The sequence below is a fragment of the Nicotiana tabacum genome, chromosome 19, assembly GCF_000715075.1.
Source record: "Nicotiana tabacum cultivar K326 chromosome 19, ASM71507v2, whole genome shotgun sequence".
In the NCBI taxonomy this organism is placed as follows: Eukaryota; Viridiplantae; Streptophyta; class Magnoliopsida; order Solanales; family Solanaceae; genus Nicotiana; species Nicotiana tabacum.
Window position 1 is genome coordinate 72,417,748 of NC_134098.1, and position 62,443 is coordinate 72,480,190.

Here is a 62,443-nt window from a genome sequence, read left to right on the forward strand (position 1 = left end):
ACTATGTAGGAAGTCCAAATATTTAGGACTTTAAAATGGTTATATACAAAAAAATATCTAAATTAATATGTATACACATACTAAGTGAATTCAATATTTTTTTATAGTAATTGATTCGTCTTTTTAAATTTTCATGTTTAGTAATGTTTTCTTTGCTCACACACATTTCGACAAAGTTATGTAAATCATAATCGTATGATAGAAGGGTGAAGAAGAGGAAAAGAGAAAGGAAAAGGTAGACAAGGTGAAGAAAGAGCCAGAGCCATGTTTCTTAATTTAGTTCCCTCGTTGCTTCTTCTTGGTATCCAACGACATTTAGTTGATACCGTTTAAATCACATAGTCATGTGTCTCCCGTTGTGTGTAAATGAATATGCGACGCCTTTAAAACTTTTATAAATTTACCTAGTTCAAATCTTTCTGTCGAACATACAAGTCTCCGCCTGATCGAGAGCCGGTGTGTAATTAGGAAGATCACCTCTTAGTTGTCGTCGAGATTTCCATAACCAACACCCACGAGCGTAATCACGTTTGCATATGGTAACAAGTGAAATGTCTACACTTTGATCCTTCAGACACTTTGAATGCTTACTCACTGTCGTAAGTGCCATTCATTTTTTTCGTTAAAAAGATATTCTAATGTCTATAATACGCTGGCTCATATCCAATTCACAAATCTCTGAGAGAAAAATCTGAATCCACCGTAACCAAGTTGTGACAGAAAATATGGGGTACTTAAATTTTGTGTCACGACCCAAAATCTAACTATGGTCGTGATGGCGCCTATCATGTTACAAGGCAAGCCTATTTCCCAAAATATTACTACTAAATCGATTATAAGAATTTAATAAAACATTTCCAATATTTGAATTTTTCATAAACTAAATCAACTCTAAATATAATTATAGAAAATACGGAAACGAACCCCAAACATCGGGGTGTCACTAAGTCATGAGCGTCTAAATCTATGAACTAAGAAATAAAACTGTCTAACTGTCAATACAGTCCAAAAGAAGAAATGATAAAAGGAGTAACAAGGTCCTGCGGACGCTAGCAGCTACCTTGCAGTCTCCAACGATAGCCGTACTGAACTCAACGATCGCCGCGCTCTAACTCACCTGCATCTGTACATAAAGTGCAGGGTGCAGTATTAGTACAACCGACTCAGTAGAAACAGAAATAACTAAGGAACTGAGTAGTAGTGACGAGCTAAGTAGAACAATTCAATTATTTCTTTATCACAATTAAAAATAAATAGAAATAAACAGGAAAATTCCATCAACTCAATAAATGCTACAAAGAAATTAACGGGTAAAATGCAGCAACAACAAAAGCAATGAATCCTCACAACAATGTCACTTCATCACTCAGTACTCGGCTCTCGAAACTCGCACTCAGTACTCAACACTCAACACTCAATAAGTACCTGCGCTCACTGGGGTGTGTACAGACTCCGGAGGGGCTCCCAAAGTCCAAGCGCTAAGCACGGACAACTCACGTGCTGCACGGACCGCATGATCAATTCAGTGCTACGCGGACAACTCACGCGCTATGGTATCAATACCTGGATCCGCACGGACAACTTACGTGCTGCACAGACAACTCACGTGTCTCAATCAAATACCTCACAACAGGCCCTCAACTTCACTCAGTCATGTACCTCTCTAGCCTCACCATCATCAACAAATAAGGAAAACACAGCCCACGTCAAGTGTCATAGCATATCGGCAAAATAATAGGGACTGAGGTAAACATGCATAATAATATCTATGATTGAGTGCAAATAATGTTAGCATGAATAAAGCCTAAGCATGATCTCTAACATGAAAGCAAACAAGTTCAACAACAAATAAATACATAACCACAGATAATAGCCATTAGGCCTCACAGTCTCACGGAACGGACCAAGTCTCAATCCCTCGCGGTGCACATCCACACACCCGTCACCTAGCATGGGTATCACTTCCAAACAATCACGTGATGTCAAATCTCCTAGGTTTATACCCTCAAAGCCAGAGTTAAAACTGTTACTTACCTTAACAGCGTAAAATCCTACTCTGGGATGCCCTCGTCTCTCGACTCAGTCTCCAAAAGCTCCGAATCTAACCAAAATCCGAATACTACTATCAACATAGTCTAAAGAATCGAATTCCACAATAAAAACTACATAAATATGCCAAAAATCTGAAATCGGTCAAAACTCGACCCCCGGGCCCATGTCTCGACACCAGTCAACAAATGGCAGAATAATAAACCTCGTTCTCTCCCGAATCTAACCATATAAAATTCGTCAAAATACGACTCTGTTTGATCCCTCAAATCCTCACCTCAAACGATCCAAAACTCAAGCCCTAGCTCCCTCAATTTCACCCTAAACTCCTACCAATTTCACGACTAAATAGTGGAAAATCATTAAAAATACGCATAAATAAACCCAAATAACTTACCTTGGTGATATCTCTTGATTCTCCTTTGAAAAACACCGCCCAAAGCTCAAAAACCGTTAATGGTGAAGAAAGGGCAAAAATTCGCGAAGTGTGGCTTAAATAGGTTTCTGCCCAGGGATCTCGCACCTGCGGTCCCTTCATCGCATCTGCACTTCCGCATCTGCGGTCCCAGGTGCGCACCTGCGCATTCCACTTAACCGACCAAGCTTCGCACCTGCGGCAGCCTCCTCGCACCTGCGGGCTCACATGTGCGATCCTCTCTTCGCATCTGCGACCAAGCCCCAGGCCTCCATCTCCGCATCTGCGAGCCTCTCACGCACCTGCGGCTCCCATCTGCAGATGCGGCCACACCAGTAACATCACACTAGCAGCTTCAGCTGCATTTTCCAACTTTCAAACTCCCTGATACCCATTCGAAATCATCCCGATCCCCTCGGGACCTCAATCAACAATTCCAACAAGTCATATATCACTACCCGAACTTAGGCAAACCTTCGGAACACCCAAAATAACAGCATAACACCAAATCAACCTCGGATTCAAGCCTAAGAACTTATAAACTTCCAAAAATCGCCAAAACCTATCAAACCACGTCCGAATGACCTCAAATTTTTCACACACGTTACAAATGACTGTACGAACCTACTCCAACATCTAAAAAATTCATTCTGACCCTGATACCTAATTTTCCACTGTCGACCAAAATTGCCAAATTTCTAACTTTCGCCAATTCAAGCCTAAATCTACAACGGACCTCCAAATTACATTCCAGACACACTCCTAAGTATAAAATCACCCAATGAAGCTAACCGAATCATAAAAATTCAAATCCGAATTCGTTTACTCATAAGTCAACTTTCAGTTGACTTTTGTAACTTAGCTTTCTAGCTAAGAGACTAAGTATTTATTTCATTCCAAAATTATTCCTTACCCAAACCTACAAACTCTATACAACTCAACACAGCTGAAAAACACATAAAGAAGCAGAAATAGGGGGAAACAAGGCTATAACTCTCATAACGACTAACTGGGTCGTTACATCATCCCCCTCTTAAACAAATATTCGTCCTCGAATGAGTCTAACAAAAGAACATACCTGAAGTCACAGCATCTGAAGCGATAGCGTTTGGTCTGGCTGGGAGGTCATAGAAACGGGCCTGACCACCCCATGATCTGCCTCCCCCTATCGGGCGACACATAGTTGATTGGGCTTCGCCCCTAGCTGGCTGAACTCTACCCCTAGCTGTCTGGGCGGGTGGTAGATGAACTGATGTTGGTACCGTCGGCCGAGTACTCTACGGTGGAGCCCCACCCAACAGCCTAGGGCGATATCTCGCAATGTGACCAAAATCCCTGCACCCGAAACAACCCCTCCTCTGACGAAACTGTTGCTCCTGATGTCCAAAAGAATTATCCGATGATACCTGAGCGGGCGGGGCATAATAAGAACCCTGCGCTGGAAATGCACTGAATGATGACTGACTCTGCTAAAACTGGCCCTGCTGAATCTGACCTCCCTGAGGAGCACCACTGAAACCACCCTGACCACGAGGCCTCTTAGCCTCCCTCTCAGCCCTCTCCTAACTTCGAACTATCTCAATATGTCGAGCAATATCAACAACCTCATCAAAGGTAGCCCCAGATACTCTCTCCCTAGTCATAAGCAATTAAAGCTGAAAACCGAGGCCATCTATAAACCTCTTGATCCTCTCTCGGTATGTGAGAACCAACTAGACCGCATGACGAGCTAACTCGGAGAACCATATCTCATACTGTGTAACAGACATCTCACCCTCGCAAAGCTGCTCAAACTGCCTGCGCAACTCCTCTCTGCGGGATTCAGGTACAAACTTCTCCAGAAAGAGGACGAAGAACTGCTGCCAAGTAAGGGGTGTTGCGCCAATAGGCATACGCCTGTCGTAAGTCTCCCACCATCTGAGTGCAGCCCCAGAAAACTGAAAGGTAGTAAATGAGACCCCACAAGTCTCCAGAATACCAGCAGTACGGAGTATCCTCTGACACTTGTCCAAGAAACCCTGTGCATCCTCACCCTCAGCACTACTAAATGACGGAGGCTGGAGTCTCCCAAACCTCTCCAATCTGCGTTGCTCATCCTCTGGCATCACAGGAGCTACATAGTCCTGAGCAGCTGTAACCGGCTGGGCTGGAGGTACCCCCGGTGTCTGTAGTCCCTAAACAACCTGCTCGGGTGTGCGAGCGACGGGAGTCTGAGTGCCTCCCGCAGCATGAGAAGTGGTTGCGGCCGTCGAGATAGAGATCGCCTGAGCAAGGCCGGTACATGCTGTCAGAATCTGAGCTAGGCCCTCCTGAAGGCCTAGAATCATAATAGGCACAGGTGGTGCCTGAGCTGGTTCATCAGCAACTGGAACCTAGTCCTGATCTGGGGAAACTAGTGGATCTGCATGTACTACCCCAGCTATTGTACGGGTTGCACCTCTTCCCCTATCTCGGCCTCTACCGCAACCTCGGCCTCTCGCGACCTTGGCTGGTGGTACTGGTGGCTGGCCCTCCTGACCGGTAGCACGAGTTCTCATCATCTGTGAGAGAATAAAACAACAGATGTTTAGTTACTAGAATCAACATATTCGTACAACAAGAATTCAAGAAGGTGGATTTTCCTAAAGGTTCTGCAGCCTCTCGAAGATAAGTACAGACGTCTCTGTACCGATCCGCAAGACTTTACTAAACCCGCTTATGACTCGTGAGACCTATGTAACCTAGGCTCTGATACCAACTTGTCACAACCCAAAATCTAACCATGATCGTGATGGCGCCTATCGTGTTACAAGGCAAGCCTATTTTCCAAAATATTACTACAAAATCGATTATAAGAATTTAATAAAATATTTCCAACATTTAAATTTTTCATAAACTAAATCAACTCTAAATATAATTATAGAAAATACGGAAATGAGCCCCAAACATCGAGGTGTCACTAAGTCATGAGCGTCTAAATCTATGAACTAAGAAATAAAACTGTCTAACTATCAATATAGTCCAAAAGAAGAAATGATAAAAGGAGTAACAAGGTCCTACGAATGCTAGCAGCTACCTTGCAGTCTCCAACGATAGTTAGCCTGAACTCAACGATCGTCGCGCTCCTACTCACCTGGATCTGCACATAAAGTGCAGAGTGTAGTATGATTACAACCGACTCAGTAGTAACAGAAATAACTAAGGAACTAAGTAGTAGTGACGAGCTAAGTAGAACAATTCAATTATTTCTTTATCACAATTTAAAATAAACAGAAATAAACAGGTAAATTCCATCAACTCAATAAATGCTACAAATAAATTAATGGGTAAAATGCAGCAACAGCAAAATCAATGAATCCTCACAGCAATGTCACTCTATCACTCAACACTCGGATCTCGCACTCAACCCTCAACACTCAACACTCAATAGGTATTTGCGCTCACTAGGGGTGTGTACAAACTCCGGAGGGGCTCCAAAGCCCAAGCGCTAAGCACAGACAACTCACTAGCTTCACGGACAACTCACATGCCATAATATCAATCCTTGAATCCGCACGGTCAACTCACGTACTACGCGGACAACTCACGCGCTATGGTATCAATACCTGAATCCGCACGGACAACTCAATCAAATACCTTACAACAGGCCCTCGGCCTCACTCAGTCATGTACCTCTCTAGCCTCACCATCATCAACATATAAGGGAAACACAGCCCACGTCAAGTATCACAGCATATCAGCAAAATAATAGGGACTGAGGTAAACATGCACAATAATATCTATGACTGAGTGCAAATAATGTGAGTATGAATAAAGCCTAAGCATGATCTCTAACATAAAGGCAAACAAGTTCAACAACAAATAAACACATAACCACAGATAATTGCCATTAGGCCTCACAGTCTCACGGGACGGACCAAGTCTTAATCCCTCGCGGTGCACACCCACACGCCCGTCATCTAGCGTGGGTATCACTTCCAAACAATCACGTGATATCAAATCTCTGGGTTTATACCCTCAAAGCAAGAGTTAAAACTGTTACTTACCTTAACAGCGTAAAATCCTACTTCGGGATGCCCTCGTCGCTGGACTCGGTCTCCAAAAGCTCTGAATCTAACCAAAATCAGAATATTACTATCAACATAGTCTAAAGAATCGAATTCCACAATAAAAACTACATAAATATACCAAAAATCCGAAATCGGTCAAAATCCGGTCCACCCGAGCCCACGTCTCGAAACCAGTCAACAAATGGCAGAATAATAAACCTCGTTCTCTCTCGAGTGTAACCATATAAAGTTCGTCAAAATTCGACTCTGTTTGGTCCCTTAAATCCTCATCTCAAACTCTCCAAAACTCAAGCCCTAACTCCCTCAATTTCACCCTAAACTCCTACCAATTTCATGACTAAACAGTGGGAAATCATTAAAAACACGTGTAAATAAATCCAAGTAGCTTACCTCAGTGATATCTCTTGATTCTCCCTTGAAAAACACTGCCCAAAGTTAAAAAATCGCTCAACAATGGTGAAGAAAGGGGAAAATTTTGCGAAGTGTGGCTTAAATAGGTTTCTGCCCAGGGATCTTGCACTTGTGGTCCCTTCATCGCACCTACGCTTCTGCATCTGCTGTCCCAGGTGCGCACCTGCGCATTCCACTTAACCGACCAGGCTTCGCACGTGCGGGCTCGCAGGTGCGATCCTCTCTTCGCATCTGTGACTAAGCCCCATGCCTCCATCTCCGCATTTGCGAGCCTCTCACGCACCTGCGATCATCGCACCTGCGGATCCCATCCGCAGGTGCGGCCACACCAGTAACATTACACCAGCAGTTTCAACTGCATTTTCCAACTTCCAAACTCCCTGATACCCATCTGAAATCATCCCGAGCCCCTCGGGACCTCAACCAATAATTCCAACAAGTCATATATCACTACCCGAACTTAGTCGAACCTTCGGAATACCCAAAACAATACCATAACACCAAATCAACCTCGGGTTCAAGCTTAAGAACTTCTAAACTTTCAAAAATCGCCAATGACGCCAAAACCTATCAAACCACGTCCGAATGACCTCAAATTTTATACACACGTTACAAATGACTCTACGAACCTACTCCAACTTTCAAAAATTTCATTCTGACCCCGATACCTAATTTTTCACTGCCGACCAAAATCGCCCAAATTTCTAACTTTCGCCAATTCAAGCCTAATTCTACCACGGACCTCCAAATTATATTCCGGACACACTCCTAAGTCTAAAATCACCCAACGAAGCTAACCGAATCATAAAAATCCAAATCCGAATTCGTTTACTCATAAGTCAACTTCCGATTGACTTTTCTAACTTAACTTTCTAACTAAGAGACTAAGTGTTCATTTCATTCCAAAACTATTTCGAACCCAAACCTACCAACTCGATAAAACTCAACACAACTGAACAACACATAAAGAAGTAGAAATGAAGGAAAATGGGGCTATAACTCTCAGAACGACTGACCGGATCGTTACGATAGAGAATTTCATGTTATTCCTTTGGGTATTTTTTCGGCGACTAAGTTTCTTAGTTTTGCAAGTTTACTGGTTGGGAAGTTTCATATTGAGTTATAACATAAAAATTGAAGTATGCAAAAAGTAGTGCCCCATTTTTGTTTTAGTGTTTATAGTTTTATAATTGTATTATTCTTATAAGATATAAAACATTTAGATTCATAGCGGACATATGTTAGTAATATCAACAACAACAACAACCCAGTATAATTTCACTAGTGGGGTTTGGGGAGGGTAGTGTGTACGCAGACCTTACTCCTACCCTGGGTTGGAGAGACTATTTCCGATAGACCCTCGGCTCCCTCCCTCCAAGAACTCCTCACCTTGTTCTTGGGGTGACTCGAACTCACAACCTCTTGGTTGGAAGTGAAGGGTGCTCACCACTAGTGCAACCCACTCTTGTCATATGTTAGTAATATCTATTTACAAATGTTAGCCATGTTATGCAATGCACTATCTTAATTTTTGTTATCAAAAACTTTATTGAAAAATATAAAGATTTGAATAGTTTATTTCAAAGTACAAAATATTAAGCAATGTACGTACCACTGTATCAATACAGCTCACAGTACAACTCTTGTAGTTGTGTTCAACACCCTCATGTCATTTATAAAAAAATAAATTAATTTAATTAAAGCTTTGACTTTGCTCAATTGTTATTAAAACTGGTCACAACTGTTATTAACTTGTATTGCTGTAATAAACAATTAAACCATTAAATTTTCTAAAATATATAAACAAAAACAGAAAGTTAGTAACACTCGTATAACGAAATAAATTCTGAAAAACAGTATAGAAATAAATCGAGTCCACTGAATGCATAGTGCGTCCTTAAGGAAATTATTCCCCTCAAATACCGAAGGTGTTGGAATATTATCCTCCTAGGATAGAATGATTTAACTCACCAGCGTATTGGTACCAAAAACTTTGGTGAACGGCGAACCACTAATGGTCGTAAAACACACTGAAAAATATTGTATAGAAGAAGAAGAAAAAAATAATCAAAAAATTTAATAAGTAAAAATTCTGGGATTCAAGGCATATTTATAGACCATTTGGCATTGATTTTGAAAAGGTTTGCAACCTTTCAGAACAGCCATATCTATTGGAACAGGTGGAAAATTGCGGGAAACAACAAACGAATTTAAAATAATTCGGGAAAGAAAACGGACCGGATCGGACCGGGTCGCGGGTCATGGGTTATTCCGGATTGAATTTTTGTTAATTTAATTTAATTAATTAATTAAATAATTGAAAAGAATTTTGTCCAAAAAGATTAATCAATCAATCGATCTTTGACCAAATCCGAAGCCGAGCAAGTGAGCGATGACGACGGCGCGAGGCTTGCCTTCTTCTTAACTCTTTAAGAGCTAGAAGAAGAGAAATTGTATAAATACTCATCAAAAGTCTTTTCTTTCTCCAATATGGGACAATGTCCCTTTGCTAAGGAGGGAAACTCAAATATTTTATTTTCCCTTTATTTCTCATTCACCCTCTTTAAACTACACCAAGCTTAAAATTAAGCTACACAAAGCTTAAAGCCCAACAATCCCCCACATAAATGGGGAATGACTATAAAATAAAGGAATGCACGAACGCGTGCGTGTTTTACATGCAAGAATTAATTGCATCTGGATAATTAGGTTTCCCTTTGAACTTCATGTAGTGAACTTATATCAGATATACTCGGTTAATCGGTAGATTTGATATCTTTGAACCGTCGAGCTTTGTTGTATATCTAGACAACATAAGTCAAACAATCAATCCTTAACCATTTATGGTTCTCACAGTTGTGTCCGTTTCAGCCATGAACGCCGCATGGTTTCATGAGTGCTTAGAGAATGGGCCTTTACTTTCATTCTCCTTGAAGCGGATTACATTTCATGCTCACATAGGTGGTTTCTAAACGTGTAATCCTATAGATGCACTATCTGGTCATATCCTGCCAGACTTAGCAAATCATTAAAAAGTTTTAAGCTTTATTGACTCATCAAAAAGCCTTAATGCTTTACCTCGATTTCTAAACATTTTCTTCATCATGAGAATGGGTTGAGTTATTTTACAATGTTGAACCGTCATTTATAACTTTGTTTGATATCTTTGAACCTAGCTCTTGGGATCTCCAGTCTGCTAGGTAGAGTTACCGCCATGATAACTTGTCTTAGGCCTTAATCTCATTCCCTTTGATAATCTTTCAACTGCCTCTCTAAATAGGCCTTTTGTAAGTGGATCCGACACGTTATCTCTTGACTTTACATAGTCAATCGTGATAACACCACTAGAGAGTAGTTATCTAACGATATTGTACCTCCATCGTATATGGCGAGATTTTCCGTTTTACATTACGCTCCTTGCCCTGCCTATTGTCGCTTGACTATCACAATGTATACAAATATGTGCCAAAGGTTTGGGCCAAAATGGAATATCTTCCAAGAAATTCCAGAGCCATTCAGCTTCTTCACCGGCCTTATCTAAAGCTATAAATTCAGATTCCATTGTAGAACGGGCGATACACGTTTGTTTGGATGATTTCCAAGACACTGCTCCACCCCCAATTGTGAAAACATATCCACTCGTAGATTTAACTTCAGATGATCTAGTGATCCAATTTGTATCACTATATCCCTCAATCACTGAGGGATATTTGTTATAATGCAAAGCATAATTTCGGGTATGTTTCAGATACCCCAAAACTCGTTTCATTGCCATCCAATATATGTGATTGGGATTACTTGTAAACCGACTCATTTTACTAATAGCACATGCTATATCTGGTCGCGTACAATTCATGATATACATCAAACTTCCCAATACTCTTGCATAGTCCAGTTGTGAGTCACTTCCACCTTCATTCTTTTAAAGTGCATAACTCACGTCAAGTGGAGTCTTGGCAATCTTGAAATCCAAATACTTGAACTTGTCAAGAATGTTTTCAATATAGTGAGACTGTGATAATGCTAGACCTTCTGGAGTCTTATGAATTCTGATTCCTAAGATCACGTCAGCAGCTCCTAAGTCTTTCATGTCGAATTTGCTAGCCAACATGTATTTAATAGCATTTATATATGCCATACTTTTACTCATTATCAATATGTCATCAACATATAAACAAACAATGACTTCATGACCTGGAGTGTTTTTAATGTAAACACATTTGTCACACTCGTTGATTTTAAATCCACTTACCAACATTGTTTGGTAAAATTTGGCATGCCATTGTTTGGTGCTTGTTTAAGTCCATAAAGCGACTTAATAAGTTTGCACATTTTCTTTTCTTTACCAGGAACCACAAAACCCCCAGGTTGTTCCATGTAAATCTCTTCCTCCAATTCTCTATTTAAGAAAGTTGTTTTAACATCCATTTGATGGATTTCAAGACCATACACGACCCCTAGTGCCACTAACGCCCTAATAGATGTTATCCTCGTTACTGGCGAGTAAGTGTCAAAGTAATCAAGGCCTTCCTTTTGTCTATAACCTTTGACAACAAGTCTTTCCTTATATTTGTCAATAGTACCATCAGCTTTCATTTTCTGTTTAAAGATCCATTTCGAACCTAAAGGCTTATTTTCCGGAGGAAGATCAACCAATTCCCATGTATGGTTATACAAAATTGATTGAATCTCATTATTGACTGCCTTTTTCCAAAATGCTGAATCAGAAGATGACATAGCTGTTTTAAAAGTTTGAGGCTCATTTTCAAGTAAGAATGTCACAAAATCTGGTCCAAAGAAAGTAGATGTTCTTTGACGTTTGCTACGCCTTGGATCTTCTATACTTGGAGTATTTTACTTTGGTTCTTCCCGAGGTCGTTTAGGTCTTTCAATTAACGACTCGCATTCAATTTTATACAGATAGATGCTTTCAAAGAATTCAGCATTATCTGATTCCATTACCGTATTAATGTGAATTTTGGGATTATCGGATTTATGAACCAAAAACCGACATGCTTTACTGTTTGTAGCATATCCAATGAAAACACAATCAACAGTTTTTGATCCGATTTTAACCCTTTTAGGTAAAGGAACTTGTACCTTTGCTAGACACCCCCACACTTTGAAATATTTCAAGTTGAGTTTTCTTCCTTTCCATTTTTCATATGGAATAGATTGCGTTTTGCTGTGGGGTACTCTGTTGAGTATTCGGTTAGCTGTAAGGATAGCTTCCCCCCCACAAACTCTGCGGTAATCTGGAACTTATTAATAAAGAAGTCATCATTTCCTTTAATGTCTGATTTTTTCTTTCCGCAATTCCATTGGATTGAGGTATGTAAGGTGCATTAGTTTGATGGATAATTCTATATTCCGAACATATTTCTGCAAACAGAGATTCATATTCCCCACCCCTATCACTTCTAATCATTTTGATATTTTTATTCAATTGATTCTGCACTTCATTCTTGTATTGCTTAAATGCTTCAATTGCTTCATCCTTACTATTAAGAAAATAAACATAACAATATCAAGTGCAATCATCAATAAAAGTAATAAAATACTTTTTCCCACCTCGAGATGGTGTCGAATTCATATCACAAATGTCAGAATGAATTAAGTCTAAAGGATTTGAATTCCTTTCAATAGACTTATAAGGATGTTTTACAAACTTAGATTCAACACATATTTGACATTTTAATTTATTACACTCGAATTTAGGCAATACTTCTAAATTAATTAACTTCGGCAAGGTTTTATAATTGACATGTCCTAAACGAATATGCCATAAATTATTTGACTCCAATAAATAAGAAGAAGCTGAAATTTTATTCATACTGTCAACAACCATTACATTTAGTTTGAAAAGGCCCTCTGTGAGGTAGCCCTTTCCAACATACATTTCATTCTTGCTTACAACAACTTTATCAGAAACAAATACACATTTGAATCCATTCTTAACAAGTAAAGAAGTAGAAACTAAATTCTTCCTAATAGTAGGAACGTGAAGAACGTTGTTGAGCGTTAACACCCTGCCGGAAGTCATATTCAGGAATATCTTCACATAACCTTCAATCTTGGTTGTTGCAGTATTTCCCATGGAAAGCTCTTCTTCGGGACCAGCAGTTGAGTAAGTCGCAAATGCTTTTTTGACAGCACAAACATGTCGAGTGGCTCCAGAGTCAATACACCACTCCTTCGGATTTCCAACTAGGTTGCATTCCGAAAACATTGCTCACAGATCATCAATGTCATCATTCTTCTCCACTATGTTGGCATGTCCCTTCTTCGTATCCTTTTTAGGGAGACGACAATCATGGGTTTTGTGACCGGTTTTTCTATAATTGTAGCAGCTGCCCTTGAATTTATTTTTGTTCTGCTCCTTAGTCTGTCCATAAGACCTCTTTCTCTTCTTATTTTTTGGAGCAATCTCCTCAACGATATTAGCTCCCATGATCGTTGAATTTCCACGAGACTTCTTCTCGGCTGTTTTGTTGTCTTCCTCAATCTTGAGATGAATCACAAGATCTTCCAACTTCATTTTGTTGCGCTTGTGCTTAAGATAGTTCTTGAAGTCTCTCCACGAAGGAGGTAATTTTTCAATCATTGCAGCCACTTGAAACGCTTCATTCATGACCATACCTTCAGCAATAAGATCGTGAAAAATAAGTAGAAGCTCCTGAACTTGGGTTCCAACAGTTTTGATGTCTATCATTTTATAGTGTAGAAACTTGGCGACCACGAACTTCTTCAAGCATGCACCTTCAGTCTTGTACTTCTTCTCAAGTGCGTCCCATAATTCTTTCGAAGTATTCATCGTATTGTACACATTGTACAAGTCATCCTCTAAACCGCTTAAGATATAGCATTTGCAAAGAAAATATGCCTGTTTTCACGCCTCAACAATCATGAATTTCTCGTTGTCTGGCATGTCTGCAGCAGGCACTAGAGGTTCTTCACTAGTGAATTTCTGCATACCAAGTGTGGTAAGCCAGAAGAACACCCTTTGCTACCATCCTTTGAAGTTGGCTCCAGAAAATTTCCCCGGTTTCTCTGCCGGTGGAACAACAGTCCAGCTTGACGAGGCTATCATCGTTGCCGCAACAGTCGCAGAAGAATTTCCGTTATCAATTGTCATTTCTCACAGTCAACAACAGAAGAGTTCAATTAATGGCAAAACCAGAACAGTAAACAATATTGTTATTAACAATAAACAATACGTATAATAAATAAAACTGAAGTTTTTATATATTGTTTCACAGAAAACGATGAAGTTTTTATGTTCTTCAAATCGTTTTCTGAATTTCAATACTCTGATGAAGTTTTTATATCTTCAAATCAGAATAGTAAAATTCAAAAGGAGTAGAAAACCACACAGGTTTTAATCTCCACAAACAGAATACAGAATATAATAAAATAATTTCCTTAAGATTGTTATTAACATGTATTGTTGTAATAAACAATTAAACCATTAAACTTTCTGAAATATATAAACAAAAACAGAAAGTTAGTAACACTAGTTTAACGAAATAAATTCTGAAAAAGAGTATAGGAATAAATCGAGCCCACTGAATGTACAGTGTGTCCTTAAGGAAATTATTCCCCTCAAGTACCCGAGGTGTTGGAATATTATTCTCCCAGGATAGAACGATTTAACTCACCAGCATATTGGTACCAAAAACTCTAGTGAACGGCGAACCACTCAATGGTCGTAAAATACACTGGAAAATATTATGCAGAAGAAGAAGAAGAAGAAGAAGAAGAAGAAGAAGAAGAAGAAGAAGAAGAAGATAATCAGAAAATTTAGTAAGTAAAAATTCTGAGATTCAAGGCATATTTATAGACCATTTAGCACTGATTCTGAAAAGGTTTGCAACCTTTCAGAACAGCCATATCTGTTGGAACGGGTGAGAAAATTGCGGGAAACAACAAATGAATTTAAAATAATCTGGGAAAGAAAACGGACAGGATTGAATTTTCGTTAATTAATTTAATTAATTTAATTAATTTATTAATTAAACGAAGTCGAAGCCGAGCGACGACGACGACGGCGCGAAGGTTGCCTTCTTCTTAACTCTTAAGAGTTAGAAGAAGAGCAATTGTATAAATACTCATCAAAAGTCTTTTCTTCCTCCAATATGAGACAATGTCCCTTTGCCACGGAGGGAAACTCAAATATTTCATTTTTTCTCCATTTCTTATTCACCCTCTTTAAGTTACACCAAGCTTAAAATTAAGCTACGCCAAGCTTAAAGCCCAACAACAACTAAAAACAAGCCCTAGCATGATTGCCTATCGCCAAAGCAATTGTTTCAAAGCTCGTTTTGCAGTTGAAATCCCACTTGTGATGGAACGTCTTGGCAAGTCTAGTTTGGGAATAAGGCAATATAATATTTGCCTATCTTATCTCCTTACTCCTAATAATGAGAAAAATGCTTTAAAATATAAAAATTTGAGCATTTTCATTAAGCCTTTCCCTCTAAATTAACGACTAAAGAAGGAATTAAAAAAAAGTTAGGTAAAAGTATACAATCGCACTTTTGCTCTTTTTGTTTTTTTCTTGTTTCTCTTTTTTATTTTTATTTTTCGCAAATAAGCTCTAGGAAAAGAGAGGGAAAAAGAAGAAAACAGAAAGAAAATATCTGTAAATTCCTCTAGCTTTCTCCCTCTTCCTTTGGTCAAATCAAGCAAGAGAAGAGAATATTCTCTCATTCTTCTTTTCCCTGGTTCTCATTTCCTTATAAGCTTAGCTATCTAATTCTCCCTCCATTTCATTTAATGTAAATTTGTATGAGCGAAGACAGAGTCTAAAAAATATAAAATTTATGATATGAAACATGTTATATAAATATATCGTTTTTTAAACAAATTAAAAAACAATTCACATAAAATGAAACATAAAAAAAACCATTCTGAAGCTAGCAAAATGCTAGCAATGTGTCAAATGTATAACTTCGAATTCCAAAAAAGTGTGTTAACAGAGGCAAAGAAATAACAGAACGACAAACATTTCTTGTTACTTTTAATTTCTCTCTTTTCATACGTGAATCATGCGTAAGAAACCGAACAAATAACAAAAACAAACAAACGAAAGCCATGAAATATGACAATATTATAAACACGGCAAAAATGTGAGGATGAGAAAAAGTTTAAACCCTACGAGCAACAGTATTGAACATATCCATTTAAAGCCAAAACAAACTACTTTAATATATAACAATATCTATGTGGAAATAACAAATTAAATATGAAAAGTTTGCATGGTGAGTCACGAAACACTACACCCAACTTTTTGGCTAGCAAAGCTTTGTCTTCTTTAACCACTACAATAGCCTTGAGGATTTTTTTATCATTGTTTATCTATTTTGATAAATGCATCACCATAATTTATGTCTTTTTCTCTCACTTCTATCCACTTGAGTTTGAGACAACGGTTTATTGTTGTATGACACTTCAGTCTACTCCCTCAGTCTCAAATTAAATGTCGTGATAACTAAATGAAATAAATATTCAAGAAAATGGAGTTTGAGACAACTGTTTCTTCTTCTTATTTTATCCTTATTAGCTATTCCAGAAAATGCAAATAACACATAAATGAAATAAATATTCAATAAAGATAGATTATATCTTAAGACATAAATAAGAGTAAATAGTCAAAAATACCTTCTAATTAATATTTTTTAAGATACGTGAAAAAAAAATTATTTTATTTATCAATTGTCTAAATTTATTGATAATTTTTTTGTTTTATTTATCTTTTATTTTTTAATTAAATCAAAATATAAGTACCATAAAATTATCTTTATCCCCCTCTTTTCATACATTCTTTTCTAATGTAATATTTGATTAGTTTTTTTATTTTGCAGTTTACTAAAAATTTAAATAATGTAATATTTTTTACTAAATTATAATTTTGAATTCATCAAAAGTATAAAGAGATAAGCATTTTATTATTTTTATAAAAAACCTACCAATATTTTAATAATTATTAATTTGTGTTATATATATAATATGCTTATCTTATATATAATATCATAATAGTATCTTTATATTTTCGTTTAATATCCTAATAGTATTTTTATATTTTTTCGTTATGAAATTATGAATTTTATTTATTAACTAGATTTCCTAGATGAGAAATTTAATTATTATATACATTTAAATTGAATATTCTTTTTTAGTATCCTTCCTTCATAACTACTTCTTTATTATGATTTTAGTTATGTGTATATGTACGAACTTTCTCACCATAATTCTAATTATAAGTGTTATATTATATTTTCCCACAATTTATATTTTATTTCCTTTTAGTTCCTTGCTTATCTAATTGCATTATCAATTACTTAATATTTTTAAATTGTCATATGAATTATTAATAAATTACTAGTTTAATATATACAATGAATATAATTTTGTATTACTCTTGAAATTTAACTTGACTTGATCTTGTATGACTTTTTAATTATTATTTTAATATTTAAATTTATCAATAATATTTTCTAGTATTATTTATTTACTTAATTTTATCAATTAAATTTAATGTGAAGATAAAATCACATTATATCTATTATCCTCTTTATACATTAATTTTTGTTCAACAATATTTTGATTTTTTTCATTATGTTTATCTATAATACTAATATTATTATATTATTTTTCTAAATGGATGGTGTTGAATTAGTTCAAAGGTTAAATAGAGAGTTCTTTTATATATGTCATAATTCTCTAATTCTCTCTCTCTTTCTCTCTCTCTCTCTCTCTCTCTCTCTCTCTCTCTCTCACTCACACACACACACACACACACATCTCACTATATATATATATATATATATATATATATATATATATATATATATATATATATTAGGAAGAAATTACTATCCATTCAATTTGAATTTTTAGGTTTTTTTTTTAAAAATTTTAAAATAATTTTAAAACTTCAACTTGAAAGTACTCCATAATTTGAATGGGTAGTTTTTTTTAATTTTTTTTATTATAGATAATTATAAGATATTTATATTTATCAATTCAAATAGATAACTAATTAATTCAAAATTTAAAATTTAAAATATTTTTTAGTTAGAAAGATAGTTTATTTTGTCTTAACATTGTCACTTGGCTTTTTGTGGTTATGCCACTTGGTTTAATGAGGTTGCTTTTTCTTCTACTTTTAATTAAAGATAGATTTTTATTTTTTTTAATTTCGTTTTTATTGTAAAATAATTTTAAAACTCCAACTTGAAACTACTCTCCAATTTGAATGGGTAGTTTTCTTGTATTTTTATTATTTATATTTTCATTTTTTTTCGTTATAGCTAATTTTATTTTTTCTTATTTTTGTTTTTTAATTTTAAAATAAATTTAAAAATTCAACTTGAAACAACTTTCCAATTTGAATGGGTAATTTTTTTTATTTAATTTTTTTATTTTTTTATTATAGCTAATTTATAAGGTATCTATATTTATTAATATCTCTAAAATTGACTTTACCTTTGTTCATTGTATAATTTATTTGTAGATAGATATACTTGAATCTCGTGAGTTTTTTTTCCTTTAGACACGTTTTATATTCAAAACCGTGTCTACTAGTCTGATTAGTATGAATTTGCGTTAAGTAGGCTATTAAAGAAGTAAAATACTTCTTACCAAGAAACTTTCATGTTCATACTTGAAGCGAAAACCTCCAATTAAAGATAAAGTATATCATTTCTATCACACTCATTCATGATAGTAATTGAAACTTTCACCCAAAAGAAAAGATCCCCTTTTCCTTCCAAAATCTAGGGCAAGAAAAGGAAAAGGACCTAAACACTAGAAACCTAAAAAGATTGGAAACCAATGTAAAGGATTTCATTTCAAAATCTATAGAAAGCAAAAGAGATTCATCCATCTCGTCATTTGTTATATCCATATTGTCACATATTTTACACATTATGGCCTAAGAAAAAACAAATTTTTTGGATCCAATCAAAATTTCTCGTACTTCTCACCAATTTTTCATTACAAAGTTGATTAGCATCCAAGCTTCAAAACTAAAGTGAAGAATCGAAGAGAGAGAAAAATGGTAGTAACTAAAGAAAGTTGCAAAGTAAAAGTGGCGAAAGTAATGCATCACTATGCATGTGCATTCTATTGCATGCCTCACGTGTCATGTCTTGAAATCTGGTACGTATAGCGGACAGCTTACGTGTGCAATGAAAGTTGTTCTATTTTGATTAACGGAAAAAGGCCTAAAATACCCCTATACTATATGAAATAGGACTCCCTAGCCCTCCGTTAAAAGTTGGTGTCTATTCTGCCATTGCCGTCAACAAATGGGCTCGTATACGCCCTCCATCATTGACGGGAGACTCATAAAGCTACGTGGAATATATGTGAGTAAGTTAGACCTAGTTCGAATTGTAGGGCATATATGAGTCAGTTATAATAGTCATTTCTCAAACACTTCACAACTCCATATCAGTTTACTTAGACACCTATTTGACAACACCAAACTAATAATCACAACAAATAAACTAAGTCATAGACACAAACATTCAAATGAACGGCAATGACTTCATTAAATCATAGTAGCTCAAAGGGATTGAATCATAACAAAAAATAAGAAAAGACAATGTCAGAATGTTCTAGTAGCTCAAAGGGGTCGAATAAGAGGTATCATCACGGACTTGCTGCCAATTATTTCATGGCATGGACTCCTTTAAATGTTGGGAGAAAGTTTTTCAAGTGCCCGAAGCATAAGGTAAGTAAATTTTTTGATGGGTTCTTTTAATTATTTCGATTTGCTTGTAAATTTGTTTTATTTATTTATGATTTTTAGGATGAAAAATATTCCTATTGGGAATGACAAGATGAAGAGCTTCCTCCTAGAGTTTCAAATCTCATATGCAATTTAAAGAAGGAAAAGGAAGCTCTAATCCGTGAAAGAAATGCTCTCCAAAGGAAAATTTGATCTTGAGAATGTTATGATGCTCGTCGATCATGGAGGAATAGAAGCCTTGAAATTGGAAAGAAATATTCTAATGAAGAAAGTGACCGATTTAGAGTACTCAGTTGTGGTTGATGCTAAATTTCGGAAGAAGATGTGAATTTTCATGTGTGTGATATTGGGATGTTTTGTTATGTTCTTTGGATTAGTGGTAAATGATATGTAATGTTAGTGTTATTGTGGCTTAATTGTTGTCTTTTATTATGTAATGAAGCATTATGTTTTTGTACAAAGATTTAATGAAGTCATTGTCGTTCATTTGTTGTGTCTATGACTGAGTTTATTTGCTATGATAATTAGTTGGTGTTGTAAAATAGGTGTCTAAGTAAACTAATATGGAGTTCTGAAATGTTTGAGAAATGACTATTATAACTGACTCATATATGCCCCTGTACAATTCGAACTAGGTTTAACTTGCCCTCACACATATTCCATGTGGCTTTATGAGTCTCCTGTTAGTGATGGAAGGCATATACGAGCCCATTTATTGACGACAAGGGCAGAATAGAGACCAACTTTTAACAAAGGGCTAACCTGTCCTATTTCGTAAAGGGACATTTTAGGCCCTTTTTCCGTTTGATTAATGCAATTTTTATTTTATAATTTTATTCCCACCTAAAGTTATTCCCTATTTTCTAGATTAACGAACTTGCTTGTAAATTTATCAAGTGTCCGAAGCATGAGGTAAGTAAATTTTTTGATGGTTTCTTTTAATTATTCCAATTTGCTTGTAAATTTGTTTTATTTATTTTTTGGTTTTTAGGATAAAAAATATTCCTATTGGGAATGACAAGATGAAGAGCTTCCTCCTAGAGTTTCAAATCTCATATGCAGTTTAAAGAAGGAAAAGGAAGCTCTAATCCGTGAAAGAAATGCTCTCCAAAGGAAAATTTGATCTTAAGAATATTATCATGCTCGTCGATCATGTAGGAATAGAAGCCTTGGAATTAAAAAAAAATGTTCTATTGAAGAAAGTGATCGATTTAGAGTACTCATTTGTGCTTGATGCTAAATTTCGGAAGAAGATATGGATTTTCATGTGTGTGATATTGGGATGTTTTGTTATGTTCTTTGGATAAGTGGGAAATGATATGTAATGTTAGTGTTATTGTGGCTTAATTGTTGTCTTTTATTATGTAATGAAGCATTATGTTTTTGTACAAAGATTTAATGAAATCATTGTCGTTCATTTGTTGTGTCTATGACTGAGTTTATTTGCTATGATAATTAGTTTCGTGTTGTCAAATAGTTATCTAAGTAAACTGATATGGAGTTGTGAAGTGTTTGAGAAATGATTATTATAACTGACTCATATATGCCCATGTACCATTCGAACTGGGTCTAATTTGCCCTCACATATATTCCACGTGGCTTTATGAGTCTCCCGTTAGTGATGGAAGGCATATACATGCCCATTTGTTGACGACAAGGGCTGAACAGAGACTAACTTTTAACAAAGGGTTAGCATATCCTATTTCGTAAAGGGGCATTTTAGGCCCTTTTTCCGTTTGATTAATGCAATTTTCATTTTATTCCCACTTAAAGTTATTCCCTATTTTCTAGATTAACGAACTTGTTTTTGTTCTCCAGCAAATCAAACTAAGATAAACTAATACCACCACTGCATATTATATTTAGTTTGGTGCTGCATCTTTTCAACCAACTTTTCATCACATGTCAAGTTTATTTCGGGTAAATAAACAAACATTACGAACTACTTTTGGTTAAATCGCATGAGTTGATCCTAGAAAAGTAAAGTAAAAAAACTTTTTTTATTCAACAACAAAAGGTAATCCTAGTAAATTTGAAACTTTTATTTCTTTAATACTTAGGTATTATATCGTGATAACAGATAACCATATGAATCAAGCTTTTTCACATCCAAAGAACAAAAACTAAAATGATTAAAGTTTGAAAAACGAAAATTAATTAGTTCTAACTTTACATGATTACATAAAGAATGAACTCTAATTAAATAACATAAGGTTTACCTAACTAAGATGTTGACAATAAAATAGTGGTGGGAGTGTGGGACCAACCACAATAGTATATACTTATCAATTATTAAATAAATACAAAAGACAGGACAATAAGACACCTCCTCGTGGCCTTCTTGTTGGGAAATCTGAGTGGGCACTCCCCTTTCTTTTTTTCATAAGAATCCAATCCTGATGGTTATTTCACATCATCATTTTTTCTCCCATCATATCCTATGGTCTTCGAACTAATTTGCTAATTTTACGAATAGTTATTACCACTCACTTTGACGTAGACAACACTAGCCTGATCCATATATCAAGCTCAGCCTGAGCCTTTTTGTTACTTAAAAATTGATCTAACAATGGTTATCTTGAAAAATATTTATGTACATCTGCATAATTGAGCTACCGTGCAAATCGACCAGGAACTGATCTAGGCGTTGGCACAATCACGTCACGATCAGACTTCATTAAGTTTAGTCGATCTTGAATTATCGACTTGTCAAAACATCTGTTATCCGGATTCTCAGCATAACAAACGTAGTAACTACTTACACAAGCGTGAGGCAAAGCCATGGCAATCCTCGTCTGGCACCAAACAAATAAATACATGTCAATTGCACAAGTATAAAACAATAAAGTGTGGATTTAATTTTTACTGTCTCATTTTTTAATCGATCACAGTGTAAAAGAGAAAAAAGTTTTTTTCCTAATAAAAGAAAAGGACTGACCAGAAGGTAACCGATGTAGGCAGAGAGGAGGGACAAGGTGGCGATGAAATTAGGGTAGACGGTGGCAGTCCAAGCGGCAACGACAATGACACAAATGGAACCGCTGCAAACTCCGGTTAGGAAGCAAATGGCACTGGTCATGTCCGAATCTACTATTGTCTCCATTTCCCTCTTTTCAAACAACTCCCATGCGTCTTGTGATGCCTTCACAAAACTTTTCCCATATGTAGCAATCTGTGAAAATATTTTCAAATTTCCAATCTACGTAAACATTTAATTAAACAACAATTGCAGATGTAAACTTGCTCATCCAAAATCGAATAAAGGAAGAAGGTAGCGATAAATTGATAATTCAGCGTGTTTAGTCAACTTAAATTTAATTGAACAACTTATTTTCTTTATTTGAATTATTGTGTGATGGACGACCCAAAAGTGACAAACTTCCGAATAATTAAGCACGAATTCGATGTATTAAAGAGTTGCCAACTAAATATGGTTGCAAAATGGTGCAAGTTTGAGTGAGTTTTATACTATGTTTTTCTAAATAATTGAAAAAATATCTTAAGTAAACGGCTGACATCTCAACTCACACCGCATTGAAGACGAGAGGGAATTATGACTCTAAACTCTATGCATTAGATATACATTTAACAAGTCGGAAACGCCAGTATTAAGAGCCCGCTTGGCTTAGCTGATTTAAATTAGCTGATAAGCATCAAGTGATTTACTAAATAAGTAGTAATGTGTTTGGATAAAAGTACTGAAACTGATAATAAGTTGTTGCAATATATGAGAAAAAAAATGCAGATAAGCACTTTTTATGTTAAATTGACTTAAATGCCCTAAAGTTGTTAACACTAATAAGGGCATGATGATTACAAGATTTTATATTCTACCGTGATTCAAATACAAAATAATTTTATGTCTTAATTTATTTCTAATACGAAATTTATTAGATAAAACTATTTTATGATGAACTAAAATAAAATCTTGAACCAACAAATTTCTTGGTTTTCATAACCAGATTTTGGTACTTAATGCATTTAAAGAACATTTGTAAACAGTTACGTGGAAAATATGTGTTTCTTATGATGAGAATATAATGATGAAACCATTCTTAACTATTGATGCAAAGAAAATTGCCAGCGATGGATATCTTCATCTCGTTCGCCGATCTCCTTGTTGGAAGTAGTATAATAATATTAGGGATAGAATATTAAAAGTTTTGGTCAAACCTAAAGTGCTTATTTAGCTCAATTTTGATAAGTTGGGGGTGACCAACTTATGACTTATGACTTATTTTGGCTTATAAGTACTTTTAATTTTACCAAACACGTAAATAAGCTGAAAATGACTTATAAGCCAGTTTGACCAGCTTATAAGCTTAGCCAAACATCCTCTAAGTTATAAATTGAGAATGACCCCCAAAACCAATTACTATTACTCTGAGTATGATGGAGAAAACGTCCACATGTTACTTAGTCAAATGGACATCGATTTTTTAAGGTAAATTAATCCATAAGATAACAACGTCATGCCAATGTAAATCCTAGACTCCTAGCAAATTATCATTTAGAAATCCCTAGAGCATAAAAAAAGTTCTCCATTTTAAGGGTTGTTACTACTCTCTAAATACCAGTCAACCCAAAAAACCAGGACATTACTAACTGAACATACAAATACAAACTCCTATACACTCCAAGCAGAGTAGATAAATTTCGTAAAAATCTGAAAATTGCACTCAAAAGTCAAAACGTTAACAAATCCAAACAATTAAATTAGTCAACTAATCTACTTTATTGTTCTTTCTAAATTAGATATAATATCATAATAAATTCATTAAATAGAATCACATTTTTTTTTTGCTTAACGTTATATAAAGATAATAGTATCACCATCAAGTCCTAAAAAACTCCTATTACTCTCAAATTTTTTGAAACAAACTTTCATTTTAAATTAGAAATTTTTTATTATACTAATAACAATTTTATAAAAAAAAATATTATTCCATTATTAGAATGAAAAGTACCTGAACATAGGCCCAACCATTGCCGCGCTTAAAGATGGAATCCATGATTTTCAATCCACAATGAGCACAACAAAACATGAACTCATCTTCACCCTCTAGCAAATTCAACCCACGAGCCACAATCCTCAGCACTTCAATTGTAGGTACAAATAAAGAACCAAAGCTTGCACTTCCAAGATTCACAGACAATGCCCTCTGAAAACAAAACTGTGTACTAGATTGCATCCCTCTTAGATAATACAGAGCAATCACTCTACTCACTGTCAAATTCACCACATTCCTCATTACCTCAGTAATCCAAGTCATGCTCAGAACCAATAAGATGATAACCAATGGTGGAAAGTAAAAATTTATAGCTCCAATCACAGCTAAAATCCACATTGACATCCATAAGAATCCAGCAACAAGTGTTATGTAAGTTGGCCGGTTTAAATCACGGAATTTTGGTACAGGTTCAAGGGCTTTGATTAAAATCTTTGTACAAAACTTAATTCTTGGTGTCACCCAACATGAGTACAATCCATTGCCAATTGCAAACATAATAAACACAACTCCAACACCATCAGTTGCAGGTTTTTGGAAGCAAATCAATAGGATTCCAGCTGATAATGTGAGAATAAAAGAACCCCAGAGTATGAAATGAATCATGAATGTAGGCCACACTCTCATTGCCTTTTGCCATATAAATGCTAGTGTTATGCTAAGTAGAGCAGCTGCTTCTACTTGTGGTAGAAAATACTTTAATAGCCTCCTTTCCTTTCTTTGTGCTTCCCCTGCTTCTAGTAGGCCTTGTACCCCTTTGAATAGAAGAAAACCAACTAGTCCAATTGCCGCAACCATGTGTAGTAGGAAGATAAAAAGTGAAAACTTGTTTGTGTAGGATCTTGAATTCAGTGTTATTACTGAAGGTTGCTGGTCGGACCAAAAAAAAAAGTTCAGATTTTTAGCATATTATATTGAAATGAAAAACAGGAAAAAGGGTTAAAAAAAAAATACTCTGCTATATAAAATATCTTATTTTATGGTACGTTATACTTTGGTATGCCACTAACATATGTCTTGTATTTATACTTGAGCGTGATGGAGCTCCAACATGGACCCTAATCCACGTTTAATGGAAGATAATTTTAACCATGGTCAAACGCATGGATTAATTTTGGACCTTTTTCCTGGAGTATTTTGAGAGCTCTGTCAAAGTCAAGGGCAATCGAGATGATTTGCTAACATCAACGGTATCAAGGCCTCAAAGTATAACGGACGGTAAAATTAAGACTTTTTTGTATAGCAGAAAAGTAATTTGGACCTTTTCTCAAAAAAAAGTAACTCCAGTTGTAGCTTAGAGACGACATACGTGAGGGGTAGTGGCAGGGGTGGAGCGAGTCTGAGAAGGTGCCGGAGAAGGGCGGTGCTGAGACGGAAGCGGAGGCGGAGCCTGAGCCGGAGAAGGGCGGTGCTGAAAAGGAATCGGAAAAGAACGGTGCTGATGAGGAGCTGCAGGCGGCGGAGCTTGATGATAAGGAGGAGAAGGAGAAGCAACTCTAGTTCCTGCATTCATTACAAGCCTAAGAGGATTTGTAGCACTCAATCTTTGCATTCTCGACATGTTAAAATTATCACTGCCTGTTGCTGGTGGAGGTGGGGGCTGCGTCTGAAATCCCCTTTGTTGACTACCCATTTCACCTTTCTCCACATCTCTCTCTTCTTCTTCATCTCGTATTTTAGTCTCCTTTTCTCCATTTTCTTCTTCAACTACCTAACAATAAAAAGGAAAACAGAAAAAGATTTAGTTTCACTTTTAACCACCAAAGAAAATGGATATTTTGCAGGAATAACTATATAGGAGCTGAGCTTACAGGTTCTACTGCACCCATGAGCGGCGGCGGAGTACGGCAGCGCGTGAAGGAGGATGAGGAGGAGGGAAGAAAGTTGTGGTGGTGATGTTATGGTGAGAGGAACGTTAGATTTTGTTGCTATGTTGGATTGTGGGGGCTGATGTTGCTATTGGTTGGTATCGAAATATTGCTATCTTTTTACATATCTTTACCTCAGCGTCTCAGAAACTTGTTAAAGACCGAATTTGGGTAACACATTCCAAACGTGCATCTTACGGCGCGTGATTACACTGTCCCTGGCTGCGGCTGTTTCTCACACGTGTTCAATTTTGGTTGAAAATTTTGCAGCAGTTTCGAGTTAAGTGCTCACATGGGGAACAAGAGAGGAAAGGAAAGATGAAGGCTGCTAAGATATAGTATTACTATTCTTTTATAGACTGAAAGCTAATATCCTTTTTTCTTAAAAAAGTTTTTGGAGTAATTTCAATGTTAATGTGTTTGGTATGAGGAATAAATAAATATTAGAGTAATTTCTGAAATAAATTTATATTAAAAATTAATAATATATAACAAATCAGAAAGCATTTTTATGAAACTTTTTAGTATTAAAAATTAATTAATGCATTAGCGTTAGTTGCATATGGAGTTACAAGTTAAGATTATTGTACAAAAGTGACTTTCATCACTAAGTGAGAAAGTTATTTTTCCCTCGAAAAATATTTACTAACAATCAAACACAAAAAATACTCATTTTCCCGAGAAGAATGCTTCTATCATGTCAAAATATATAGGGTAAAGTAGGTTTATATTAAATGCTTGAATAATAGCGTGACATGTGAAATCGCAGGCAGATGAAAGATGAGGCGAGTGAAACCAAGACCGAGGACAACAGCTTCAGTTGGCATCGGATAGATCCCGAACGGAATATAGTCAACATAACAAATAAATATTTATCACCGGATGACATTTAATGAAGAATATTTCTTAGTATTAAATACACAACTGTTGAGAAATTTAGCATCCATGACCTGTCGTTACATATTCATCAATGACCCTCATTATTATCATTTAAGAGGGGCTTGATCTTAGGACCTTGTTCCCTATGTATAGCTATAAATAGTGACTTCAACAGCTATTGTAAGGGACAAATCTCTGGCTGAACTTATGCTATACACTATTCTCAAGCTAAATAATACTTTATTTCTTGTCTAATATTGTTCTTATCGCTATCTTCGGAAGCCTTGCTTTTGGAATCAGGCTACATGTTGCTTATTTCGATTTCAACGCTAAATCTTATATTATTATTTAATTTATTTATCATCTTTAGATCAAATCATTTCGTTTGTCAATAAACCACGTAGCAAATTCAACTGTATCATTTTACGGGTAAACACAAATATAGAGTAACAATTTGGGTTTGAGAAAAAAAATACCTCTTCGTCTTGACAATATTTCTCAGTATTAAACACACAACCGTTGCAGAGAATTTTGGCATTCACGGCCTGCCGTTACATATTCATCAATGACCCTCATTATTGTCATTTAAGAGGAGTTTGATCTTAGGACCTTTGTTTCCTATGTATAGCTATAAATAGTGACTTCAACAACCATTGTAAAGGACAAATCTCGGGCACAACTTATGCTATACACTATTCTCAAAGCTAAATAATACTTTATTTCTTGTCTAATATTATTCTTATCGCCATCTTCGGAAGCCTTGCTCTCGAAATCACGCTATATGTTGTTTATTTCGATTTCAACGCTAAGTCTTATATTATTATCTTTAGATCAAATCAGTTTGTTTGCCTATAAATCACATAACAAATTAAACTGTTTCGTTTTACGATTAAACACAAACATAGAGTAATAATTTGGGTTTGAGAAAAAAAAAATACATCTTCAGTCTTTCAAATGACAATATTTCTTCTAAGTATCAAAAGGAATGACAATTTTGTGATTTTGGAAGCAATCTAACTTAAATTTCTCATCTTACCTTTAATGATAAATTTTTATGGCTACGTAAATGTTATAACATATTTAAAATTATAAATTTCAAAAATCTTATAATCATTCAAATACTAACATATTGAAGATCATAAATTTCAGCAATTCTTTTTAAACACCATGCTCAGTCAAACTTTGTTTCATAAATTGAAACTCAAGGAAATAAATAATCGGTCAAACTTTTACTTGTAATCATTTTGTACAATGCTAGTATTAATGTAAATATCCCCGTTTATAAAAAAAGGAAATAGATAATTGGGATGGATGATGCTACGCCGAAGCTAAACTGCAGGATTGAACATTGCGTAGGGAATATTTGAGTAAACTTCTCAAGAAGCAGAGCTGTCCCCGCCTTATCATTATTTTATTTTGGAAATTTTCCAGTTGTCTTTTTTGAGATTTTAACTTGATTAATTAATGCCTTTATTCTTTTTCATGTAATAACTTTACGAAAAATATGTAACTAGCATAAACATTGAATCTAGGAGTTAATATGTGGCCATGTGGAAATATTATGATGGTTGCCTTATATTTGATGGTGAACAAGGTTGTGCTAGTTATAGTCTTTAATTCTACCGTAAATATTTTACGTTGTGTCATGTTTGGTCGGTCACATTTAACTTATACCTATTTTTTTTTTCAAATTAACCAATACTCAAAGTACATACAACACCAATACTCTAAAGTACAGACAACTTCAGTCATTTTCCTCTTCCTCCTTTTTCTTCTTCTTTGCTGTAAAAACAAAGGTGGCGATAAATTTGTATGGTGTTTGTAAGCAAATTTTAAGGTAGTTTCCGATATTTTATAGTAGTAAGTTGTTGTGACGCTTCTTTTTTTGTTATTACTTAGGATTTCTTCTTCTTATTCTTCTTAATTACAAAATGAGTTTCTTAGATTTGATTTTGTTTTAATAAATTGATTATTGAAGTTTATTATATTCTTTATGATATTTAGAGGTTATGTTTTAAATTTGAGGTTATTTGGAGTAGATTTAGATGTTGAATTGTGTGTTGGATAGGTGAAATTCAAAGAGCAAATTTATGTTTCTGAACAATTTGCAATTCAGACCTATTTTGACCTTAAGTGCATGAAAATATAGGTTGCGCTTCAGGCCTATTTGACCTTAAGTTCATAAATATTTTGTTGCACTTCAGACCTATTTGACCTCTTAAGTGTAATTTTTTCACTTCAGACCTATTTGACCTTAAGTTCATGAAAACATTTGTTGCACTTCAGACCTATTTGGCATCTTAAGTGCAATTTTTTCACTTCAGACCTATTTGCATCTTAAGTATAATTTTTGCACTTTAGACTTAATTGTCCTTAAGTGCATTGACTGCAGTCTAGATTTATTTTTCTTCAACTTCATACCCAGTAAATCTGACGTAGATCCTAAAGTGGTTAGATTTATAAATTTTTGTACAAAGTGTATATAAGTTTAACGGTGATCCCATAAATAGGTATAGATCCAAATACCCCAATTCTAAAGCTAAGTATGGTGAACCGATTGATATGTTAGCATGAGAATATAAATACAAGAACTGGAGAAAAATAAACACATACAGTGCGAGCGCAAATATGCAATAGCTGAGTAGAAATGACACCAAGTAGCCACTTTAAAGGGATGCTATTTAAGAATTAGTCAGAGGCGGATTCAGAATTTAAATTTTATGAGTTCAACTTTTAAGGTTTTAGCATTAAACCCATTATATTTTTAAAGTTATGGGTTCATATCCACTATTTTTGTAATTTTAATGAATTTTTACATATAAATTTTTACACATCGTCAAAAGTTATGTGTTCAGTTAAACCCGTTAGTTGTTCACTACATCCGCCTCTGTAATTAGCCAGTGTGTCCTGAATTTTAATTTTTCAGTTAAAAAATATCCTTAATTGTCCTGAAGTTAAGATTTAGTTTAAAATTTCAGGACAAAATAACTCTAAATAACTAATCTCTAAATAGCATATCAGGTTATACGTGCACTTGCCCCAATAGCTGATTATTCAATCGGGGTCCAAGTAAATATGACCGTTACCCGAGTAAGAGACGGAGAGAATCAGGTTGAGAAACCTGAAATAAACTCTGCCCCAGATCACTAATCAGCCAAACGGAGAAGCAAGAATGGTAGGTGGAAGGACATTAATATACAAGTGCATATGTGGTATTTTATTAATGCAACTGACAGGGAAAGGACTTCCTGCTCTATTTATTAAACATAAAAAATATAAGAGGCAAGGAAAAGAAAACATTTAAACTGCTAAAATTGAAAACAAATATCTCACCAAGAAATCTAACAGGCTGGAACGTTCCAGATTGTGGCTACTAGCCTTAAACATTTTGGTGAAAATTGAAACTGGTAACTTTTTTTGAAAAAAAAAAGGAATAAAAGATAAAGGAAAAAAACCAAAAAGACCAAAGTTAACAACTGAAAATAACATTTTTTCTTCTGTTGGTCCTACCAAAAAGCAATATTGATATTGCGGTGTTAGGCTCATAGAGGGACACTTATCGCTTTTATAATTATCGCATATTTGTGTATCGGTTAGTTAATAAGTAAAAAAGAAATGAAACAATCTCGTTGCACGATCACATCATGTTGAAATTTTCTAATTATATTGTAATTAATCAGTCTTTTCTTTAAAGAAAAAAAGAAGGTAAGGCTTATTGCCTTTCAATATTCGATATCTGATCATGTTGCAAATTCGAATATGATTATATCTATTCTTCTTGGTATTACCGTAGGTCTTTTCTCTTTCTCAGTAATATTCCAAAACATTGTCCTTTACTGAAAAAAAACATTTTTGACCCTTGGATGGCTATAAGTGGTAGGCCATTTATGCAGAATAGCTTAGCTATGATTCTTTACTCGCTTTTCTAATGGTGACTCGATTCGCGAAGTTCTGATGTATGTTAGAGCAGGCGACCAATGATTGAACGAAAAATCTTCAAATCTATACGTTTTATTGCTTATTTATTCTCTAAATCTTTTGAACCCATGATTAAATAGATCCGAAAGGTAGAAAAGAGAAACTTTAAATAAAAATAGGACCCTATATTTAAGTAATGCAAAATGCAATACCAACCATTAGAACAATCCTAACTCTGAAATCCATTCTTTATTTTGTGGGGCCGTTTAGTAACCGAGATAGTTTGGGATAATATTAATTCCATCATTATAATCCCTATGTTGACCCAAAAAAAAAAAATCCCTACATAACTTTGTATGCGAACCAAACTGACTCAACAAACCTAACAATACCAGACATGATTGCAAAAAATAGTTCACGGGTTCCACTAATGCTCATATGCAGTTGTACTTCAGATGCGAACAAATTGGAGAAGTATTAGAAGGGAAAGCTTACCAAGAGAACCAGTGTACTATTTAAGAATAGCATAGATAGTTCAGTACAATTTTAGAGAGAGCACAGAAAATATCAGACTTCAAACTACGGAGAACTTCTGTAACGAGTGAGCCGGGAAATATATGGCAGTTTTCCTTTGGAACAAGGCCCAGAATATGATAACATGACATGAAATTTTTGCTGATTGTACTCATTTCAAATGAGGCTCCTTAAACAAGAAAAAAATCATAACTAGGTCTTACAAAAGTGAAAAAGAAGACCTTTGCAAACAGACGACACCAAAATTTTGTTTATACAACTGATGCCTCTTAGGCAGTCATCACTCATCTTTGCACTACTTCTTTGCACCACTGGAGGACTCAGGCTGTGGTTTTATTATATTTAATTGACCACCATCCTTAGTAGCAAATGTAGCTGCTTTTACTTCATTGCAGTGATTTATAAACTTTGTCAACTCCTGGTCACAGAAAAGAACAATGCACAATAATAAGACAAATGCAATCAATAACAAGCGCAATAGCTATATCAATTCCTGCTTTTGAGATAAATCTAGCAATTCCACTTAAGAGTTGCCGCAAAATTATTTTGAACCTCGACATTGCAAAAAATACCGCGACACAACAGAAAAACTTATTACTTCTTATATACTAACTTATCTTATGTAGATGAGCATGGAGTTATTAAAATTTTACTTGTATGTTATATTAGTTAGCAAACGACAAAATTATTCAACAAGTACTTGGATAGTTAAGAGTATTGGAGGAAACTTCACATGATTGTCCAAGTAGAATTGTTTACTTGAATGAAACCTTTACGGAGATGTGAGCTACAGTAAAATACTGTTATCTGGGGATTCATGTAAAACACTCGGGAAATCCCAAAACGGAAAGCATATCATATAAATTGGAACAGACTAATAGAGGGAGTTGAAGCTGGAATACTGAATACCATTTTATGAGGTCAATCAGTCCAACATGCTAAAATGTTGATGCAAACACAATATGACAAAACAATCTAATTTTAACAATATCATTATAATTTAGTTAATGGCTGCTTCTAAGTGACAAATGACAATGAATAGGGAGTTCTGCAAAAAAGCACAACTGACACAGACTTAATCATTTGCTAACAACCAGCAATTGAAATGTAAAGGCTATCAATGCCCTAGTTCCCTTTATCAACAGAGTCAGCTTGTCACGTACAGAGATACCACTGTACATAACCATTTAGACCTGTATATTAGTTGAGCAAATGATTTGATTCTAAAATTTTAAAGTTGAAGGTACAGCTGAATAACTCTCTCTTCAACCATAGAAATCATGCCACTGCACTCAATAGCTTGAAGAAATTAATAAGTTTAAAGCCTTTAACCTGCGCATTGGTATCTAAACAAAACATAGCTGGATGTACCCAACACCAAGCAAAAAGGGAAAAGCAAAGAAAGTGCACTACATACTGTGCCGCCTACCATTCTGATTCTCTCTGCTCCATTCCATCCTTGTGTCCAGAATATATGAAATCAGCATAATATCATTCTTCGTAACCCTAAACTTAACCGCTTGTGGCATCTACATTTAAGTACTCGAAGGTTGCATAAAGAAAAACAACCTAATGTTTGAGCAGAATTGATTCTTTTGCAAATCTATCTATACTATATTAAAAACACGAAGGCCCTTAGCGAAATGTTGTTCGCCTTTTTTACCCTTTAAAAAATAGAGTTCACACTAGACATAATAGTCATTTAATTACTTTTCCTAATATGTAGGAGGCGTCATTTAATTCGCTAATAATTAGGAATAGTCCTTCAGTTATTTTCCTAATATTTAGGAGTTCGAAATCAACTATATTTTGTGCATTAAATCCTTATATAACGTTTCAAATATATTTAAAATTATTTATCTAAACACCTTTATTTAAAATAAATACATATTCTAATATTAAGTGGGATTTTACTGGGTTGTTGTTGTTGTTGTTGTTGTTGTTGTATTCTAATATTAAACACCTTGAATAAATTTCTCCTTATTTATATTATGTAACATAACAATTTTATCAATTTTTATATCACGTCGCAAACCGAGATGTTAATTAAAAGACAAATCGCTACCACCTAAGCTCCAAAATCCGAGATGGTTAGAGAAGAATCACTAAATGCTCCAAAATTCAGGTTCTCTTTTGAAAATTACCTAGATAGTAAATTTTGAAAAACAAAAAATCTGAAAATATAAAATAACTATTGAAGTTCTAGAACCGATGCTAACCAAAAGTAAGAATATTTCAGTTACCTAACGACCAAAATAATTTATAGAGTAACTTATATGAAGTTAATTGCCACAGAATTGAAGTTAGACGACAAATTCAGTTTTATAGCTTTAAAAACCAAACTAAACTATTCCTATAACAAATAATTCTAAGGTAAAAAATAATATTAACATGTAAGAGTTTGTTAATATTTAAAATTTTAAAATTAACCAATTAAATTTTACAATAATTTCGATGGAATGTGATTTAAGGACAATGTTTGCACTAAAAACTTTTCGATAGACGAGTCTAATCTATCAATTTATCGACACTATCATAAAAAAAAGAAATTCTAACATAAAAGTTGATCAACTTTCACCCTTCACAAGTGAAGTTCATGTTGAATAAAATCATATAGTTAATATATATAACTTATTTTTTGTTGAACTGATATTTAAGATTTTAAAGACTTCTATGAGATAGAGTTCTTTCTTTATTGAATTAACTATATAAGATCGACATTAATCATCATTTTCATGATTTTACACATTTTTTCTTTTAACCAAATTCTAAAATAATATTTATAAGTTTTTAAAAGAAAATTACTACCTGAGACGAGGTACACGCGCAAAGCGCGTAACCTAAAACTAGTCAACAGAAAAACTAAGCCTGACCAGTCTGACGGCTTTCAGCCCTTTTAAGCAGAAAACAAACCCAAATGTGTTACCCTACTATAGCACCCTACACTTTTTATTTATTTATCAGGAGCACGCTAATAACTTATTTAATAATGTGATGACCCGATAGGTCATTTATAGTTTTACCCTTCATTTATGTGTTCCAAGACCTCGAATAGCTCTGCTTAGCCTTTCTCGATTTGCGTGCGCAGTATGTGTCCTTTTTCTGGAAGGTTTTTATGAGAAAATTGATAAAAATATGAAATTGTGCCTTAAAACTCATTTGAATTTTGTGTAAACGGAACCGGATCAGTGTTTTGACGGTCCCAGTGGGTCCGTATTGTGATTTGGGACTCGGGCGTGTGCCCGAAATCGAATTCGGAAGTCCCTAACTTGATTTATCATAATTTGTTGAAAACTAGTAATTAAAAAGTTTAAAGAATTCATAAGTTTGACTGTAGTTTGATGTTTGATCACGCGAGCGAGTTCGTATGATGTTTTTGGACTTGTATGCATGTTTGGTTTGGAACCCCGAGGGCTCGGGTGAGTTTTGGATAGGATACGGATGATTTTGAACTTAGATTTTCTGTTTTTTTGGAAGTCTAATGTCACTTGATGCTTTTTGCTTCGCGATCGCGAAGGGGAAACTGGGGCTGGGGTGGTTTTCTTCATCTGTGATAGCGATAGCTGGGTCACGAACGCGGAGCAATGGGGGATTTATCCTTTGCGAACGCGACTAGCTTCTCGCGAACGCGTAGGGCTATGGACCTGGAGGGGGTACTGGGCTAATGTTCTACGCGAACGCGATCATTGGGTCGTGAACGCGATGGCCAGGGGGAAGAGTGGTCGCGAACGCGAAGGCCAATTGGGCCGCGGTGCATCGCGAACGCGACAGGCCCTTCGCGAACGCGAAGAAGGCCTGACGCTCGGACCTTAAAATATTTCAAACACGGGATTTCACCCATTTTTCACCATCCTTTCATTAGAGCTCGGCCTAAAGGCGATTTGGAGGAGAAATTTCATCACCTTTTCATAGGTTAGTGTATTTTAACTTGTTTTTTTCCATTACCATCATCACCCATTAATTTCTAACCTTAATCTATGTTCTTTCATGGTAGAAAATTAGGGATTTGGGAAGAATTGGGGGTTTTTTGTAAAATTGAGATTTAGACCTCGAATTGAAGTCGGATTTCGAAACTAATTACATAATCGGGCTCGGGGGTGAATGGGTAATTGGGTTTTGGTCCGAATCTCAGGTTTTGACCAAGCGGGCCCGGTGTTGACTTTTGTTGACTTTTTGGGAAAAGTGTAAAGATCTTAACTTTATGCCTTGTAATTGATTTCCCTAGCATTATTTGATGTTATTGAGTCGATTTTGGTTAGATTCGATTGGTTTGGAGGCAGATCTTAGAGGAAAGGCCCCGGTAAAGCTTTGATTTTCTTGCGGAGCGAGGTATGTGTAGTGTCTAACCTTGATTTGTGGGAACTAGGAACCCTTGAGCTATGTGCTATGTGAATTACATGTGTAGCGACGTATATGCGAGGTGACGAGTGTATATACGCCGTCAAAATACTTGTTTCCATGCTTTCTCGCATTTCATTAATTATTTTATTCCATGTCTTAATTGTTGCATGCTTTAATTGCTTTCTATGCCTTAACTAGCTACTTGTCACTTATTTCTCTCATATTAAAATGTTCGGTTCTCCCATGTTTCCATAATAAATTGCCACTTGCCTTAATTGCCTTACGTGTACACTTTAATTGTCATACATTTGATTTGTCTTGTTGCTTTGTACTAATTGTAGCATTCCTTGATTTGGGTACGAGGTTCTTTTATGGCTTGCTTTCATATTCTTTATTCGTAGAGATTCTAGTGAATTGAGTTGCAATTTATTATATTTATTGATTTTTGCTTATGGATCGGGTTGCACGCCGTAACAGGTGGAATAAAGGAGGATTGATATTGATATGGTAGGATCGAGTTGCACACCACAACATGTGGAATAAGGGAGGATTGATATGGTGAAATAAGGGAGGATTATGATATTGATTATGATTATATGGTGGGATCGGGTTGCGTGCCGCAACGGATTTTACTTGTTATTATTGATATTGATATGGTGAAATAAAGGAAGATCGTGTTTGTACAGTGGGATCGGGTTGCGCGCCGCAACTGTTTGTGTGTTTTGTATTCCTTGTTGTATTGTGTTGGCTTCGGTGTTTTCGTACGAGATTCTGAGGATTGGTATTTCTGGTTTTACTGATTTTCGAGGATTGAGATCATTTTCATAAGTTAACTTCCTTATTTTCCGTATTCCTTTCCTGTCATTATTAATATACTGCGTATAGGTTATTGTAAGTACCCGTCTTAGCCTCGTCACTGCTTCGTCGAGGTTAGGCTCGACACTTACAGAGTACATGGGGTCGGTTGTACTCATACTACACTCTGCACTTCTTGTGCAGATTTTAGAGTCGGTCCCAATGGCGGTCAATAGATTGCTCGGATTGGCCATCGGACGGAGACTTGAGGTACAGCTGCTCGGCGTTCGCATCCCTGAAGTCCCCTTCTACCTTATCCTAGTTGTTTATTTCTTTTCAGAGAGTTTTACTTTCATTCAGACCATTATCTGTATTATTCTAGTCGCTCGTGCACTTGTGACACCAAATCTGGGGTTGTATCTAGATATTGCGGTTGTCATGATTTTTCGCACTTTATTTCAGTTCTATTTCAGTTATTTCAGTTTAATTGGTATCAATTAATTTGATTTATTGAAAATGGCTAAAAACTATTCTAACGTTGGCTTGCCTAGCAAGTGAAATGTTACGCGACATCACGGTCTCGCGACTGGGAATTCCGGGTCGTGACAAATAACCTCCTCAAACACTCTTTTTAATTTTGTTTGCATCGGTCCCATATTTCCTCTATGTTTCCTATGGGAATATAGGATTAAGACACAAGACTAAGTGGGTTGTGAAACTCAAGGAAGCCCTCTAAAAAAACAAAAACAAAAAAAGGTGTTTAACTAGCTACCTTTCCACAAACCTACCCCTCAATTGTAGACAACTTTCCATCCAGCAGTAACACATACTGCTACCCTTTTCCCCACTATCCTGAACTTAGTTAAAGCAAAAGAGAAAAGTAAGGGCCACTACTATCCATTACAAGCAGAAGATCAAGTTTCAATATCAAGAATTGACTGACTTAAAATGAAGACGTAAAGAATACTACTCCACAAGACTAATGAAGTCAAAACTCAGGAAAAGAAAATTGAAGATAAGGTCATCGCTCACCTTAATCCTCCACCAAAGTCATCTAACTAAATTAATTAATGTCCACCAACATTGTCACCCCCCCCCCCCCAAAGCCCAGGAGACACCTTCTTTCTCAATTCCCTTTCTCCTATTTTGGTCATTATGAAGTTTTGAGATGTTCGTATATTCAAATTTTCCACCAAAAAGTTGTCAAAATCATCTAAGGGATAAAAGCTCAAGGCAATGTTGCCCGACATAAGTGACACAAGAAAAAAAATTACAGCACCTACGGGGAAAATAACTATAGTCCGTTACGGGTCTGAGTGATTTTCCACTCTCTCCTACTCTACTTCCACAAACATATGCCCACTCCTATTCATCACCAAAAACCACACCCCTTCCTCAAACCCAACCTCCATCACTATTACATTATATGCACTCAATTACTCGGTTTTTGTGTTTGGATGATGTAAAATGTGTTCAAGTTTTTTCTTTCTTCCTTTGGTAAATTGTTTTAGTTCAAAGACTACTTTTGAGTTTTTACATTCTGGTTACAACAAGTGGTGAAATGAAGTAAACCGTTGAGATAATTTATCCCAGCTGGTGCAAAACATGCTGGCAATTTATGTTAATTAAACACACAAATAACTCAAAATACCATAAATTATAAACCTAAAAATCACAGGGCATGGATGAGAGTACTCACCCGATCGACATCCATCTGCTTTGTATTCTTTGACGGTTTCACAGCTCTCTTCCCTGCAATTGAGAATAGTTGTAAGCCCCAAATTAATAGACGCTATAACACAATCAATGGGACAACGCACAAAAGAAACAGAAATATGCCTTTGCGAATTTGAGGGGCTTTTCCATGACGACTAGGTACTGATTTCTTCTTCTGTTGCCCTTTGAAAAGACCTGCCTTTTGTGTCATTTTTCAACTCTCTTTCTCGATTGGTTTGAATGAATTCTAGGGTTTTGTGGGATGCTAGGGTTTATATTCACCCGATTCGTGGAATTGCTGTTCTAAATGAAGACATAGACCGGTTCGGGTCATTCTAAGGGGACTAACCGTACACCGGTCTAGTTGATTGGATCTCGTTCTTGTTTTAATTTCTACTCTTCTTTTTTTCGTTTTTCTACTTTTAATAATATTTTTTGCCCTTTTGTGCAATGGTAATTTACTATAGTCCCATAGAGATTGGCACAATAATGATCCAACTATTTAACTTTTTGCGTTCATTTGAATATCAGCTTCTTAAATTTTTTTTGAAGAAAATTTACTTATTCAAATACTTCACGAAAGGATAAAAATATAATGCTTAAAAATCAAAGAGAATAAGGCCTAAGTTTTCATCCAAATTAAATTATTGCTTAACTATACTCTTAAAAATTGACAACAAAATTATCCTCACCTTATCCAAACTTATCGCATTAATGGTTATTATTACTACTATATGCTGTAATGGAGCTTGTGCAGTTTGTAAACCTTGTCCCTAATATTAGAATAGCCAACATTATAGTTCGTTATCAATCGGCAAGGAGAAAATTTTCTCTATCTCTTTCTCCTCCGATAGAGGTTTGAGTGTGTGACATCTACTGAACCAAAGTGAAGTTATCAACTTCTTTGCAGCATCGGCGGACTCAGGCTGTTGTTTAATTATATTTAATTGACCATCTTAGTAGCAAAAGTGGCTACTTTTACTTCGTTACCAGTGATTAATAAATTTGTCACAGAATAGAATAATGCAAAGTATTGAGACAAATGCAACCAATAACAAGTGCAATAGCTATATGCCTATATCAATTCTTGTTTTTAAAGATAAAACTAGGAATTCCACTTAAGAGTTGCCACAAATTATTTGAAACTCGACATTGCAAAAAATAACGCGACACAATAGAAAAGCTTATTACTCCTTCTATACTAATTTATCTGATATAGTTTTGAGTGAGCACGAAGTTTTTTTAATTTTACTTGAATGTTACTATTCTCGGACAAAATTATTCAACAAGTGTTAGTCCCGCCAATATTGCTGTATTTGTAAATAATAATTCTGGAAAATATAAGTTATCGTAATGAAACAGTAATTAATTCGAGCCCACTGAATTCACAGTGTTTCCTTAAGGAATTTAATCCCCTCCTAGTACCCAAGGTTATGGATTATTTCCTCCCAGGATAGAACGAATCACACACTGGTGTAGCGGTACTTCAAACCCCAGTGTTTCAGCGAACACAAAGTTCGGTAGCAAATCACACTTATAGTTGCTTTATTTGAATCCAAATCCAAATCCAAAAAGCCGAAGTCGAAGCCGAAGCCGAAGCCGAGCCGAGCCGAGCAGAGCGAGCGACGACGACGGCGCGAGGCTTGCTTTCTTCTTAACTCTTTAAGAGCTACAAGAAGAGCAATTATATATATACCCACCAAAAATCTTTTCCTCTTCCAATATGGGACAATGTCTCATTGTCAAGAGGGAAAAACTTAAAATTTTACTCAAAAATTTTATTTTCCCTTCATTTCCCATTCACCCTCATTTTAAGACTATTTCATCTTAAATAACAAAAACCTCAACAATCCCCCACATGAATGGGGAATGGCTATATCACGGAAGTATGCATGAAAAAACTGTATGATTTGCAAGCAAGGATTAATCGCATCTGGATAAGTAGGTTTCCCTTTGAACTTTCCATAGTGAACTTATGTCGGATATACTCGGTCAATCGGTAGATTTGATATCTTTGAACCGTCGATCTTTGGTGTATACCTAGACAAACATAAGTCACACAATCAACCCTTAACCGTCTTTGGTTCTCATTGTTGTGTTCGTTTCAGCCATGAACACCGCCTGGTTTCATAAGTGCGTAGAGTACTGGCCTTACAAAGTTCTCCTTGAAGCGGCTAACACTTCACACTTACATAGGTGATTCCTAAACGTGTCATCCTGTAGATATACTATTTGATATATCCCGTATCAAATTTAGAAATCATTAAAAAGCCTTAATGCTTTATCCTTGGTACTGAACATTGTCTCATCACGAGAACGGACTAAAATTTTATTTGACAATGTTGAACCGTCATTAATGACTTTGTTTGATCTCCTTGAACCTAGATCTTGGGATCTCCAGTCTTCTAGGTAGAGTTACCGCCACAATAACTTGTTCTCGGCCATAGCCCCATTCCCCTTGATGATTTCTCAACTACCTCTCTAGTTAGGCCTTTTGTAAGTGGATCCGACACATTATCACTTGACTTTACATAGTCAATCGTGATAATTCCTCTAGAGAGTAATTGCCTAACGGTTTTATGTCTTCGTCGTATATGACGAGATTTACCGTTATACATAACGCTCCCAGCCCTTCCAATTGCCGCTTGACTATCACAATGTATGCATATTGGTGCCAACGGTTTGGGCCAAAATGGAATGTCTTCCAAGAAATTCCGGAGCCAAAATGGAGTCTTTGCAACTTTAAAGCCCAAGTGCTTGAATTTTTCAAGTACTGTCTTAATATAATGAGATTGTGATAATGCCAGACCTTGAGGAGTCTTATGGATCTTAATTCCCAGAATTAAATCAGCAACTCCCAAGTCTTTCATATCAAACTTGCTATTGAGCATACGCTTAGTAGCATTTATGTTGGCAATGTCATTACTCATTATCAGCATATCATCCACATATAGGCAAACAATGACTATGTGATTTGGAACATTTTTAATGTACACACATTTATCACATTCATTTATCTTAAAACCATTTGACAACATTGTTTGGTCAAATTTCGCATGCCATTGTTTGGGTGCTTGTTTTAGTCCGTAAAGAGACTTAACAAGTCTACATACCTTCTTTTCTTTTTCTGGAACCACAAACCCTTCAGGTTGTTCCATGTAAATTTCTTCCTCCAACTCTCCATTTAAGAAGGCCGTCTTAACATCCATTTGATGAATTTCAAGACCAAACACTGCAGCTAATGCTACTAACATCCGTATGGACGTAATTCTTGTAACTGTAGAGTATGTATCAAAGTAGTCTAGACCTTCTCGTTGTCTATACCCTTTGACTACGAGTCTTGCCTTGAATTTATCAATAGTGCCATCATTTTTTATTTTTCTCTTAAAAATCCATTTAGAACCCCAAAGGTTTATTTCCAGGAGGAAGATCAACCAATTCCCATGTATGGTTGTTCAATATGGATTCTATTTCACTATTGATTGCCTCTTTCCAAAACAATGATTCCGAAGAAGTCATAGCTTCTTTAAATGTTTGAGGCTCATTCTCCAATAAAAAAGTCACAAAATCTGGTCCAAATGAAGTAGACGTTCTTTGACGTTTACTATGTCTTGGATCCTCCTGATTACATGTACTTTCTTTTGTTTCTTCCCGAGGTCGTTTAGATCCTTCACCAAACGACTCACATTCCTTTTTATACGGATATATATTTTCAAAGAACTCAGCATTATCTGATTCTATAGCCGTATTATTATGAATGTCGGGATTTTCTGATTTATGAACCAGAAATCGATATGCTTTACTATTTGTCGCATATCCTATGAAACCACAATCAACGGTTTTTGGTCCTATCTTTACCCTTTTGGGTTTAGGAACTTGCACTTTTGCCAAACACCCCCACACTTTAAAATAATTCAAGTTGGGCTTCCTTCCTTTCCATTTTTCATATGGAATGGATTGTGTTTTGCTATGGGGCACTCGATTTAATATTCGATTAGCCGTAAGAATGGCTTCCCCCATAAGTTCTGTGGCAAACCAGAACTTATCAACAACGCGTTCATCATCTCCTTTAATGTGCGATTCTTTCTTTCCGCAATCCTATTAGATTGGGGCGTGTAAGGGGCTGTTGTTTGATGAATAATTCCATATTCTAAACATATTTCTTCAAAAGGAGATTCATATTCACCACCCCTATCACTTCTTATCATTTTTACTTTCTTGTTAAGTTGCGTTTCAATTTCATTTTTGTATTGCCTGAATGCGTCTATTGCTTCATCTTTACTATTCAGTAAGTAAACATAGCAATATCGAGTACCATCGTCAATAAAAGTTATGAAATACTTCTTTCCACCGCGAGATGGTATTGACTTCATGCCACAAATATCTGTGTGAATTAAGTCTAAAGGATTTGAATTCCTTTCACCTGACTTATAAGGATGTTTAACATACTTAGATTCCACACATGTTTGACATTTTGATTTTTCGCATTCAAACTTAGGCAGTACTTCCAAGTTAATCATTTTTCGCAAGGTTTTATAATTGACATGCCCCAAACGTACATGCCATAAATTATTTGACTCAAGTAAGTAAGAAGAAGCTGAAATATTATTATTGTTTTTCACAACCATTACATTCAGATTGAAAAGGCCCTCGGTGAGGTAACCTTTTCCTACAAATATTTCATTCTTACTTATGACAACCTTGTCGGATACAAAAACGCACTTAAAACCGTGCTTAACAAGAAGTCCAGTAGAGACTAAATGCTTTCTCATTTCGGGAACATGAAGGACATTGTTCAAAGTCATGACCTTGCCAGAAGTCATTTTCAGAAATATCTTCCCATATCCTTCAACTTTTGCTGTTGAAGCATTTCCCATATAAACTGTCTCTCCGGGTCCAGCAGGAGCATAAGTAGCAAAAGCTTCTCTAACTGCACAAACATGGCGAGTGGCTCCAGAATCAAACCACCACTGTTTAGGATTTCCCACCAAGTTACATTCAGAAAGCATGGCACACAAGTTATCAACATCATCATGCTTTACTACCATGTTTGCTTGACCCCTTTTCTTGTCTTTCTTCGGAGCACGACACTCCGTAGATTTGTGTCCGATTTTTCCACAGTTGTAGCAGTTTCCACTGAACCGCTTCTTGCTTGGGTTGTATTTCGGAACAGAAGCCTTCTTCCTCTTTTTGTTATCTTCAACAATATTTGCTCTCATTATTGTTGAATTTCCACGGTTTCTCCTTTCAGCAGCTTTATTGTCCTCTTCGATTCTCAACCGAACAATGAGATCTTCTAGGGACATTTCCTTTCGTTTGTGTTTCAAATAATTTTTGAAGTCCTTCCACAACGGAGGCAACTTTTCAATCATTGCTATTACTTGGAATGCTTCATTGATGACAAGACCTTCAGCAAGTAGATCATGAATAATCACTTGCAATTCCTGGACTTGGGTAATAACAGACTTGCTATCTACCATTTTGTAGTCCAAAAAATTTTGCGGCAACGAATTTCTTCATCCCGGCATCTTCAGTTTTATATTTCTTTTCAAGCGCATTCCACAATTCTTTTGACGTCTCCACGCCACTGTATACATTATACAGATTATCATCCAGTCCGCTAAGAATATAATTCTTGCATAAAAAATCAGAATGCTTCCACGCTTCAATCACGATAAAGCATTCATTCTCTGGAGTTTTATCTGGCAGATCAGGAACATCTTCCTTGATGAACTTCTGTAGACATAACGTAGTTAAGTAGAAGAACATCTTCTGCTGCCAGCGCTTGAAATCAATCCCGGAAAATTTTTCGGGTTTTTTTGTCGGTGCCAACGTCGGTGTTCGGCTTGTCGATGCGTTGGCAGTCACCGTCGGAACAGCTTGATTTTCGCTTTCAGTCGTCATTTTTTTCTGTAAAAAAAATGACACAAACAAACGTTTAATAAACGTTTTCAAACTGGAGTAAAAATCACGTAGATTTTAATCTCCAACAAAACGCCACGAAGGCTTTACTCTCCAAAACGGGAGTACACAAAACCACAAAGGTTTTAGTTTGCAGAATAATAAGAATAACACAAATACAGAAATAAATAAATTAAATTCCTTAAGATTGTTAGTCCCGCCAATATTGCTGTATTTGTAAATAATAATTCTGGAAAATATAAGTTATCGTAATGAAACAGTAATTAATTCGAGCTCACTGAATTCACAGTGTTTCCTTAAGGAATTTAATCCCCTCCTAGTACCCAAGGTTATGGATTATTTCCTCCTAGGATAGAACGAATCACACACTGGTGTAGCGGTACTTCAAACCCCAGTGTTTCAGCGAACACAAAGTTTGGTAGCAAATCACACTTACAGTTGCTTTGTTTGATGTTAAAACAATGCAGAACAAAGGAGTAGAAACTCAGAAAATCGTATGGAAATGCTGAGAGGAAGGAGTGCAATGTGTAGCCAAAGTTGAGCGTTTTCATTTTTTTTTTTTCAACAGCTACTGCACATATTTATAGGAGTCAGCTTTGAAGATGAACGACCCTCCACCCTCCATGGTGGAGCATGCACTAACTTGTTTGTGGAGCAAGCACTTGGCTTAATATTTATTATTAACAAATAAATTTGATCCAAAAAATTAATCAATCGATCATTTGACCAAATCCGAAGCCGAGCCGAGCTGAGCGAGCGACGACGACGGCGGCGCGAGGCTTGCTTTCTTCTTAACTCTTTAAGAGTTATAAGAAGAGCAATTATATATATACCCACCAAAAATCTTTTTCTCTTCCAATATGGGACAATGTCTCATTGTCAAGAGGGGGAAACTTAAAATTTTACTCAAAAATTTCATTTTCCCTCAATTTCACATTTACCCTCATTTTAAGACTATTTCATCTTAAATAACAAAAACCTCAACAACAAGTATTTGAAAAAGTTAGAGTACTAGAGGAAACTTCACAAGATTGTCCATGTAGAATTGTTTAGCTGAATATAATCTTTAGGAAGATGTGAGCTATGTATAATTACTATTATCTGTGGATTCATGTAAAATACGGACATGCCAAAATGGAAAGCATATAAGTATCATATAAATTGGAATAAAGGGAGTTGAACTGGTACTAAAACTTTAAAAGACCAGTGAAGCTAGAACATCAAATATCCTTTAAGAGGTTAATCAGTCAAACATGTTAATGCAATACAAGATTTTACAAAAACACGTTTAAGTTTAACAGGTCATTATAATTTGTTTACTAAGAAAAAACTATTGAATGTGAAGGCAGTCAACCAAGTTTGCTTTCCTACCATCAGTGATTCAGGGTCAGCTTGTCATGGGCAGAAAACCACCATAGATTATTGTTTAAACATGTTTATTAGTTAAGCAAATGATTTGACTGAATTATAAAGTTGCAGGTACAACTAAATAACTCTCATTGATCAAGCCACTGCAGTCAGTAGTTTTAAGAAAGTTTAAAGGCTTTAACCTGTGCAATGGTGTCTCAAAAACATAGAGGATATGCCCAACACCAAGGCAGAAGGAAAACCAAAGATAAAACCTAAATGAACTGCATATTCTGCTGCCTACTATTCTGGTTCTTTCTCTGCTACACTCCATCCTCGTGTAGCATAAACATCCTCTTGATAACCCTAAATTTAACTGCTTGTTGCATCTATATGTAAGTACCTAAAGGGTGCACAAAAGAATCGACTCAAAATTGAGCAGAATCAATTTCTTTCGCAAATCTATCAAACAATAGTTAAGTTGACCAGTCTGACGTCTTGCAACTGTTTGAAGGAGAATATGAACCCGAATGAGTTATCTTACTAGCACCCTAATCACTTATTTAACACCCTCCTCCAACACTACTGTTTTCTAGTTATGTTTTTGCAGTTCCCAAGTTTCCTCTGGGTATACAGCATCAAGACCACAGATTAAGTGGACAATGAAACTCAAGAAAGCACTTTACGGCAAAATTAAGAATTTAACTAGTTTTCTTTCCATAAACCTATCCTTACTTCAGTGACAACTTTATACCCAGCAGTTAAATATTACACTTCCTGATCCTAATATTTGGCAAATGTGATAATTTTCAACCACAGCTCCATTGCAAATGCTTTGCCCGCTTCCTGAGACTATTCTCGCCCTATCTCATTTGCTGGTTAGAATGGTGTTCTTTTTCTTTCTATTTGAGTTTTAAAAATGGAAATAAATTGGCAACTACACCAGCTTATATATCACTTGTGACTGTCAATGAGTTGAAATTAGCTGGTGTTTGGTGAAGTAAACTGACAAAATAGAAGAGGAACTTAGGAAATTTTTTCTGTATATTTGCTGATAGATCAACGTCTGTCCAAGCTACTACATAAATACACTGGAAAAGGAATCTATTCTCTAACTACCTAGCCAGCTGTACAATTCTTATTAGCTGTCTTGTAACAGACTAAAGGATAATCCAAAGAATAAATCAAATTGTATATACAAGGTGGGTTACTCTGATGGTAAGCACCCTCCACTTCCAATCAAGAGGTTGTGAGTTCGAGTCACCCCAAGAACAAGGTCGGGAGTTCTTGGATGGAAGGATGCCGAGGGTCTATTGGAAACAGCCTCTCTACCCCAGGGTAGGGGTAAGGTCTGCGTACACACTACCCTCCCCAGACCCTACTAATGGGATTATACTGGGTTGTTGTTGTTGTTGTTGTTATATATGTAAGGTGTATTTTCTGTTTCCTACTACTTCGTTCTAGTAAGCCCAAAGAATATTGATCCAATTTGGGCCCAAAACTGTTAAGACCCAACAGTTGAGAAAGAGCTGCTTGAGCCCAATTTGGGCCTAAAGTCTCTCTTTCAGACATAAACATACGAAGCTTATCGGAGATGAGAACTATCCAAAATCTCTGTCAATAGTATGTTGTACCTCCATCAATAAACCTTCATTTTTACAATTATCAGCTCCAAATTTTGTATCATCACCAACACCCCCCTCAAGTTGGAGGGGGAGGAAAGAACCCCCAACTTGCCCAACAGATTGTGATGGATGGGTCCTGTGAGGGATTTAGTAAAGAGATCGGCGAGTTGGGAGGAAGATCAGACATAAGAGAGTGAAATCAGACCGGCAAGAAACTGTTGTGCCTCACGAAATGGCAGTCGAGCTCGACATGCTTCATTCGTTCATGGAATACCGGATTTTTGGCGATGTGTATCGCGGCCTTACTATCAGAGTGAAGCGGTACTGGAAGGGAGATAGGGATAGAAAGATCTGCGAAAAGACGAACTAACCAGGTTAGTTCAGCCACAACTCGTCTCATGGATCTATATTCCGCTTCAGCGGAGCTAAGAGAAATGGATGTTTGCTTCTTCGATTTCCAGGGAATAGGAGAAGAACCAAGTGAAATGTAGAAACCGCTGACAGATTTTCGTGAATCTGGGCAAGTCCCTCAATCAGAATCACAAAAGACCATCAATTTGAAAGAGGAAGATGATGACATAAAAAAGCCCAGGCCTGGATCTTTCAGCAAATAGCGAAGTACATGAAAGGCGGCTTGAAGGTGTGGTTGGCGAGGGTCCTGCATGTACTGGCTTAAATGCTGAACTGTGAAGGAGAGGTCTGGTTTGGTATGTGTTAGATAGTTGAGTTTCCCCAGGAGATGGCGATACAGAGTTGGATCAGCAATAGGATCTCCTGTTTTAGCAAGAAGCTTTACCGTAGGGTCTAAAGGACAGGAATCAGTAGACAAGTGCGAGGAGTCAAATTCATGCAAAAGGTCCAAGGTGAATTTTCGTTGACAAAGGATCAGACCCTGAGCTTCTCTGATGACTTCCATACCAAGGAAGAAATGTAAGGTACCTAAGTCTTTAATTCTGAACTCTTGATGAAGAAACTCTTTCAATGTAGTTAATTCAGCATCATCATTGCATGTTAGCAAAATGTCATCAACATAGACTGCAACTATAGAAATAGAGGAGTTTGTCTTCTTGAAAAATAGGGAATAATCATTTAGAGAGTGAGTGAAGCCTTTGAAATTGAGGGCAGCTTTGAGCTTGGCATACCATTGCCTTGATGCCTGGCGAAGTCCATAAAGTGACTTTTTCAGTTTGCAAACGTGATTAGGAGTAGGAGGACTAACCCCAGCAAGAAACCTCATATAAACCTCCTCATTTAAATTGCCATGTAAAAATGCATTGTCTACATCTAATTGGTAAAGTCCCCAGCCTCTCTTCACTTCTGTAGCCAAAATACACCTCATAGTGGTCATTTTAACCACTGGTGAAAACGTTTCAGTGAAATCTATTCCTTCTCGTTGTATGCCACCTCTAATGACCAATCTGGCTTTTAGCCTTTCTATGTTGCCATCTGAGTGTTGCTTGACCTTATATACCCATTTACATGGCAAGGCTTTCCTACCTTGGGGTAATTCTACCACATCCCAGGTTTTATTGAGCTCCAGAACTTCAATTTCTTTTGCCATTGCTTCCTGCCAACCAGGGTGATGAGCAGCCTGTGCATAACTGATAGTCTCTTGGATATTAGACAAAGAGTTAAGCATATGTTGGTTAGAAGAGGTTAATCCAGTAAAGGACACAAAAGTAGGAGTGACTGGAGCTAGGAAACATGAATCAGATACATCTGCGAGGTGAATTGCATTACAAACATAGTCTTTTAGATAAGCAGGTGTGACATGAGGTCTGGTAGATTTCCTGATGAGGGATTCTATCATAGGTACTGAAGCAGGAGTGGAGGAAGAGAAGGTAAGAAAAGTGGAATGTGGGTGAGAAGTGGAAACATGAGAAGAAGTGGTAGACAAGAAAATGTGTGGAGGAGAGGCAGGAGTGGGGAACTTAGGAGAATAAGCAGCAGTAAATGGTGGAGAGGAAACAACATGAGTGGAGGGAATGATAGGTGAAGAATCAGAAAAAGGAGTACTGGTATAAACTTTAGCAAGAGGTAGAGAAGGATTAGGGGAAGAACCAGTGTTTATAGAAGCAAAAGGAAAGAACTCTTCATGAAAAATGACATCCCTAGAGACAAAGGTCTTAAGAGTCTGTAGATTAAGCACCTTATACCCCTTCTTCCCATGTGGATATCCTAAGAAAACACAAGGTAGTGCCCTTGGCTCAAACTTTGGTATGTTGTGTGATATAGTAGAGACAAAACATAAGCAACCAAAACACTTAAGGTTTGTATAATTGGGTTTGGCTTTGAACAGAACTTCATAAGGGGTTTTGAAGTGTAATATCTTAGAAGGGAACCTGTTAATTAAGTAAGTGGATGTTAATAAAGAGTCTCCCCAATATGTGATATGCAGATGTGATTGGTATAGTAAGGCTCTGGATGTTTCTAGTAAATGTCTATGTTTTCTTTCCACAACTCCATTTTGTTGTGGTGTATAGACACATGAAGTTTGATGTATGATCCCTTGTGAGTGAAAATAATCTGACTGAAGGTGCCCACTACCTAATTCAAAAGCATTGTCGGACCTTATAACTTTGACTTTGGTGTGAAACTATCTCTCTACCATGTTTAAGAAGGATTTCAAAACTGTGAAGGCATTAGACTTAGTACTTAATAAATAAGTCTAGGTACCTCTGCTAAAGTCATCAACAATAGTGAGGAAATACTTATAACCATCATATGTAGGACTACTATAGGGTCCCCAGGTGTCCACATGAATCAACTCAAATATTGATTTTGTTGAAATAGAACTTGAAGGAAAAGGGAGTTTAGATTACCTTGCCATAGGACAAATAACACATGGAGTAGAAAATTTGGAACAGGAAGATATTGAAACTGAATAAATATTTCTCATATTGCTTAAAGGCATGTGGCCTAACCTATAATGCCTCAACTTTTCCTTTACATTGGAATCAGAAAGATTAAAACAGGAATTTAAAAAAGGAACAGAACTAGATTTCTATCTAGATACAAAAGTATTTCTAGACTTAGGTAAACTCTTAGAAACTGCAGCTGAAACTCTTGACTTGAGGATGTAGAGACCTCCCTTTTCTTTACCAATCTCCAGAGGGCTCTTCAGTGAAGGGCCCTGCAGCAGAAAACAAGAAAGAGGGGTGAAAAGAACATACTTATGAAGTTGTCTACACAACTTGTGTATAGATAACAAATTGAACCTGAAAGAGGGCACATACAAGACATTATGTAGTACCACATTACGTAAAATTGACACTGAACCTGCGTGTGTAACTCTAACTCTATATGAATTTGGAAGTTTAACCATGAGGGGTTTAGGCAAAGCCTTATATTCTGTGAAAAAGTGTTTGTTGAAAGTCATATGCTCAGTTGCTCCACTATCTAATATCCAAGACTCGTTATCAATTTGAATGAAATAGGCATGTGACTTAAAAAAATTGGCTATACCAGCACAACTAAGGTTTGCAGAAGCATCAGAAGTGGAAGTTGCCTGCTGTCACATGTTTGCCTGATGGAGAAGTTACAGAAGCTGTGTTACATTCTCCTGTGTAAGTGTCTGAATCCCTGCATTGTGTGTTCCTTGATTTGCTTCTTCAGCTGAGTTGAATGCAACATTTGCTTGCACTCCTCCTTGAAATTTCCTTTGTTTTGTGAACTTAAAGTCTGTGGGAAAACCATGAATCCTGTAATATTTTTCAATACTGTGTCCTGGTTTCTTACAATAAGCACATATTAATGAGTTTCTTTTTGCATCAAAAACTCTTTTGTTGCCTCTCTGTTCATTGTATTTCTTACCCCCTGCTTGATTGAAAGCAATGAAGGAGGCTGAGTCTCCTGGGTAAGCAGGGCTAGCTTGAATTTCTCTTTGTTTTTCATCTTGCATTACCAATGCATATGCCTGTCCAATAGAGGGGAGTGGAGAGGACAACAGTATGTTGCTCCCAACTCCTATGAAGGTCTCATTCAATCCCATAAGGAATTGCAAGAGCCTTTCATCCTGATGAGCCTTCTGGTTCTTTGCCTTTGCTCCACAGTCACAGTTGAGAGCATCTAGCTCATCCCATAAGCTCTTCATTTTGGTGAAGTAAGTAGACACACTTGAACTCCCCTGCACCACAACACTTAGTTCTTTCTATAGTTGGAAGAGCTTAGCTCTATTTGTTTGACCAAATCTATCTTCCAGGTCACTCCAAAGATCTTTGGCACTCTGGGAATATAACACACTATCTGCTATTTCCTTTGAAAGGGAGTTAAGGAGCCATGAAAACACCATGTCATTTGATCTGGCCCAGGCCTGTTGAAGACCTGAGTTTGCAGCTGGAACAGCTAGGGATCCATCAATGAACCCTAGCTTGTTCTTTGCTGACAAAGCTATCACCACGGCTCTTCTCCAACCACCATAGCTCCTGCCATCAAATACTGATAAACCAGGTTCATTCTTGGGTAATCTGAAGGGTGAAGATAGTAAGGGTGTGTTGAATCAACAACACCACTAACCATGGAACCTACTGGAAGGGATCCAGCTCCAACGGGAGTGGAAGAAACAACTGAAGGGCTGCTCTGAGATTCAGTAGCCATTTCACACAAGAGAGGGAGAAAAGAGATGTAAAAAAAAAAAGAAATTGGATCGCAAGCACTTCAAGCCTGCTCTGATACCATAACAAAATAGAAGAGGAACTTAGGAAAAATTTTCTATATATTTGTTGATAGATCAACGTCTGTCCAAGCTACTACATAAATACACTGGAAAAGGAATCTATTCTCTAACTACCTAGCCAGCTGTACAATTCTTATTAGTTGTCTTGTAACAGACTAAAGGATAATCCAAAGAATAAATCAAATTGTATATACAAGGTGTATTTTCTGTTTCCTACTACTTCTTCTAGTAAGCCCAAAGAATATTGATCCAATTTGGGCCCAAAACTGTTAAGACCCAACAGTTGAGAAAGAGCTGCTTGAGCCCAAATGTCTGATGACCCATTAAGTCCAAACCATTGTAACCATTTGATTAATTGCATCCCATCCGTCCATTGGCATTAAAACCTAAAGTCTCTCTTTCAGACATAAACATACGAAGCTTATCAGAGATGAGAACTATCCAGAATCTCTGTCAATAGAATGTTGTACCTCCATCGATAAACCTTCATTTTTACCATTATCAGCTCCAAATTTTGTATCATCACCAACATAAACAAGGGAGACGCAAAATACAAAAACTTGAGATCTCATCATCTCACGTTTACAGCATTTGGATTTGCAAGATGAACTGATGCAATAAAAGAAAAATTAAGCATAAAGTAACTACTCCAAAACAACCTTGCACCTAATAGTTATTATAGTGGTTCCTTCCTTTCCTATGTTGGATAATTGAAATCCTGTAAGACATGGTTTGGTTAATTTAGTCTCAGAATATATAATTTGGGTATATGATGTGTTTAATGTGCCTTATTATTATCAATGTAACACTAAACCAAAATGGGAAGTTAAGAAAGAGTAGTTGCATATATACAAAGTGATAATATGATAGACGAATGACGTATCAACGCTAAGAGACTTCACGTAAAGACATGAAATAGATGCACTCAACTATGAATTTTGTTCATGAAGCAGAGTACCGTCAATATGTACGCACGGAATGTTTGCTATCTTCAACCAGTATTCTCCTTTCTCCTTCAAGCACTTTTCTTTTAGAAGTGGCGAGCCTCGAATTTCCAGATATGAGATTGTATCAAGCAACTCTTGATTAGGCAAGTGACGAAGCTTGGCGCAGTCCCTTATTAGCAGATGCTCTAGAGAAGACAGATTTACGAGTCCCTTGGAAAGAGATTCAAGATTGCAGAGTCTACCAAGCCAAAGTGAGGTTAAACTGGATGGAAGCACGCAATCATCGGGAAATGAAACGAGATCCATGAATCCATCAATGACTGTCAACTTTTGGAGAGTGGTGAGCTTGTGCAGACCCCATTCTGATAGAGGTTTGAGTGTGTGACAGCTGCTGGCCCAAAGTGAAGTTAAGTTGGGAGGCAACTCCTGCTCAGGAAATGACTCGAGACTGGTACAATCATGTAGCATCAGGGACTCAAGTGATGTAAGGCCTCCAATCTGATCAGGCAGTTTGTGGAGATTGCTGCAGCTCCAGATTGAAAGGCTTCTCAGATTATGGGAAGGCAAGCAACCATGTGGGAAAGACTCTAGAGTATCACAACGACTTATGTGCAATTCGACAAGACATGAAAATAAAGTTGGCATTCTTTCTACAGATCTCAGTAACACGGTGAAACTTGGCCAATTAGAAATCCTGAGACGTTCGAAACTACTGCTTCCCTGCAGCAATGTATCTGAAACTGAAGCGAGCTCCCTACAATTATCAATTTGGAGTACCTTAAGAGTAGTTGGCAGTCTGTGAGTTGAAATGGATCTGAGTGATGGGCAGCCGTCAATCTTGAGCTCCTCAAGACAATGGCTCCGATGAGGCAAGGTCTCCAAAGCCACACAATGTGCAATTTCAACTCGTTTAAGCATGGTAGATAGCTCAGCAACATCAAGTGAGACAATTTTCGGGCATGATCTGATGCGCAACTGTCTGAGAGATAATGCGTTGTCAAATCCACAGGGAAGATTCTCAAAATTAGAGCACTCACATATGGACAAAGATTCAGGTGTCTGAGGCAATGCATTCTCTTCTAGTGACAAGCACTTCAGTTGGGGACACTTAGAAATTCCCAGATTTTTCAGATTACTGAGATGTTCTATTGAAGATTTACCATCCCACAGTGATATCAGATCCCCACACTCAGTTATATCCAAATCTTCAAGTGACCCCAGATACTGTGTTAACTCTTTAGATAGTAGACTGAGTCCCCAAACACAGCGAATTTTCAGGACCTTTACGGAAAAGATGCCAAAAATGCTTCTAAGGACTTGCACGTTACATTCATCTAAATTCAGCTCACGAAGTACTGGAAAATTAGAGAGAGAAACAACACTCAATTTGGGACAATTACATATGCTAAGCTCATGGAGTCGAGGAAACGCATTGCTGAGCGAAATGTACCATTCCTCCCATTCCGGCAAGTTTTCAAACCTCAGAACTTCCAGTGCTGGAAAACCCAAATTTAAGGGATCATCACCTCCACAAAACTCAGTACCTACCCTTTTCACACATGGCATGTCATGAACATACAATTCTGCAAGAAGCGGCAGCTGCCCAAGTGTTGGCAAGGTGAAGCTTCTACAACCACCTAATGTCAAATGAGTTAAGCTTTTAAGCAAGCCCGGGCTTATCCAACTTGGATATTCTATTCCCCCATAAAACAGTATACTGAGTCTTCCCAAGTTCCCATGAGGTTGTAATAGTTCAAGAACATCCTTTTCAAGTCTTGCATCCCTTGAACCATCAAAATCTTTGTTGAATTCCATCACCAACTCATCAATGCCTTTTTTAGAAGCTAAATCAGCTTCCCTTGCATCTGTAGTATCAGTGACACTCTGCAACTCCGTAATGGCAAGTGTTCCATGGAGATTCGACAGGCTTTTTAGCTCCCACAGTTTCAAGCTATTACTTCTGCCTAATACCATTTTGTGGAGAGTCTGCAGACTTGTCAACTTATAGATTCCTGTGGGCATCTCTTGTAATTGCTCGGTGTCAGCATTATTAAGATGTCTGAGGTTGATTAGATTTCCTAATGTTGCTGGCAACTTAGTGAGTCTGTAGCAACCACACAGCAAAAGGGACTGTAGATTATAGAGAGAACAAATTGATTCTGGTAGCTGCTTAATTGATGTCTCCGATAAGTCAAGGAAGCGCAAATGTATCAAATCACCAACGGAGTTTGGTAGCTCAGCTATGCAATATCCACTTAATGACAGAATTCTCAAGGAACGTAGTTTAGGTAGGAAATCCAATAAGCCTTTTGATATGTAGGACTTCTGCCAACCTTCTAACTTCTGAACCTCTAAGGGTAAAAATGTCCTTAGACCTTGAACGGCATGGAGGGAACTGAACCTTTTAAAAATTTCATACTGCCGACGAACATAAGATGAATGTCTCGCCTTCTGACAATTTGTTGTCCTTTGTGTACCCTCTGATCTTTCATCCAACCTAAAGCATATGTCTCCAGCAACAAACTCGGCTAAATCATGTATTAAATCATGCATCATGAATCTTGATTCATTACCACTAGAATGTTGGAAAAATGACCTCGATAACAGCTCATTAAAGCATTCATCACCCAATTCTTCAAGTATTTTCTTTCCTTCTGATTGCTGCAAGAATCCTTCCCCCATCCACAACAAAATAAGCTCGTCCTTGTCAAACTCATAATCCTTCGGAAATATTGAGCAGTATGCAAACAAGGGCTTCAAATCAGAAGGGAGATGATAATAGCTCAACCGTAAAACAGGAAGAATGTCACTTTTTTCTTCAGGTAAATCCCATATCTTGCTATTTAGTATATCTTCCCACTCCTTTGGCCTTGATTTTGTTCGCAAGAGACCACCAAGAGTCTTTGCAGCCAAAGGCAAGCCTTTACATTTTTTCACCAATCTCTCACCAATCATCCTCAAGTCCGGCTGTGCATCAAAATTTATTGAACCCAAAGCATGCTGACAGAATAATGATAGGCAATCACTACTTGCTAACTCCTTCAATCGATAAGGAGTAACAGAACTCATAACAGATGCAACACCCTCATTGCGCGTCGTGACAACAATTTTACTTCCAGGCAGTCCAACTCGCAAGGGACTCAGAAGGAGATCCCACATTCCGTAATTCTCATTCCATACATCATCAAGTACAAGAAGAAACCTGTTCTTCGAAAGCTTCTCCTTTAAACTTACTTGAAGCATATCCAAGCCCTTAATCTCTCTACTTTCGGGTGCCACAGACTCAAAAATCAAGTTGGTTATGCCCAATACATCAAAAACTTCAGAAACACAGACCCAAATCTTCAAATCGAAGCAATCATTAATTTTGGCATCATTGTATGCAAGTTGAGCAAGGGTTGTCTTGCCAACACCACCCATTCCAACAATTGGAATGATGCAAGCTTCAAAATCACAATTTCCCTGATTACTCAGCAATAAATCAAGAATGGCATGCTTATCCTTTTCACGGCCATAAACTCTAGATTCATCCACTAAGGAAGTTGTAGGCATCCGTTCTCTCATTCTAATAAAACTAAACCTCCCTCCATTATTTTCACTCAAGCCTAAATCAATTTTCTGCTGTGCCATCTCTAGTAATCTAGAGTTGATCTTCCCTAGCTTGGACTCTAAAGTATGGTTAAACTTCAAAGTACTAGGAGTCAAACTGGTACAGCAAGTAGGGATCAGTTTTTGTAACTTACTTCTCTTGGAATTAAATTCTGTCATCATTTTGCGCCGGAAAATCTCTGTGGAAACCTCATCAAGAACATCATCCAAGTCATAAGCCAAGTCCCTGAGATCTTCTAGCCACAATTTCACAGCTTTATCAGTGATTTGCTTCTCTTCAGCATCAGCAAGCGCTGCCAGAATCTTGGACAATGTTCTGCTCCATTTCTTGAGCTGAAACTGGATTCCTTCTTTTCTTGCAAAGTTCAAAATCTCCCCAGAAGCTAACTTCTCAAACAACACAGTGATGAATGCTGAAAGAAACACCTCTGCTACAGCCATATTTCAACTCCCTACTAGAGATCAATTGGATACAATTTACTATCTTTTCACTTTTCAGTGGAAAAAAGATATATGATCAGCGAAAAACTGTGAATGCTATGGATTTGAAGCTCATGTATCAAATTGAATGAGGATTCAAAAAGGAATGTATGTTTACTTTTGCTAAGTCTAAGGTCAACTACAATGAGTCAACATTTTGCTGAAAGCCACCACCACAGTGGGTGCCAAGCCGGTTGTCGACTAATCATGTTTTCTCCTTTTTAATTTAACTAGTTTTAGTTTTAGTGTACGATACTTTGCACGTGTAAATCGTGCATTTACCGTCTTCTTTTCTGTAATTTAGGAATAATTAATTATATATAACGTAAAATTCACCTCGAAAAATTAATATATTTTCACGTTAATATATTTCCTCTCTAAAAGTTGATCTGTTGAAGACTTGTTCTAACAAATGATTTGGAGTAGCGTATGCAGCTGTTCAAATATGTAGCCGAAACACCAAACTATCTTTTAATTAGTTGGCTAACAAATGTGCAAAAGGATTTTGTTACATTATCCATTTGACTTTTTTCACAATTTCCTTCGATAAACTTTTTATATGAATTTTTATGTAATATATATTGCACAACTCATTGTTTCTAGAAAAGTGAAATTCAAAATAACATGCATTATGTCATGGGCGGCTTTCCAGCCATGCCCCATGACCCTTTGGACGCGCCCCGTGGCGTCCTGGCAAGCTTCCCAACGCCCATCGCCACGATCGGCCCCGTGGTCTCGGCAGCTCCAAGTGACAAGCGCGCATGTGCCTCTGTCGCCCCACCGATAGCTATCGCTAGCGCGCAACCACAGGCAGATGCCAACAGCGCCGCGCGCGCAGACCCTGATGCTAAAGACAAAGTTGCTGCCAACGTACTTGTTTCTGCTTTGTAGAAGACTAAATCCTTTTCATTGTAAATATAGAGTAGTTTTACTGCATTTTCTTTAAGTGTGATTTTTCAACTTTTGTAGGTCTAGTCATGTAACTTTGATTTATTTTTTTTAAGCATTATTAAGGGGGACCAAGCAATCAAACTTTCAAGCAAGCAAATAATTCTTTGTACTAGTGTCTCTCCCCCCGACACCGTGTTGTTTTTCTGTAATAGCTTTCATTCAATGCAATCAAGCTTTCTTTCATTCTCAATTCTCTTTTCTGCTCTCTCTTTCAATTGATCACGACATTGATTTTTCCGTAAGGCACTGACAATCTAGTCTAGCGTACGGAGGGAACCTCAGGTGGCGGACATGAATTGCACTGACATCAGTTGCTTAGCCTTACGTCGCCCTTCCAAGGAACTTTAGGAAGGCGCCGCATAACAGTTGGTACAAGAGCCTAGGCTCGACATCGGACGAGGGATTACATTGCAATTACCACCATTTCTGACCATGGTGAATTATGGGGATCGCATTGCGACCCTTGAGGGAACGGTTGACGCATTACGGCCCGTCGTGGAAATGGTTCCTGACCTAAAGACCAGCCTAGTGCAAAGGTTGGACGACCTGGACCGCAGACTGATCTAGGCCGAAGTTGACATAGAAAACATCAGTCGCGACTCTGAAGGAGACCGGCAAACGGCAGCCACAGAGGCAACTGAAATTTTTGGTAAATTTGAGGTCCTTCAACAGGAGCACGCCGAGGATTTAGCCAACAGGGCACAAGAGGCAGACGGGGTGACTGACATGCAACAAACTATAGACAACTTGACAGGCCAGCTCAATGTTGTCAATGCTGCTTTACAAGGCCTGCTTCGAGGAGGTGGAAACCAAATCGGGGGTATTGTGAACCTCGCCCCTATGGCCCAAAAACTGAAAATTCCTAAGCCAAAGCCATACAGTGGAGCTCAGAATGCCAAAGAAGTGGAAAACTTCATCTTCGACATTGAACAATACTTCGATGCTGTGGGGGGACTAGAAGAAGTTAAGAAGGTATCAACTGCTGCCATGTATCTTTAGGGTGATGCCAAACTTTGGTGGCGGGTGAAATACGAAGCCATCAAGGCTGGTGAAGATGCCCTCGAGACATGGGCAGAACTGAAGGCAGCCATACGCCTACAGTTCTTCCCCGAAAGTGTTGAGTACAATGCTAGGAGAAAGCTACGGGAGCTCCGCCAGACCAAATCAGTGCGGGATTACGTGCGGGAATTCTCTGCGCTCATGCTGAACATCCGCGACATAGGGGATAAAGACAAACTCTTTACCTTCCTGGAAGGGTTGATACCTTATGCCCGCATGGAGTTGCAAAGTCAAAGGGTAGACACGTTACCTAAGGCAATCCAAGCAGCAGAGTGCCTTGGGGATTATCAAGTGGAAGCCCGGAAGGACAGGCCTCAACAGCCTGTCCGAGGAGGATACAAAGGAGGCCAGCGGAACACTGGTGGCCCTAGCAGAAGTGGAGGAGACCGGAGTGCAACCAAATCTAAGGCTCCCTCCTCAAGCAGTACTAGCGTTGTATCTAACAATAATGATCGGGGGAGGAAAACCCCCTTAGGATGTCGTCATTGCGGCGGACCACATTGGAATAATGAATGCCCACATGCACAGATGAACGCCCATCAAGCTTTTGAGGATGGGACAGATGACGATGATGCGGACCAGACCGAACCAGTAGGTGCATTCAATGCCATTGTTGGCTCTATTTCTGAGCCCCTAGCGGGAACCAGTGCTGGTATCCGTAAGAAGAAGGACCTCTATCCAATCGCCAAGAAAGGAAAAAAGAAGGCGAACGAGAGGACTCCTCCTCATCAAGAGAGGACCTTAATGTTCGTTGACATGAAGGTAAATGGCAAGCCCATTCGGGCGATGATAGACACGGGTGCTACCCACAACTACTTAGCCTCGACTCAGGTGGAGCGCCTTGGCCTAGTTGTAGGAAAGGGCAAAGGTCGTGTCAAGGCTATCAACTCACCACCTCAGCCAGTGGGTGGAATAGCCAAAGAAGTACCGGTGAAACTTGGCCCTTATGAAGGAAAGTTCAACCTGCGCGTGGTGATCATAGATGACTTCGAGTTGATAGTGGGGTTGGAATTCCTGAGACATACCAATACCATGCCCGCACTGTATGCAGACATGCTACTGATGATGGGAGCAAATGGGGCCAAGCCCTGCATTATTCCGTGCATTCCCATGAAGATGGCAGCCGAGAACATCTCGGCCTTGCAGTTGAAGAAGGGGTAAAAAGACATGAACCCACGTTCCTGGCTACCCTCTGCATGGAAGATATAGAACGCTCCTCGGGTCCCATTCCTGCACCCGTGAAGGAGTTGCTTCTGGAATTTGAAGACATCATGCCACAAGACATGCCAAAAGCATATTCCGCCTAGGCGAACTGTGGACCATGAGATTGAGTTGGTGCCGGGTGCGAAGCCACCTGCCCGAGCACCGTACAGAATGTCACAACCCGAACTCACCGAGCTTCGGAGACAACTGGCGGAAATGCTAGACACAGGGATCATTGTGCCCTCTAAGTCCCCATACGGGTCCCCTGTGCTATTCCAAAAGAAACATAATGGTAGTTTACGACTCTGCGTGGATTACCGGGCTCTAAACAAAATCACCGTGAAAAATAAGTACCATATTCTGCTAATGGCAGACTTATTTGATAGACTGGGTGGTGCGACAGTATTCACCAAAATAGACCTGAGGACAGGTTATTGGCAAGTTCGGATTGCAGAGGGTGATGAGCACAAGATGACCTGTGTGACAAGATATGGGTCGTACGACTTCCTGGTTATGCCCTTTGGCTTGACTAACGCGCCAGCCACATTTTGCACCTTGATGAGCCAAGTTTTCCGAGAATACATTGATGAATTCATCGTGGTTTATTTGGATGACATTGTAGTATATAGCCAAACACTGGAAGAACACCTGAGCATTTGCGGAAGGTCCTAGCCCGATTGCGGGAGCACGAATTATATGCGAAGCTATCCAAGTGCTCCTTTGCTCAGAAACAAATTGAATTCCTCGGACATGTCATCGAGGAAGGGCGGATCAAGATGGACCAGCAGAAGATTTAGGCCATCACAGAATGTCCGCCTCCTAAGGATATCTACGCCTTGAGGTCGTTCCTTGGCCTATGTAACTTCTATCGGCGTTTTGTGAAAAGTTACTCCCTCATTGTGGTGCCGCTGACAGAACTTCTCAAGAAAGTCACACAGTGGGACTGGGGCCCCAAGGGGGCAGAGGCCTTCAACGCATTGAAAATGGCTATGTCTAGTAGCCAGTCTTGGCCCTCCCTGACTTGGCCAAGCCATTCAAAGTGCAAACGGATGCCTCCGACTATGCACTTGGTGGAGTATTGCTACAAGAAGGGCATCCCGTAGCGTACGAGAGCCGGAAACTGAAGGATGCAGAGCGGCGCTATGCCGCCCATGAGAAAGAATTATTGGTTATCGTTCATTGCTTACGCCTTTGGAGATATTATCTACTGGGAGCCCCATTCGTGGTCAAGACAGACAACGCAGCCGTTAGCCATTTCATGACCCAGCCAAAGCTGAATGGTCGATAGGCTAGGTGGCAGGAACTCATAGCGGAATTTCACTTCAACCTGGAGTACCGAAGTGAGAAGACCAATCATGTTGCTGATGCACTCGGACGGAGAGCTGATCTAGCATCGGTGTGTGTACTCGCCGCCCTAAAGGGAAGCGAAGTAACCACCACCATAAAAGACCAGATACGGGATCTACTCATCAAGGATTCTACTGCACAGTATTTGATTGATTTGGTAGGACAAGGCAAGACTCGCCAGTTCTACACCGAAGATGGTTTCCTGAAAGTGAAAGGGAACCGACTTTATGTTCCTAAAGGAGGAGATCTGTGAAGGGCTCTTCTGGCAGAATGCCACGATACTTTGTGGGTCGGTCATCCCAGTGGGTAACGCACCATAGCATTGCTTCGCCATGCATATTATTGGCCTCAAATGGTCGATGACGTCGCTCAGTATGTGAAGACTTGTCTAGTATACCAGAAGGATAAGTCAGATCGCTTGACGCAGACAGGGCTCTTGGAACCACTAGCTATCCCAAAAAGACCTTGGGAAAGCATTTCCCTGGATTCATCACCGAATTGCCCAAGGTCGGAGATCTCACAACTATCTTGGTTGTG

The 62,443-nt window shown here is 37.4% G+C and overlaps 3 protein-coding genes across 3 annotated transcripts; all 3 read right to left on the minus strand.

Annotated features, from left to right (window-relative positions):
- Positions 1 to 21,780: 21,780 nt before the first annotated feature.
- LOC107817844 (protein pns1) lies at positions 21,781 to 26,885 on the minus strand. The gene is made up of 5 exons (XM_016643737.2): positions 26,502 to 26,885; positions 26,000 to 26,401; positions 24,649 to 25,560; positions 22,620 to 22,853; positions 21,781 to 22,476 (listed from the first exon to the last, which is right to left on the minus strand). Exons 1-5 carry the CDS (start codon positions 26,517 to 26,519, stop codon positions 22,294 to 22,296), a joined length of 1,749 nt encoding a protein of 582 aa, XP_016499223.1. The 5' UTR covers positions 26,520 to 26,885; the 3' UTR covers positions 21,781 to 22,293.
- Positions 26,886 to 31,832: 4,947 nt separating this feature from the next.
- On the minus strand, positions 31,833 to 39,044 carry LOC107817854 (uncharacterized). The gene is made up of 3 exons (XM_016643746.2): positions 38,865 to 39,044; positions 38,725 to 38,777; positions 31,833 to 32,307 (listed from the first exon to the last, which is right to left on the minus strand). Exons 1-3 carry the CDS (start codon positions 38,950 to 38,952, stop codon positions 32,185 to 32,187), a joined length of 264 nt encoding a protein of 87 aa, XP_016499232.1. The 5' UTR covers positions 38,953 to 39,044; the 3' UTR covers positions 31,833 to 32,184.
- Positions 39,045 to 53,083: 14,039 nt separating this feature from the next.
- Positions 53,084 to 57,537, minus strand: LOC107799619 (putative disease resistance RPP13-like protein 1). The gene has a single exon (XM_016622761.2). The coding sequence runs from the start codon at positions 57,305 to 57,307 to the stop codon at positions 53,240 to 53,242; it is 4,068 nt and encodes a 1,355-aa protein (XP_016478247.1). The 5' UTR covers positions 57,308 to 57,537; the 3' UTR covers positions 53,084 to 53,239.
- Between the last annotated feature and the right edge of the window lie 4,906 nt (positions 57,538 to 62,443).

Excerpts from the sequence above, each read along its gene's own strand:
- LOC107817844 (XM_016643737.2), bottom strand. Across the intron at positions 25,561-25,999 it reads CCCCTGCCACTACCCCTCAC|CAACCTTCAGTAATAACACT; the intron begins GTATGTCGTCTC and ends TGGTCCGACCAG. Across the intron at positions 22,854-24,648 it reads ATGGTTGGGCCTATGTTCAG|ATTGCTACATATGGGAAAAG; the intron begins GTACTTTTCATT and ends ATATTTTCACAG.
- LOC107817854 (XM_016643746.2), bottom strand. The coding sequence starts at position 38,952 with ATGACACAAAAGGCAGGTCTTTTCAAAGGGCAACAGAAGAAGAAATCA. Across the intron at positions 38,778-38,864 it reads AGCCCCTCAAATTCGCAAAG|GGAAGAGAGCTGTGAAACCG; the intron begins GCATATTTCTGT and ends TCTCAATTGCAG. Across the intron at positions 32,308-38,724 it reads AGCAGATGGATGTCGATCGG|GAGTTGACAAAGTTTATAAA; the intron begins GTGAGTACTCTC and ends TTCTGTGACCAG.
- LOC107799619 (XM_016622761.2), bottom strand. The coding sequence starts at position 57,307 with ATGGCTGTAGCAGAGGTGTTTCTTTCAGCATTCATCACTGTGTTGTTT.